Source organism: Trematomus bernacchii, unplaced genomic scaffold, assembly GCF_902827165.1.
Source record: "Trematomus bernacchii unplaced genomic scaffold, fTreBer1.1, whole genome shotgun sequence".
NCBI lineage: Eukaryota > Metazoa > Chordata > Actinopteri > Perciformes > Nototheniidae > Trematomus > Trematomus bernacchii.
The window spans coordinates 5,657,639-5,729,727 of NW_022988043.1; the positions used below are offsets into that span (position 1 = coordinate 5,657,639).

The window sequence follows — 72,089 nt, forward strand, 5'->3', positions numbered from 1 at the left end:
GAAATGATAGCTGTATCACTAAAACACTTAAAATAAAACATATTGAAAGAGTGCCAGTTTATGGATACAGGAAACATGTTACACATTTATGATTGGAAATCAAAATTATAGCAATACTTCAAAATCATTAGTGATCGAATTTCAAATCTTCAGGATGAAAGCAATCAGATGATGTGTCTGAGAGAAAAAGAGCAGTTTATGGAAAGTTATTTTTCCCAAACTCAGCCCTGCAGTTCTACATAACCCTGTCCTCAATATACTGTACGCTGCTCTTAAACATACTGCAGGAAATGTGAACAGCAGCGAAGGTTTAAAACAATGTGTGTCAGCAAGTCAACACCAGCTGGAGTCTGCTCTCTCTTAAAGGGAAAATCCTTTTTAAATACAACTCACATGTGCTCCCTCAGAGTAATGATGTGAACATTGACAAGTCACTCTCGACACGTGGAAACAGCCCTTTGTGCTTCAAATTATTAAACAAATCCAATTATCAATTTCATTTTTGCTAGTACAATATCATTTCTTATGATGTAAAAAGATAGTATTTTCACCTTTGCTTTATGTAACACTAGAAATGTGTCCAGGTGGTTTCTGCTCAGCGGGTTGAATAAAGTGTGTGAATTGTTTAAACAAGGGTTTTCCTTTGAAGTAGCAGGGACAGTGTAAATAAGCACTTTACAACAGCAGCCAGGCACACAAGTTACTGATTACTGCAACTCTACAACAAGTGATCATCGACACTGATAGGTTGAAACAGTCAAGCTTCAAAACCTTTCCTTCGATTAGCAGAACCACATTAACAGTTTAAGCTTTTAGTGAAATATGTGATGAGTCCGCCCCCTTACATTATCCTGTTAGGCCACGCTGTTGGTTAATAGTTACTGTAAGATTCACTTTAAGCCGACTGAGTGGGAATTGGACATGAAATTAGCTTGTTGAAGTGGTTGTTGCCCGCCCACAATCAATCATCCTGGTATGAAATTTCACCAGCAAGCTTAAATATCTGAAAACGGGATCTATGAGGGAGGTCTCATTTCCTGCCAAAGTGGCTGTTAGATGCCAATCCAAAACCAAATATGTCCGAAAACACTCCAGATTGTGGCACATGTTGTTTAATCCTAGTCACATCAGGTATACAAGGCATTACAACGCATATGGATTTCAAGATATGAATCTGATTTGACAACATTGACAGTGAAATCAATAGAAAGTGTGTTCTGATTACAATTCACTCAAGATGTTCTTTTAGTTTCCTGTAATGATGTCATATTAGTTACGCTTTTAAAGCCGTTCCCAGGGCTTCTTACAGCACAGAATAACAAAGAAGGACCACCGAGCCAAAACCAAACAATCCTGCAGCTGCACAACAGGACTTTATCAGCTACACTAGCTTCACGTCTCATAAAAACACAGGTGCCTTTGTATGGGACTTCAGAGGCACAGCTTATTTAATAAGGCAATATGTACACATGATCTGTATCTTCTCCTATGTTGTCATCTTATAAATAATGTCTAAAATAATACTGTACATTTTAATTAAATGGTGGTAATCAAGAAGAAATATAAAAGCACCTGTGAATGGGACTGACATACTACAATACTAAGTTTCTATCAGGGTGTAGGTCCATGTGTTTAAGGGTGATGGCATATCAGATTATAACATCACGTCTTTAAGATTTTTATGCCAAATCTGAGACAAAGCAACATTTAACCTGACTACCTTGTTCTAGCACTACTTGTTAAATAAAACACACTAAAGGTGGTTGGTGGTGGAGTGTTAAGGATCACAAGATGTGCGAAACACTAAGAGATCTCAAAGTTGACAAATACTTGTGGAGACACTGTGTCATAGAGTTAAATATAAAGAAGAATCAATGGGTGATGTGATTACACCTATATGACAAGTGCTATGTTCCTGAAGCCAGTTAAGAACTATTAAAGTTAGCCCTGTGGATTGGATTCAGTCTGCAGTTTTTCATATAAAAGTAAATTAAATAACCAGCTGCTTTAAGTGCTGGCATACCAATCATGTATTCTTGGATAATAATACTCCTCTTTATGCCGTTATGAAGCTGAGCAATGTTTCTTTGCTGAAAAACTGGCAAAACATAACATTTACATTCTCCTCTTAAAAAAAGGAAACAAAAACAAACATGTAAATAACATATTTTTTTCTTCCAAAAATGAATTAGCCATTAGACATACAATACAATTACACAGATACATATTTTCAATACCGCACATTCAATCTGCCAAAAAGGTAATGATTACAAAGCCAACAAAGATGCTGCGATATATATATATATAGAGATGTATGTACAATGATTATAGCGTTCATAATTGCACTATGCCTCAATAAATGTAAATTACAGGCTTACGTTCTAGGGAATTGTTACAAAAAATACTTTAAGTAGCTTGGGAATGAAATAATTGCAAATCAGAAAGAAGAAGGGCTTACTTTGGTACAAACTGATCATCAACACTGTGCCCTTTTACATAGAAATTAGCTAAATGTATTCTTCACTGCTATTGACTTACAACAGTCAGGACAGCCGGGTTGTGATTGCGCAAGTGTAATAAAGACAAAGCTAAAGCGTGACAGGATGGTGTATATGCTAGGAGAAGGGGTTTGCAGTGGGTTGTGATTGGACAGCTTGAGCAGGGCTGAGGGGGGGGGGCTGTACCATTGACTGTGTTGAATATTAATTGGAGGAATCAGTCGATCGATCAATAAGGGACAAGTCTGCGTTCATTAACACTTCCTGTTCCCGTCCTCAACACTTATCATTTCATCTAAGTAGTAAACATCACAAAGTGGAGTCTAGTTCTTGAATAGTTTTGGCATTGGCAATAAATACACAGATAACCGTAATAAAAAGCGTTAATGTGGCAAAGTTTAACATAATCATTTAACAACGTAGTCACATAAATAATCACGTCCTTGACTCCCATCTGTGTAGAACAGGCGTACCTCCTGATCTTCTTGCTCAAAGCTCAGAAGTTTTTTTTAAAGCCTGTGACTGTCAAGACTCGGGCTATTTCCCCTTTTAATGTACTCATTGGATGGTACCAAAGTCAATGCAATGTATTATAAACAATAACGATATGAGTCTATCAATACCAAATCAATATAGCATTTCTTTTTAAATCACAGTTTATGCCAACTTATTGAGAGACTTGCCAATCAGTCCTATGCAGAAAAATAAAAGCTGTCAATTATAGATCTGTTGCATCATTTCCTATTTGGTTTAACAGGTAAACGGCCGGAACGAAGCTTCTGAATGAACCAATGGGAAAGGAGGGAGAGTTAAAAAAAAAAAGGAATGAAAACTTTTTTTCTTCTTCTTGGTTATAAAAAGGCAGGAGGCAGGGAGCGCATTGCATTTGCTCCAGCTCTGATGTATCAAACTGACAGAAAAAAAAAATTGCCAAACCTTGAGTGCACAAAGTAGTTTCTTTCTTTAGGCCAAAAATCGAAACAAAAATTCACAATGCGCAAAGCCTAGAAATGAGGATCCTTGCTGCTAACATCAACAGCATATCCCCGCAAACACTTATACTTTAAATGTATTGCCCTCCTCCTGCTCCATATATTTAATCAACTCCTTAAATAGCAAAATAACATTTACTTTGCTAACCCTTGGGGACCAAGAGATCAACAAATGGCAAATAAATTATTATTATGCAACCATTACATTTCTCAGATTTTCTTTTGTGTGTGTATGATCTATGTTTTCATAGATTGCCTCAGTCAGTGTGTGGGGGGGTCTCCCCCCTCTACACCAGGTTGTACTCCTTCAGGTTGAGCTGCAGGATGGTGTCTTTGACGGCAGCAAAGACGAAGCGGATGTTCTCTGTGTCCGTGGCACAGGTGAAGTGTGAGTAGATGATTTTATCGCCGTCTGGATTCAGGTCCACAAACATCTTCAGGATAAACTCCCGTCCTGCTTGGGCATCCCTCGCGGGACCTGCAAAGGTGAAGACATGCTCCATGAATGCATTTCACTGCAGAAAGTAAGGTAAAAATTGTTCTGACAGGATATGTCTTAGGATGCTAAGACATGTGTATATTCTCCATTCTTGTGTCCTCTCTCAATTTTTACTGGCCCCGTGCATCTCCTAGTCGTTGTAACCAGCCTGCTCTCGTCTATCCCACATGCTCCACTGACATCCAACATCTAGTTACAGGTGGCCTGTGGAACTGCCAGTCAGCTGTTAATTTCTGGCTACGCTTCCCTGCAGTCTAGCAAGAACGTGATTGGTCGATATTCATTGTGGGGGTGGGGGGAGGAGGGGTGTTTGATAGATATAGAGTTGTAGTAAGTACAGATGTAGCACTCCAGATAGGACTCTTGTTTGAGCCGGTCTGCATTTCCTGATGAAAAAACAAACCGATGGTTTTGTAGTTGTAGCCAACGTGGATTAAACAACATTATTTTGTTAAATAAAAACATGGTGATGTTTTGTAAATTATTACATGTCTCTTATTTAGCACAGAATATGATCCTACCCGTGACATATGGATCTTAACAAAGATCCGCTATATCAGATACCTCTACTATAGATCTATCAGCTGTTTATTTCACATGAGTTCCAGTGTGGCAGCTTTTTAATCACTGCTCCCCCTGGTGGATCCATGATCCATTGCAGCTGGTTTCATTATAATTTAATTTATTTATCAAGGGGGCGTATCAAGTCCTGTGGGGGGGTTTCCTTTCAGCAGGGGCCCACCCCGTGCCGATCACAGGCCCACATGGGTAGGGGCGTCCAAAATGAGGTGCTACATCTGTAGATAGAGTTCGCTATGATTGAGGTTTCGTTTATGCATAGGGTAGATTCTTTTAATTACATTTCCTTTTTTGTTTTGTGTATTTTTTACATTTTGGATTTGCTTGGCGAGCTATTTTTAGAACATGCCCCGCGGGCGACTCGTACTCGAATAGTACATCTTGTCAATGGAAAAAGAAAATAGCACCAGGATAATCAATATTCAACCTGAGATTCGACTGACCAGAGAACACATAAAGGATCATGAGATCTCGGCATTGCACATAAAACAAATAGCATCATTAAAATCAACATTTGCCTTATGAAAGAAAACAAATCCCATCACAGTTCAGTTTTGTGCATTCATCTTCAAGAAGATGAGCATATCTGCTCTCTCTGGATCCAAACGGGCTCTTTCACAGCGTAGGATATCACCTGTTGAACTGAACACTCTCTCGTTTGGCACGCTGCTTCCCTGAACACAAAGGTACTTGGTTGCCATACGAGACAGCATTGGTTGGAGGTTGGATGTATTGCCACCTTTCCCAGAAATAAACTTATTGCAGTGGTTACAGACCCCACCATTCAGACTGGCAGTCATATGCAGCCATACTTTAGATTTTCTAAAGTGACTCGTTTGCGGAGTTTCACGGCGAAATTGACATCGTAATTCCGGGCGTAGTTTGGGCGCGAGTTTAAGGATATTACGCCTCACTTTTAGTTATTTCGGTAATACCGGGAACCGGTATGCACCCCTACTGCAGATACACTCTTTACAACATCAGGAGGATACGTCCCCTCCTGACCCAGAAAGCGACGCAGCTTCTGGTCCAGACTACTGCAACTCCCTCCTGTGTGGTCTACCTGCATGTGCCATCCGACCTCTGCAGCTCATCTAGAATGCAGCAGCTCGTCTGGTCTTCAACCTTCCTACATTTTCCCACACCACACCGCTCCTCCGCTCCCTTCACTGGCTTCCAGTAACTGCTATAATCCACTTCAAGACACTGGTACTTGCGTACCATGCTGTGAATGGTTCTGGCCCTTCCTACATCCAGGACATGGTTATACCATACACCCCAGCACGTGCACTCCGCTCTGCATCAGCCAAACGGCTCGCTGCACCCGCACTGCGAGGGGGACCCAAGTTCCCATCAGCAAAAACACGTCGATTTGCAATCCTGGCTCCAAAATGGTGGAATGAGCTCCCCATTGACATCAGGACAGCAGAAAGCTTACACATCTTCCGGCACAGACTGAAAACTCATCTCTTTCGACTCCACTTCGAGCAATAAAATGAAAAAACAAAACTAAAAACTAAATAAAAAGCACTTAAATACTAACAAAGCACTTATATACTAACAAAGGACTGGCTTATCTAAAGCCTGTTGAGTAGCACTTAAAATGGTTTGGCTCTACGAAACCTAATGTACTTATATGATTCTGGTTTCTTCAAGTGTTCTTGGTCGAATGCACTTATTGTAAGTTGCTTTGGATAAAAGCGTTAGCTAAATGAAATGTAATGTAATATGATTATTTTGCAGGCTGGTGCATTTCAATCTAAAGTGAAGCAAGCGTTGGAAAATTAACTTTTAGCCAGTAGTTTATTTTTTTTCATTGCAATCCAAACATCTAATTTCTACTCTGGAGATGTAGATATTTACATTTGTATTTACATGTATTTAAAAAACTGCTTTTTTGTTAACAAAAAATTAACCCTGGTGCGTCCATGTTGATGGGGATTAGAAGTTGATTGTTCCTTTGAGAGAAACAAAACGTTTAACTTAATTTGATCCTTTTTAAATAGGGTGATACAAAATTAAATGTAATGTCTATCTGTAAGGAAGGAATTATTAAACTTGGGCACCTTGTTAATTAACAAATATATCATTAATATATCAAACACTGCATAATATATCAGGAAGAATTCTGTCAGGATACATTTCAAGCAATTCTTGACAGATACTGATAAGCTGATCGATACATCATGCAGCCTCAAAATCTAACACTCTTACTAGTGGTCTTTAGGTGTTATTTCTGCCAGCATAATGCAGTATTACTGACTAAGCGATATGAATGTATACAAACAAAATCATTGTAAGACAAGACTTAAAAAAAACACGATATCAGCATGTTATATGATTCTTAAAAATGGTATTTTACACATGCTGAATTAACACAATTGGACAACTTAATAACTAGTACCGTATATATTTTGCACATGCATTATTGCTTTTATTCTCCCTATGGAGTGACACATGTCAGTAAATGTGAATATTGGTGTTTTAATAGCAGTGCATTTCTGACATCAACTTTTATTTATCTATTTAGTTTTTATGAATCATATGAATTTTAAATTAGCAAGATCTTTCTAGTTCAAGTGTGCAAACTAGCAGCTAAGAGGAGCTTCCTGCTTGTTTTAGAGCAGGGGTGCCCTGCCAGTCGATCGCGAGATGTGTCTAAAAATAGAACAACTATATTCTGTTTTATCGTTAATGTTCTATAACATAATCTTCCTGTGCCAGAATAATGTACTTGAGCGCATCAAAGCTTTGTGATTGGCGTGACCCCATGTGTCGGGGCGTGGCTGGTGGGCAGTGGGCACTAGTTAGCTGACGTTGTCCGTGTCAACAGGAGTGACAGTCCGCACACACACAAGACCGCAATTATGGCAGAAGCAAAAAAGCCCAAAATATATCATTTTCACTCTGAGTGGGAGGATGATTATTTTTTTGTTTATTCCAATTCAAAGTCCATCTGTCTCTCATCTGCAATGCGAGCGTGGCTTTACCGAAGAAGGGTAATTTAGAGCGGCATTTCAAAACGGTGCACAAACGCTACGAGACGGAATTCCCTCCTAATCCTAGAGTTAAACATGTGAATACATAATTATAAGTTTGTGAATGTTTAATTCATAATAAGTTGTGAATTTTAAGAGATGAGATTGTTTCATTTAATATTTTAAGTTTTGTTTCCCATGGGAACACCTTCCCGTTGCACGTCTTTGTTTACTTCCGGTATGTATTTTCCACCCTCCGCGGACTGGCCATCTGTAGAATCTGGAGAATCACAGAATGGCCGGTCGTCAAGGGCCGGCTCGATTCACTGACGGCCGCCACCGCCCTTAATTTTTTATGTTTTTAAATGTCATCATTGAAGTTGCACCGACAGAGGTCCGCCGTCTCCCAGTTGACAGTTCGCTAGCAACCCCCCCCCCCCCCCCCATTTGGACTGGTAGATCTCGGCAGACTGGCAACTTTAGAAGTAGCTCTTGGTTCAAAAAAGGTTGGGCACCCCTGTTTTAGAGGTTTGATAGGTTTGGGCTGGACTGAGTGGACACCATGCTGCTGTCACTCACCGTCATACTCTGGGAAGTAGTCGACCAGATGGGAGTACATGATCTTCTCCTCCAAAAGGTCCTTCTTGTTGAGGAAGAGAATGACTGAGGAGTTTTGGAACCAGGGGTACGTGACTATTGTCCTGAACAGAGCTTTACTCTCCTCCATCCGGTTCTACAGAGTGAGTGGATGTGTGTGTAAGGAGAGAGAAAGAGGGGAGGATAAAATACAAAGAGATAGAGAGAGAGAGCGAGAGATAATTATTTAATTAAAACAACAGTCTTTCATACTCATTAAGGACAGATTTTAATAAACGTTCACCGCACCAGAGGGAGAGCAGGAACGCTGAGGCGCCTTTAAGAGTTTCATTTCGTTCTTGCACTTTAATTCTGTGTCTAATTGAACTAAACAACCGTTCTGAAAGCAAGCCTTAGATATCAAATTGCCGGTACATTAGAGTATTAAGAATATCTCCAGTATATTATAAAAACTAATGTTACGACACGCAGGAGGACATGCAGCTGATGTCTTCTTCTTCTGCACTTTACAGGGCTTGCAGTAACAAAGGGAGGAAAATACATGGGCGCATGAGACACTCACATAATGAACGCACAGCTGCTCATTAATACACTTTAACAAACTGACACACATGCTATATCCTCTTAAGAAGGTGATTTGGCCCGAGGCGGTATTCAAAACAGCTGGCTGATCATTTACAAATGCTTTCCAAGGGAAAAAAGGTGGAGGGCGGCCAGGCCGGAGGAGAATCTGATTTCCATTGTTTTAAATAAGGAGTAGCTTTTCATCATCAGAGGAACTCAACTTCCACATCACATGCAATACTAAAGTGATTTAATATGTTTTTGAAAAGGTGAAATTAAGATCCCCAAAACAAAACATTTTAGCTCAGAGTTTTACATTTTAAATTGTGAAATGTGTGTGTGTGTGTGTGTTTTCATTATTCACCTCATTGTCTGATTCCACCAACACCTGGTCGTATTCGCTGAGTGCCACCAGGAACATGATGGAGGTGACGTTCTCAAAGCAGTGGATCCACTTCCTCCTCTCCGACCTCTGACCTCCCACATCCACCATCCTGCCATGGCAGCAACGCCCAGGACAGAGAAAACACTATGAGCAAAATGCTTGCTAATCTGTTTGATTCTCTTCCCAACACAATTTAAGGAAAGATATTTGCCTAACAAACCAAACAAAAGTGATTAAAATGTGATGACTATTGATCCTAGGGTGTGAGTCAAAGCAGAATATCAGCATTGTGAGTACGAGTACTACTTCTGATATTAGATAAGTGGGGAATTTGCTGTAATATATACTGAAGAATCAAAAGTGAAACAGCGTGCTCAGCCCGGTGCTATTACAAAGCTTTATGTTGGCTGTATTGGTGTAATTGATATTTTACAAGCTTATAAGATAAAGATAAGATAAGATGTACTTTATTGATCGCAATTTGGGAAATGTTTGCGTTGCAGCAGCATAAAAGACAAGGCATTGCACATAAGAGAAATTAAAAGGGTAGAAGTAAACAATTATAAAATGTAAACATCTCAAAATAGAGATAAAACTGCGTTATTGTGCTTATATATCAATTTGTTTATGTCAATACAATTAAATCAGGTACATTTAATTGGGTAAAAAGAACGCTATTTTCCTTTTAAATGTAAAAGTTTGGGAATGTTAGATTTTTTGGATTAGTGAAAGCAATTTAACTTGAACAGTTGTACTGATAAACATCAGTTGTTGTTAAGCTTTGTACACAAGGGCCATATATTCTTTCTGATTCTGAATACATCTCCTGACTGACCTGAATATGACACTCTGCAGGTCAAACGGGTATTCAATGATTCCCGTGGTTGGGACTCGAACCCTCAACACATCCTGCTGGGTGGGGAGGTAGGCCGGCAGCGATATCCGGTCCAACGCGTTCAGGTAACTATGGTCACAGAGTAAGGAAATTAATCATTTATTTATCATCACGGAAACCCTCTAGAATATATGTTTCTTGTACACATTTTTGTAACTCATTCTTTAATATACTGTATATATTTTTCAATATTAAATTGTATCTTTCTATTTTAAATTATCTTTTTATGTATATGCACCAACAAGGCACATTTCTTGCACGTGAAACCTAATTAGATATTGATCCTGATAACTGTAGTGGCTGCTGGGACGTTTTGTATTTCAGATTTATCTTATTTCAAAAAGTCTGCTGTGAGATATTTTATTAGCCTCAGTTTGTTCGGACTATACTCACTATTTAGTGGAGTCTGAGAGTTGGTATTCCCTCCTTCGATCGTAGCACTCCTGGATGCCTGGGTCATTCCATAAGCTTTTGATTGCATCTATGTAGGGATTCTCGAACATGCTGATCTTTTCTACGTCCACCTCTTTCACAAGGTTGGCATGGCCCTGGAGGAAAAAGAACAAAGACAAAAACTGACATGACTTTCTGAGACACACATCTTTACTTAACAACACCAAACTAAAGGTCATTCTTTATTTACCAAAACTTAAATCTTTTCTGATAGTCTAAAAACAGTGCCTATCAAAAACAATCAAGTTTTGCAGTCCTAATTATCCCTGGTTTATTTTCTCACTCACTCACATATTCAATAACTAAAATCTAAACTAAAAACACACTTCTTCTCTCTGGCTTTCTAGTTAGAGCGGAGCACGACTTTTCCGTGTGTTTTATTTTTATTTTGTTTTTAAGATATATCTGTTGTAATTTATTGTCGTTTATTGTGATTGTAGTAATGTGTTTTTATTACATGTACAGCACTTTGGCTCGACCAAAAATCGCTTTTAAATGTGCTATATAAATAAAACCTGATTTGATTTGATTTGATTTGAATAACCTGGAATAGCTCTACACCCCCAGGCTCAGCCTAGATCTCAAATCTGAGGCCCAAATCCCACCGGGGCAATTAAGTGAAACGTTTTTCTGCCCCAGATTCCCATTTAACTCTCCTGTGTCCCATGACGGTAGATCAACATGTGCATGAATCCTGACATTCTTTCTATTTCGCATACTGCACTAATTCAAACAATAAACAAATATAAATATAAAAGATCATAATAAAGTGAACATTAAGATGTCATATAAAACAGGATATGCAGATATTTCGTTCATGGGTGGGCTTGATAAGCCTACACTCATGACAGTAACAATAAGTGCACGGACACAGCCAGTGTAAACATGATCAACAGGTTTCATTTTCACTTCCTTAGTATTGTCAGAGGTATAAAACTTCCCATTTTAGCCCCATGTTTATGAAGGAAGAGGGATGTTGGGTATAAAGTATTACAGGCATTGTCATATGTTTTTACTTTTTTTGAGTACTGAACTGTACTGTACTAAACTTTTTTTATGTATTTGATTATTTGAGGGATGTGCTTGGTTTATATTGAGACAAGTGTGTGAGATACTTTTGCTGAAACAGCACATTCAGTTTCATTCTTCATAAGCATGTCGGATGGGAAGCGAAAGCTCACATGGACAATGACCCCCGCTACACCAGAGACGCGAAAAGTGACTACTAGAGTTAAATCCAAGATGCTGCGCCATTTAAAAGCCCCATTGCTGAAGGTGTGAGCAAATCAACCCTAACACACCAAAATATTCCCATACAGTTATAATATCAGCAATTTCAAATATTAGTATATATATTCAATATTGGTATCACCTTGAACAGTACATTTCTATCCCCCTTTTTCTGTGAATGTCAATAAAGAATTTGACTGTGTCCTGTTCCCAACATCCTAGGATTATAATCTGACTTCAGGATATCACATTAAAATATACTCAATTATTTATCAGCCCCTCGTAATCAAATCCCTACAAAACCTTTCAACGAGCGATGTGACTGGACTGTGGCCAGGCGGGGAGAAGCTGAAGTAGTGTGGTCAGCTGTCACCTCAAATGATCTGATTTATAAAATAAATAAATGAAGAAAGTTGCAGAGTTGATGACGACTATGCTCAACTTTCCCCTGTCACTCTCACAGGGACTAAACTGTGAGTACTGGTTACTGTAACCGCTCCCAAAACTATGATTAAAAGGGTGAAAAGTAGGAAATAAAAGGACCTGCTGACAGAATATTTAAGGAAAAGTGAGATCAATTTTGGGTGAGTAGTGTAAGGAAGGTCTCAAATGTGTATTTGAGAGTATATCTGCCCTCATAGATTTGAGTGCACTGAAACGCACAACACAAATACACAAAGGGTGCAATGAAGGGCTGGAGTGCTGTAAGGACACAGGAAGTGTCAAAAGGGACAGGAAACGATAATGGATGGCTGTTCCAAATAAGATAGACTGCACTCTAAAAATATACAAGGGCATTGGGGCCACTTTGTAGCGTATTTTATCCCAAACGAGTCAGGAGTCACAACAATCGTTATTTCAGTTGAGGAATTTGAAATGGCCTGAGCGAGAGGATCTCATTTACCTTGTTGAGCTCGTATTTGTAGGGCACCTTGAGCGTCTCCGAGGCTCGGATCATGGACTGCATGGATGTGAATATGTTCTGATAGACCAGTTTAGTAAAACTCCTTTTGTCTTCATCAGAATACCCGGTGCCGTGGATAATCCTCATCTGTTTGATGAATGTGCTCTTCCCACTTTCCCCAGTGCCTGAGAGAAAAAGTAGAATTATTATAAGTGTTGGTCAATCTACTTTGAAAGCATTCGAAAAAGTATGACAGCAAAGTTAATCAAGGGAGAAAAATGGTGTGTTTAACTATAAGTACTTAGAAATATTAATTGAAACTACTTCGTAAAAGATTATCAACATGTTATGCAAAATGTATCCAATCTTATCCAAAAAGATTGCCACCAAAGTGCGACCAAAATATTTGAACTGAACTCAATTGAGTTAATTTAACAAAGTGAACACTTATTTTCAGGTCATAGATAAACCAAAAACTAAAATAAGCCTGGGCCAAAATGGTAGTTTGAGTAGTTTATAAAAACATAAAAACACAAAGATAAGTTATTAACTACTTGAACCACTACAGTATGCACATATGAATGTAGTTGAACTAACAGCAAGTTACTGCAAAATGCATTACTGCAGTGTTTAAATGTAGTGCTAGCATAGTCAAAATGTAGATTTGGCTAAATTGAGGTAATAAAATCTTCTAAAAACATTTAAAAAAATACAATATGAATGTATGGAGTTTTTATTAAGGTAAAAAGTTAAATAATGCCCTTTTGTACACAACATCCTATCTGGGAAAACACACACATGTATACATTACACACAGATGTACAGCCCATGCACACAGACATACAGTATACTCAGTCACCCATGCACTCAGACACACATAATATTATGTGCTGGTTCCTTTCCTCTCAGCCTGTTGGCCTGGTCTGCTGAGAGACCAAGAACAACATCTCCCTGCTCAGTGGTGACAGGGACTGTTTGGGTGTGAAAAACTGAGGTGTGATTTCTCTTTGGTTCATTGAGAATCTTGGCAGAGCAGCTGAAAGGTCCAACTTCTACCTCACCACTCACTTTTGAGTGTGTGTTTCGACATGTCAATGCCCAAAAGATGTGTGCTGCATTCTGCGTTACCTTAACTCCCTATTGTAAGGCCTTGAATTGTATAACATAAAAGTATTTTTTTGCCAAATTAGTCTCTCAAGCACTTAACCAAACCACACTCAAGACTAAACTTTTGATAAAATACAATAACCTACAGAAGAACAGTGTTCTTTTTGTCTCTTTTATAGAGGCCTGACATTAGTAGACTGTTTATATGCTGAGGCCGGGCCAAGTACTAAACCCCTAAAATCTTAATTACAAACGCATGTAGCTGAATATTTATTCTCATACAACTTTTTTTTATGTATTTGGTTGCATAGGGCTTTTAAATATCAAAGTATAGCCTGTGCAAAGTTCATACATGCTCCCACTTTTTGATGTTGAATTGGGTTTTCAATTGCTCCATGTTAATGCTGTTGCGTTATCATTTGGTGCACTTTTAAAATTGTAGCACCAAAGCCTGGCTGATCCCGTCACCACCTGCTTTCCACGCCCGCTATGTCCAACTATAACTAACTATTACATTAACCTCCTGACAAGTAGTAGTTGTTGCCCCACCATAAATGGTGTGAATCACAACAGTTAAAGGTGGGGTAGGTAATTTTGGAGAAACCAGCTCGAGTGCACTAGAATTTGAAAATACACAGCCGGAAAAAATCTGCCACTTCCTTACAGAGCCCCTCCTCCAACACACACGAACGCGCACATGACCAATGAGGGCACGAGATAAGTTTGTGCACAGATGGAAGGCTGACAGGCAGGTAGACCATCCAGTTATTTTAGCCGGGCCGGCTAAAATGATTGGTCGTGCTTTTTACAGTACTACGGCTTCCACAGATGAATTTTTTTATGGATTTTTTGTCAAAGCACTTAAGATATTCATTGCTATCGGGATGTTAAGAGCATTCCATGGAATATAATATAAAGTGTATCTCGAGCCGGTTTCTCAAACTTACCTACCCCACCTTTAATGAGTCAGCCATAAAAAAATAGCCACATTCTATTTTTTAAACAGGCAAAGCGGAACAGTGCAGCATTTAAAATAAGAAACATAATTTAAAAGCCTTAGAATATTGAGGACAACAATTTCTCTAAAACATTTCCACCTCTGGGTTTTAATGGCTATTCTCTATTACACCAATGAGAGACACTAAGAAGCCTGAGAGACAGCAAGTATGCAGGGTTTGAGTGTGTGCTGGCCATTAGAGGCTGCTGAGTCACCTTTCAAACAAATGCAGTGACCAAGCATTAACCCCGTGTTTGAGTTTCGTATAAAGGCTTAGCATCTGACGGAGGATGTCTGATACCACGACTCATGAACATGTTCAGATTCCGAGAAAGGAGACATACAAGTATAAAAAAAGCCGTGTCTGTGTGCGGTGCATTTATGTTACTCTGGACATTTGAAACTTGAATGTGAGCTGACTGTCACAAATTTAAACTGGTAAACAAACATATTAATTTGCTTTCTCCATTAGAGCTGCTGTTCATTAGCAGCCTGACGCTGTAGTTTCCACAGCACCTTGAATGCACCACAGTATCAGTGGACTGTGGACCCTGCTTCTAATAGCATTTTACAAGGGTCACACACGGCTTGGTTCTTATTATGAACTAATAAGCTTATTTTATGGTAACATTTGAGTCATGGCATCACATTTGTAGATATAGGTGTGAGCCATTTTGCCCTTTTCCCTCTCAGATAAACATAATTTGGGGTTTTTGGAACATTCATTAAGTGAAATGTAACAACTCTGTGATTCTGGTGCTTTCAGTGAAGGAAAATGTCATGTAAATCAACACAGTAATACGTTTCAAATTGATTGAATAATGAATAAAATCTGAGAGAATGCAGGTACTATGCAAGTATCTAACTCCACTGCAATTACATCTTTTTCGCTATAGTGAAACTTAATCGTAATATATAATAAAATGGACTTTCTTTAATTGCAATTTGTATCGTTCCACTGTTAACTTGGCTGTATTCATTCAGGAATCATATGACATCTTTAGTGCTTCCTATCGTAATTACAACCATGTGCTTGTTAAAAGGCTTGTTAAAAGTTGCGGTGGACTTTGTTCAATCCTTGATAAAGTTCCCACAGCTTTTATTGGGCCGATAAGTGCAGCTGATATTGATTGGGTAGATCTGCACTTTCGCAAATGTTTTTGACCGATGATTTGCAAAATGTGAGAGTTAAAAGTGCAGATTAAACATGTTGTGATGCTGCAATGATTTTTAAATTATATCCAGCTGTGAAAGTTGAACACAGTTACATTTTCTGTGAATAAAGAGGTAGCCTAATTTAAAAAAACTCAGCTGTTCATAACTGTTCTGATGATTCAAATCTGATTTACCTTCAAACCCTGCCGTCCTACTTGTCTTTGATTTTCTCTGTGGAAGTGTGTTAAGGGGGACAGGCATCATAAACTAGATCCAAAGGTCTCCTGAGGATTGGAGCTGGGCTGTGCCACTTTTGTAATTGAGCATGGTAAATCAATTAAGCAGATGGAGAAAAGCCTAAAAACGTTTCATGTTTAACCCTTTTGACTGTCAACAGATGTTTCAGTCCTCAATGCTCAATAAATAGAAGTCACATGTGTGCAATACATGTTGGAATGCAGCGTGAAACAATATCTCAATCCACTTAGACAGATAAAACTCTGATAATTACACTGCCATCCTAGGAAACTCTACACCCTGCATGTTCTCTTTCAGTAGTTTCAGTTCAGTGTGTTGTGTATGTTCAGTAAACATGCTCAAGTGAGGCAAAGTATTTCTAATTACAAATATTGTATTCATGAAACACACAGCCCTTACACTAGGGCTGCTCAATTAATCGTATTTTAATCGCAATTACGATTATGAAAACAGCGTAATCGAAATAAAACGATTATCTTTTTATTATTATTATTACTTTTTTTTGTATTGGTTTTTCAGTTGAATTATACTTATACTACTAAAGTTCAGGGTAATCAACTGTTAAAAACATACTGTTCACATTTTCTTTCTACAATAAATTGATGTTTTCAAAGTAAATGGATAATCGTTTTTAATAATCGTGATATCAATTATTGACCAAAATAATCGAGATTATGATTTTTGCCATAATCGAGCAGCCCTACCTTACACAGACATGGACGTCGAGAGATCAAGGGTATTGGTCAGTTGATCATTGGACTTTTTTCTAGATGACAGCATCCTTTAAATTGTGTTGCACTATAAGCTCACTGAAAGGAGTTCCAATTACTATAGTTGTAACAGCTGTTAACTCAATCAACAAACATGCCAGAATATTCACTGATTCGATTGGTAGCCATCCACAGAAATGCCTTTTATACAAAACCAACTAAATAAAGATAGCAGCCTGGAAAACAGTATATCCCTCTAGTCTAAAGCATATGGAGGATGGTCAGCATCCAAATGCTTGCAGTGAGCAGCTATGTGCAAAAACATAAAAAACATGGCCCTATGACTTTAAAGTCTCCAGACACTATGTCACCATTCTCATGCTGCTGCTTTACTCTCTTCCCCATTCATCTTGAACTTCCCATTACTGCAAAGGTTTGGAATCTCAGCTACTGCAATGGAGCCTTTCTACCTTCTTCCCCGTCAGTTTACATCTCTTCAGACCTAATGTCATTTAAAAGAGTAACTTTACTAAAAATGTCAAGACAATACAACAGTCTAAGTCTAGTGGTATTTATCATTTTCACCATAACAAACAAGGTCAAGCTGAATGTCCTTATCGCCGGTACATTTCCGATGGTTTGTAAAGTAAAAGAGAAGTGCTCTTCTTTATCTCAACAACTAGTCAAGTGCCCTCTAAGGCTGGTGCCCCACGGGAACGCAATCGCAAAAAAACTTCCGTCCACACGCAATATACACCGGATAGCAGGGGCGGACTGGGACTACAAATCAGCCCGGGACTCTCGACCGGCCCACTTCGGTACGGCCGGCCCACCTCGGTACCGCAAGTAAATAATCGACGGGGACGGGGACGGGGGTGCTAGTGAGTTATCCGAGCGGCCCACCTCGGTGCCGCGCAAGTAACTACCGCGAGGAAATTGTCGACGGGGGGGGGGGGGGGGGATGCTAGTGACTTATCCGACCGGCCCACATCGTCCGACCGGCCCACTTCAGTACCGGCCCATCGGGATTCGTCCCGAACATCCCGATGGCCAGTCCGCCCCTGCCGGATAGTGTCTGTTCACACGAGACAGCTCCAACCGCTGGAAAAAGCTGCAGTACATATGCCGAGCCTGTACGTGGCGCTGTAATTTCCTCCACAAAAAGCAGCGAAGAAGCATGGTTGTCATGGTTGCGCTTCTGTTTATTCGCCGTGGTGGGGGCCGAGGGAACCGGGCAGAGTTTTTCGCCGGTCAACGTGTGTAAAAGTTTAAATCTTCCGGACAAAATTATAAAAGTGCCGGTCAAAGGTCTTCTTTGTTATTTATTAAGCTTTAAAACAAATGAATAACGACTATATATATAATAATAAAATACACGGAGCCTGTCCTCTCTTTTTCCTCTCTTCTGACAGCGTCAGTGTCTGTCTCATGCAGCAGCTGATCCAGTAATGAGTGACCCGGCCGACAGTAAAAAATAAACATATTTATAACTAGTTTAGGTAGTTTGAGAGGTAGGCTAATTAAAATAGCTAAGGGTGATGATCTGACTTGAAGTGTGTGTTTTGCTCCTCCCGCTGTGATGCAGCACACACAGGAGCTGCGTGGAGCTGTGTGTCTCCATCCTGTCAGATTAGACTTCACTCGCGTTTATGTCCATATCGAGATAAAGATAAATAATCTGAATTCAGTGTGCAGTTTACTTTTGCGGGGGTGAACAGCAGAGGTGGGGGGAGGCAGGGCTATTGCGTCATCATTATCACAAAATGATCGTATAGAGGCGATCACACGGAGCCGTATGACCCCCCCAGAGCGCTCCGTTCCCAGATCTATCCACCTTTGGACCCGTTATCGTTTGCGGGGTCCGTTTCTATCGTTTCGTTACGGCCTCGTGTGGCAAAAATGGCTATACGCAAGAGAAATATGCGGATACAACCCGTTTTCGTTCCCGTGGGGCACCAGCCTAAGCATTGTCCGCTCCGCCTCCAGTGTAGCCTCAATTGGAAAATAAGTGAGTTCACTTGTGCAGACTTTTGTCCTAAAGAAAATTCTAAATGTGGGAGGATCTGTCCCAACAGCAGTCTCATTTCTCTGACACAAATGTATTAAAGGTCTTATCTGGCTCTTGATGTTATATGCAGCAATTTCATCTGACAAATTGAAACTTTGTTTGGAGGTGTGCCCACATTACGGTTACTGCTCTGGCTGCTGTTCAGGAACAGTTTTGCTGGAAGTGCGTTTGATTTACTCAAATGTTCTGTGGTTCTCAAAACGTAACACAGTGGTTCAATAACTTTTGCTGTCATGCATGCTTTTGAAAGCTTCTTTTTTATTCAGCATTTACTGGATAATTCTGGATAACAATATTCTTGCTGGCCTTAAGTTCCCAAATGAATCAAACGTTTTTCAGAGCAGACATACTAAGATGAGCGCAGGTGGCACTGCAATGCAGCAATAACCAATGGTATTAGTCACACCTGTGTTTGATAAGTCAAGATGTCCGCTGTGAAAAAGGTCGGTTCAACTCATTCCAGACAACGATTTTGGTTTTGTTCGGCAGTTTTGGTACCACTGAGTTACGTTATTTTTCTCACTTTTTAATATTAATCTTTTGGCAAGGTTGGTATAAATTGCAAAATATCAAAATGTATTAATACAGCTAGGTTTTAGCAGAGTGCATTGCAAGTTGTTAGCCTTGTTGATTTACATGAAGTCTTGAGCATTAACAGGTGGAAAAAACACTTTTTTGTTTTATTTCTTTGTAAAAAAGATTATGAGTGGTTTCATTTTCAATTAATGTGTAATGTAATGTTCATATATTGGTGGTAGGGATCATTTTCAGTTGGCTCTTATCGAGATGCCCTGCCTCATTCTTCTTTAGTGGACAATTAATGTTAGCTGGACCTTTCCTAAATCACCTTTGTTAGTGAATATATTATCTCTGACTCATGAACAGTCAGTTTCTCTTGTTTGTTTGTGATGGAAAGCTCTACACTATTAAACACTCTCTCCTCTTGCTTCAGCAACTCTTCCACTCAGTCACTAGTTTTGACAGCTTAACTGAGTGACAAGTGACAGTTTCAATACAACTCCATTACTATTATACCATGCCTCAATAGATATTGGTGCACAGGGAGGCTGGATAACAGGCTTGTAATGTTTAAAAAGTTAACAAATTGAAAACTTCTGAAATTGACGGGAGAGATTTGTGCTGGATCCCAGGAGGCTTTAAGCAATTAGTGAGTTTGAAAACCCACAATACAGCATATGGGTTAATGGAGCCATAAAGAGCAAGCATAATTTCTTCTGGTTAACTACTGGGAGGGGTGGTCATAATTGTTTTAAGAGCTCAGACACGAGCATGTTGGTGTGACATCACGCATACGGCTCATCATTACTGGAAACCATTTACTCTGCTCAATATTCAAAATGTATAGTAATAAACTGAAATATAAGCAGCTTTAACATCCAAAACATATATAAAAAAATACATACTGATTAAGAATCCTTATTAATTTGGTCTGAGCCATCAAATGTTTTGTATCAGGAGAATAATGATTTGTCATTGAATAAAAAACATATGTCTTATGAGAACTATAGTTTCATCCTCAAACGTTCATACTTTTTGGTTGAGGTCATTGGCTGTTTGCGTAATAGACGAATTACTGGGAATTTAAGGAGATTAGGTGAAAACAACAACTCAATTATTTGTCTATACGGGGTTGGCAGTCAGCTCCTTCAAACCCTGTTAAGAGGGATTCATTTTATCGTTGCGTACTAACAGGAGGGCAAACCTATGCTAAAACATGCCTAACGAGGCAAAAGCCTTGCACGTCTTCTTCAGAAAGTAGCCTGGGTAATGTGAGGTTAAATGCTAGCCTGTTCCACCACCTTCTCCTCCATGCATTTTCAGAGGGACTAGGAGGAACAGGAAGAGAGGTTTCTCGCACTGCTCTCAACAACCACAGTCATCACAACTAATGGGCTTGTCGTTGCAAATCTAATTTAAAACTGGATGGTGAGTAGATGACTTGTTTTCCTCAACTGTCTCCAATATGACTAATACTTCTCGGCATGATTAACAGCCGCCCCATATCACAAGTCTACACTGTAGAAATGCATGGTTACCATAAGATAAGACGTCTATGGCACACCAAGACTTTTCAAACTTGTGTGTCTCTGCTACAGTTGCATGATTTTGAATGGTGATTCAATTAATTTGAGATTCATTCAAATGCATTCATGTATAAGAAGGTGGGTGCATGAGCATACCATCACACAAGCCTCTTTTTATATTTATAAGATGTCGACCTTGCTCCATACACTTGCACCTGTGATATAATCACTGCCAGGGTTAGGTGTTAAGCTGCAACACTGCCTTGATTACTCCCAATAAAACGCTAGACTTTGGCCCTGCCATGTTTGACACACTTGCAGGCACACCACCTGGAGGGGCCCTGGAGGCCTGGCTGCACAGGTGGCTGATCAGGCCAGTGAATGCATTGAGAGGTATGAGTGTGAGGCCCATGGTAGACACATTTGTTTCCTAGCCGGTCACAGTTATTCAAATCAGCTGGTTTTTACGCTGAGAACCCTACAGGCCTGGCTGGGCAGCATCTCCTCCCTCTGCTGATCTGCCAATCTGTGCACTCGACTCACAACACCGAGGTATTTCAACACCCAACTTCACTCAGGTGGGAAGCCCCATTATTAAACCCCCACGGCCCACCCCCCTACCAGACCGAGATATTTTGGTGAGAGGAATTTGGGCTGTGCATCTCTCTCCCCACTCCTCTCCCTCCCCTTGTTTCTCCCCGCCGAGCTTACCGAGAAGCAACAGTTTCAGCTCCCGGCGTGCGTCCCTCTTGTCCCGGCGGAGCTGCCTCTCGATCTCGTCGTTGATCCGCCTGGCTTCCTTCCCCTCCTCGCTGAGGCAACACGCCATTATGGATTCCAGTGTCATTCTCTCTCCTTTTTTCAAACACGCACTTTCCCCTCTTACTGATTCATTCAGATTTCAAATTCGTCGGGGTAAAAAATGTAAAAAGCAGAGGCCTGTGATCCCCAAATAACGTCCTCATACAGGCCTGCGTGTGGTGAATAACGCGTGGACGCCCTTATAATGAGCCCGAAAAGCGCACAGATTGTGGTGGAAAGGAAATTGTTATAGTTTAGAAATTATTGACACACCATCCCCCCGTTTCGGTTCGCTTTCTGGGCTTCCCGTGAGCTTCAAAATAGTGTCCAAAGCAGTTTGGGTTGAATATCTGTTCAATCTTAATTGGTGTAATCTGCTTTTCCTTCTCAATATGATCAACAGATCCTTTTAAGACACATCCTCAATACTGCTCGGTGTGATCTCGTTAAGCATTGCCATCCGTGCCCTGCCACCTCTCTTCAAAGTCTTCAATGTTGTTATTTTTCAATCAACAAAACCACTGTGTTCAAGTAATCGTCCGTGGGTGAAAGCAACGGGGAAAACACTTGAATAAAGCTGTCCGTTTATTTTCCAATGGCTCGACTCCCGGGCGTGGTAAAGCAGAATATGGCGGACTTTCACTCCAATCCGCTAGGCTGGTATACAGTACAGTTATCTCTCGCTGTCTGCTAAAAAAAACCATGAAAGCCACACATAACATGGCATTTCAGCCGGAACTGTCGATGCCGCGACCAGAATATATCCCCGTTTGTTTTTAAGAGGCGTTCACGTCCATGGCTCATCAGAAGGGTGAAGAAAGCGAAAACCGCCGTGTTGTTGCCTTTTCCCCGGACAATCTTCTCCTTTTCCTCGATTCTCTTCATGTGTTTTTATTACAGAGGCCATCCACTCCTCCGCTGGCAGGGTGACGTCGGCCTCATATCGACAAGGGGGGAGTGTCACGTCAAACAAACGCCACACAAGTATTTATACACCCAAATCTGTGGAAGAGAAAATGTGTATGAGTGGAGAAGCTGAACCCTTTTCTCTATGGGCGTGGGCGTAATAGTGGACACAACTCAGTTGTTGTGCTGATTTAGTGGGAAGAGTCGTCACAGTCCCCATATAGACTGTAGATGTTCTTAAATATGACGATTAATTTTTACAACAAATTCAACTGTTTCCCATTGCGAGGTTAACACCTAGTGGAGTTAAAATAGCATCGTGGTGACAATTACAAATACACCTGTAGGCTATGCAGGCCAGTAAATATTCCTTAATCTATTTGTGTGTTATTATTGTTTTGGATTGACTTTATGAAGATAGCCTCAAAATAAAAAGTATTTATCTCTATAAAATCAGTTTAGGGCTACATTTAGTAAATTGGCTTTTTATTGCAGAGCAGTTGCATTACAAATGCCCATTACATCCTTTCCAACCTTTATATCTTACAATTTCATGAACATAGACAGACGGAAAAGAAAAGCTTGAATATTGTGCAGGAGAGGTCAGATACCTAATTTACCTTATAAATAAATATGTAAGTAGGCCTATAGTCATAAAACAATAAAATAAGATACTTATATCCTCTGTGCATTATGCCTTTAACCAACTGGATAGTAACACAGTTACAGTTGTTACAGTTGTTTTATTCTAACAAAAGGCCCACACACATACAGATTGATGAAATGATAAGTGGATGAATGGATAGATGTTGGAGGCCATATCACATATCCACAGTTGTTCCATTATGATAATCTCCTCTGTTGCCAGCCTGAGCCATTAGTGTTATCAGTAAATCTGTGTCCTTTTTACTTCTGCCTTTTCCACAACTCAATAATTGGATATCATTATCCACTCATTGTCAGTCAATCATGTTATAACACAACACTATTGTGTGAGTTGTTTAGTTTGGGGGCTTTAAGTGGCTGCTGGGCTTTCAGGGGACTTCTCAGTGCCAAACTAATCAAAACAGTAATAAGTCTGGGTCCCAAGTAACATACTGAATTTGTACTTTGGATCCCTGTCATATTAATGTCCAGAACCACGGCTGTAGTGAGTGTTGACCTTCTTTTCAGGCCAGTTTTGGTTTAAAAGCTTTTTGTTTTTGAGGCCTGCCTGAAAACTTGCCAGCTTTGTTTTGCCAGCTTTGTTTTGTGACAGATCTGTCACATGCTGTGTTCCTTCTGTAATACTGCATCAAATTCAAATCATTTAGGCACTGCTTTGCTAAGTCTAATATACAGATGGGCATTTGCAGGGCAAAGTTCAAGATTGTTCGGAACTGCACCATAAAAACGATAAACATTACTACTGCATACTCTCAGTGCTTTCATTAGTGTGTGACATAAATCTTTGCAAGTCAGAGCAGAATCAGAATACCTTTATTTGTCCCACAGAGAGGAAATGTACGATGTCATACGATAAGTCAGGGTGACAGTATGGGTAAGGTAAGGTAAATCAGCATCAAGCCAGAGACCCTTCATAGTGAATTGCAAGCAATTGTCTTCAATAGCTTTTATTAGATAGATAGATCTGAGCCACAATGAAGTACATGAAAATGTTACATGAAGAAAACAATTTGTGCCCAATTAATGTTAGCTGTCCTGGGACCTGCCTAATTTGTCCCATATTTCTAGCTTGGGGAGTCATTCGACCTGTGCCGGTAATGAAAGTCAACCAACAAGCTCTGTAGAGGAAAAACCAGCCACAGGTCAGTAACATTTAATCTGTCGTGTACTGTCATAATCTTGGTAAAAGTAAAGATTCCAGTTAAACTAATGTATTATGTTAGCTGAAAATGGTATCATCCCAGGTTATTTTTCATCAACCATAAAACCCTGCACATTTTAAATGTCATATTTTGTTGGTTGAGCGAGCCTCATGTGTCCCTCCCTAGTTGTTGCAACTGATGATTGCATGAACCTTGAAATGGGTCTGTTTTTGGAAAATAATTGTATTTTGTACTCACTGGTTCTCATTTGTGAATGTGTTTAATTTATATTATTGGAGACAATGCTATGTGAAAGTACCAACGGATGTACAAAGAGTAATTATAAATAGTGTGGTGTGCACATGGGTTATTTCACCTGGGAAACATGGACAGCAAAAATGTTCACATTTATTGCAAGGTAAATCAGACTTTTATTTTGTAAGGGACCGCTTTCGGTCACTTCCTGCCCCGTGTCACGTGATCAAGCCCTCGCCTAGATACGAGCAAAGCGTCGCTGCTCCACGGTCGCTACGGAGAGAGGGATGGGTCTGTTGTATTTAAAAAACTGTACTTTTCCACGGTGTTAGGTCAACTTACTGTCATGGCAGTGTATGGCACATGCTTCTCGGTTGTTGCGACAACCACTTTAAACCGTGCTAACGTTTGCATATACACTTTCGTCTGCTGCTAGTACTTTAATCTGTCTTGGCATGACTGATAAAGATTAGTTAGCATGCTAGCGAGCTAGCCACACAGCCTCAGCAACACACAGCGACCACACCTGCCAGGTAAGACATCTTAAGTAACTCATCTGCAGGATTTTGGGACATTACAATGACGAGCCATTAACAATTTCACCATAAGTAATTACGGTTAAAATCGTAGTTGTGACGTAATGTTTGCCAGCACAGTTTACAGCAGGTGTTTTCGAGCGACTAATTCCTTGTGACAGTAATGATGCGGCTCTAATAGGATTTGAGCCCTCTCCTTCCTGTCGATTGTTTGAGGAGTACACCAGGATAACGAAGAAGGAGCTTAGCTTAGCTGTGCGTGTGTTTCTGTGAAAGAAAGTAGTGTTTGCGTGAGGACGTGCAGTTTAACTTCACTTTACAACTGGTCCGTCTCACTTTTATGCAATGCAATTCTCCGAAAGAGGCTGTTTCTTTCTACATTTGGGTGTGTGATTTATGTGAGTCTTAAGTCGTTTTACATAATTTCTTGGCCTACAGTGCATGTGAAGCAAGCAATGCCCTTGTCTAAGCATTGAAGTTTCGAACTTAAATACTATATGATTTTAGCCATAGCAATGGTACACTTGAAGTTTGATCTTGATGTTTCTGTGTGGTTTGATCCATTGTCCCAAATCATCACCACTTTCTTTAGTCCAGCTAAGGTTAAATCATGATGTTTGTTCTACTTTGATAGTATTTCTTTCTGTGGATCAGTGTGGCTGTAGGTTCCTAGCAGACATGGGCAAACTACAGAGCAAGTTTCGCAAGAGGTCGGAGATCTACAGGTGAGACGTGTGAACTATTATAAAAAGGTTCTGTGTACTTGTACTGTATACTACATACTAATTAGAACCAGAGTTTCTGTACATACCTACATACATTCTTTGGAAATATATGTTGCTGTCTGTAAAGTTTACTCATCTTTTTGGTAGCTGTAGCGGTATGATTACCAAGAAGCTACGTTTATAATGTGCTATATCAAGAAGATACTAGTGCACACAGTGTATTACATTATACGTATGTGTTTACGTGGGACATGTCATTAACAAATGTGGTAAAGGTCATTGCAATCATCTCAATAATTCTTCTTAAGCAGATGGGTTTTAGCAGTGCAGGTTGTAAAGGAACCTAATGATGATGATTATAATAGAGATAGAGATACCACAAGCTAAGAATTGTGGCTGAATATATATAATTTGTGATTCCCTTATTCTATTGGTGTTTTATGTGCAGGACAACTCAGGTGGAGAAGCCAGAAACTACCTTTGACAGCAAGGTGGTGCAGTACGAACCTGCCCATAAAGGGTCCACCAACACTGTCACCAATCTGAGCCCAGAGCTCTGTGTTTCCGGTGGAAGTGACCAGGTACATTATTCTATGTACTAGATGTATCCCAAATAATACAAAGTTGGTGATGTCTTTATTCAGACTTCAGGGTAATAAATAAACCAGTGTACCAGTTTAAAGATAATTATAATGACTAATTCCTAAAACAACTGGAAATGCACCGTTCACATTTTTATTAAGATGGTATAATCAGTGTCATGGATTACAAGGTTGTCAGTGTTATCCCGTCCTACTCCATGTTGAAGCACAAATTGCTCCTGATGGTCAGGCAGCTGTTCTGCTAGCTTTTGTATTTGGTGTGGCTCAAAGGGGTATATGACGTTGTGAAACTTGTGATGTACTTTGGATAGAAACTCTCTTAAATGTAGCCATTTAACATGATGTGGAAAATCATGTGATTCTTGTGTGCCAATATGTCTGTGTGTGTCTGCTCCTGTAGGCTGTGGTGGTGTATGACTGGAAGCAAGGCCGGATGTGTCAGACATTTCAGGGTCACAACCGAGAGGTTACCAAGGTAACGTCAATACTATGTGTGCACAAGCTGATAATGGTGTGACGCTGTTCAGAACTGTGACACATCTTCTCCTCTTGACTCTGCCTCCCTCTATCTGCCAGGTGGTGTGTTATCCAGGCAGCACATGGATCTTTAGTGCCTCACGGGACAAGACTGTCCTGATGTGGGACCTAAACCAGGGGGACGAACCTATCCAGGAATTTTGTGGGCATGAGTTGGTGGTCAATGGACTAGCTATCAGTCCTGGTACACACACACACACACACACACATACACATACACACACACACACACACACCTTTTACTCGTAAATGCGATATCTGAGTAAAGTTTCGAAGAGATTTCTTCAAATTTGGTCTTAAGGAGTAACTGATGGTCAAAGTTGAAGTGCCTGTGAGCTCATAAAACACTTTGACCATAACTCAAAAGAGCATCTGCTTATTATGTAACTTTTACAGAAATGTATAATTGAATAAAATGATGGATGTGATGACATTTTGGTCAGATGTTGATGTAGATTGCAACTTAGTAACTCTAGTCTTCCTTTCCTGATCTGCACTGATCAAATAGAATTGTGTTTTTTGTTGGTTTGTAGAAGGGAGAAAGCTGTGTACTGGTTCTCGTGACAACTGGATGTGCCTGTGGGATATAGAATCTGCAAAATGTGAACAGAGACAGAACGTTTCTAGAAACCTGGTGAGAAAAACAGTATGTGCTTTTGTGTACATAACCATGTACTATGAATTGTTTCAAGCACGCTGGATCCCCTGAGGTGTGTACCTGAACATGAAAGAAGAAGAATCAAATCAAAAAGCTATTCAATCTGACTGTTCCTCCTGAGTTCATACCCTGCAGGCTTTAAACTTTTCCACTGTCCTCTCTCCTCTGGCCAGGTGACTCATGTTTGCTGGGTGCCAGGCAGCTCCTCTGTAGTCCAGACCTCTGAGGATAAGATCATAAGGTACAGAAAGACTTGCTACTGCAACTATATTACTGTAGAAGAAAATATGCCATCTGCTGCATGGGTAGATCATTCATTAGAAATCCACTTTGTTTGCAAATGGTGATGTAATACACTACAATTATTCACTAAAAGGTCACAATATCTACTTGTATAACTGTCTTACACTTAACCTCCTTAAACCCCTGACATCACCTCATGAAGACCACTGTTTGTGAGGAGACGCTAGGCATTGCAAACTGTAAAACTAAGATGTCATAATTATACAGATGTAAATAAAAGATGTGTTTTCTCTTTTTATAAATACAGTTATCAGATCGTGCCACAATAGACACACATTCTCTTTCTTATTCAATTAGTTGGATAGAGCCTGCAATGTATTTAAGCAGTATATACTTGACATGAGGTCTACTTCACCACCTTGCAATTGGCATTATTTGATTGAATTTTGTCTCTGTATTAATTCAATAAGTTATGATGCAAACAAATATTGTGTTTGTGTGTGTGCACAGAGTGTGGGATAGCCGTGCATGGCAGGTGACCAACACTTTTCCTGCCAAGCAATATATCCAGACCCACTGTGACGTGTCTCCAAATGGACACTACTTGGTGTCCAGCAGCAACGGCTTCGGAGGGCAGGGCTGTGAAGCCACGGTGAGACCAGTGTGGTTGTTGTTGTGGTTGTTTGTTGGACCTAAAGATATACAGTGGCAGGAAAAAGTGAACCCTTTGCATTTGCAATTTCCTGGTTTTATTCATGAATTGGGCATTAATTGTGATCTTATTTTAAGTCACAAGTATAGACAAACACAATGTGCTTAAAGGGGACCTATCATGCAAAATGCACTTTTGTACGTCTTTTATACATGAATATGTGTCCCCGGTGTTCCAGGGAACTCACCAAGTGTCAGAAAACACAACCCTCTCTATTTTCCTCCATACCCAAATCTCTAAAAAAGGGGCTGCAACGGATCTGATCAAAACTGATCCAGATTTGAACACTTTCCTGACGTCAGGACAGTGGCGCTACGGCTATTGGGCCAACTCCACCAATCAGGAGGAGACAACCACGGCATTGCCGTTCGAAAGCGCTGGAGACGTTGTAGTACATATGCCAGGCCTCTAGATGGTGCTGTTGCTCACAGAATCAACCCTTGCTAAAACGGATCTAAAAAATGTCAAATTGAGCAAAATGAGGCATGGCTAAAATGCATGATCTGTTTGGTATTTTGAAAAAAAAAAAGTATAAATATGCCTTATACAGGTATGGTCCTACACTATATTATTAAAATATAGCATGATAGGTCCACTTTAAACTAAACTAATAACACATAAACATTTAGAATATTAAATGTCTTAATTGAACACGCCCATTTAACTGTCAAAGCACTGGTGGAAAAAGTAAGTGAACCTTTGGATTTAATAACTGGTAAAACCTCCTTCTGCAGTATAATAACTGCATACAAGCGCTTCGGTAACACCAGATCATACCTGCACAATTTTCAGGTATGATTCATTTTGGACCATTTTTCCTCCTCTTCGGGTCATTCCACTGCATTTCTTTTGGGATAACGTCTTGGCTCTGACTCCAGTAGCTGTTTCAATAATTGTGTATTATTGCTTCTTTTGGTGTGTTGGCAATAGAAAAAAGAACCTATTTCAAATCATTCTTCACCCCAATAAAATTCTAAGTTGAAAGTTGACAATCTCCAATGAATCTACTGTCTTATTTAGATCGTTTTTAAAACTGCTGACAGTCCTTTGTTCTCAGTGGAGTTGTGTCTGTGTTATTAGCTCTGGGACCTGCGCCAGCCCGGCTGTAAGGTGGTGGAGTACAGGGGTCACCTCCAGACCACCGCCTGCTGTATGTTCCTGCCTACACCTCCTGGGGGCTCACCTCAGGTAGCAACATCCTCACATGACAGCTCTGTCAAGGTCTGGGATCAAAACACAGCAGGTAACATCTACTTATGCATGGAAACATTGATATACAAACAAAAACAAGCACACATGGGCTCTGACACTGTTCCTCCGTTCTCTGCTCAGTGTGTTTAGGGACGTTGCATCTGGATGGCGCTGGTCCACTGGTTTGTCTCACTCCCACCGACTCTGCCAATCTGCTGTGTGCCAGCTTCAACAACGGCCTCCATCACATCCAGCTGGGCAACGGCATGGATCAGGATTCTGGGGCATGTTCAGGTGGAGCCGGTGAACTGGACGTGAAAGTTGTGGCGCGCTTCTGAAAGCTCAACCCTGACCTGTGCAAAGTGAGCGGTATCACTGGATATGGACAATATGGCCGTTCTCTTTTTTTACAATTTGACATATTTTTCTGTAGGCATGTTTTGCTTTACGAGACTGCCATACAGTGAAGATTGACAGAGGAGGCCATTGAGTAGAGGAGTACATGATGATGATAATGATGATGATGATGATGATGACATCGTGTATGCACCTTTTGTCCAGCAAAGCCCCCTGGAGGCCATGCTGGGATTGCTGCCTTCTTCTACAAAATCTGAAAGATGGGGGATTACTCTCAGTTTATACCCTTCTTCCCCAAGGTGGATCTGACAAGATGCTTCATGGACAGGTTGTATGGATTTTATTGGTGGTGCTGAATATGTCTGAAGGATATCTTGATGCAGAAGTAGTGGTGTAAAAAAGTGGAAGCAATCCATAAAGAAAAAGAGCCAAAAAAACTATTTGGTCAGGTATTACTTCTTTAGTACGTGCAATCAGACTAGCAGTCTTGTTAGTCAATCACTGTGTTAAAAGTTATATTATGTGTATGTTGATGATTATTTAGTTGTACCATAGCATTAACCTAATAGACCAAATGCCTCCCTACAACACAAGACTGTTAAGAAATTAGGTTTGTTTACAGATTGTTATATTTTTTAGTAATCCGCTTTATAGCTAAGTATTGTTTTAATGAATAAATGGGAATCAAATATAAAAGCAAGCTTCTCTGCAACCTGTTAACATTAAACGTGGTACCAGTCATTCTGCTTTTAATATGGTGTCTCTACTGTGATATTAATGACAGATGTTGAACTACTTTGTAATAATGAGCAATCCAGACTTGCTATTGTTTAGCCAGCAAATGCTAATGTTAATATTAGCAGCCTTAAGTAAATGACATTTGGACATTACATTCCTACCTTTACTGATTATTGTCAGAAGATGAGTAAAAGTTTAAACACTTGAATTTGAAGTGCAAATGTAATATAGATTACTTTATCATTTTGAGAATCTTAAAAACTGCATAATTTTCCTTTTTTGTTTGTGGAGATCCAGGCTAATCATTTTTCTAAAAAACAGTGATCATTACAAGCAGTGAGAAACCAAAGGTCATTCCTTTTGTGAGAATGTTCTGTTTAGGTGTCTGTCACTCTTAACACCAGTTAATTTGATCTGTCTGTGTTTGATACACTATCATGAAGCAATTAATAAATAATTGTATGTCTGATGAGTAAATCTTGGTTGTCACTCCTTGCGTCAACTGAGAACTTTAACTTGGTCAAAGACTTATATTAAATATGCCTCTTACGAACTTGTCATTATGATTGGTTGCTTCATCTCCCTCAGAGTAACAGGTACATTACATTACTCCACCCTGAGAGAGATGCATCCCAATGAAATCAATAGTATGTACTTTGGCCTACTGTGAGAAAAGATCTAATAGAAACACATGTGAGATACAATGGGTTAATTATTGATTAATACTGTCTGAAATCGAATGGGCCGTTCATCTCAAAGCACACTTTTGTTGTTTAAAAAGGTTTCTATGACTTCGCTATACTAGAGTGAATGGTGATACATTTGAACCTTTAAAAAAAATACAAATGTTCACATCTGGAGGAAAGTATTAATGAATCATAAAGCCGACTTTGTCATACTGTGGTGTAATTTATTCAAATCTGGACCTCATTTTCACTGACAAAAAAAGAACCATTTAGCCAAGACACAGACAACAGCAAGCAGAACAGTTCGGTGCTTGCCAGATCTAAACATATTGATGAAATAAAAACAAACATACATAAATTGCATTGAAATCAACAAAAATATACATAATTGGCACAGCATTCTAAAACAGGCCACATGGAATCATAGCTAAAAGTAGGATACAGTACAATAACAGAATTACTAGCCATTCATCAGGCAGTTTCATCAGAGAATAAATATAATCTGGACGCAGTATTTAATACATTATTGAGAGATGTCAACAGAAAGATCCACTGGCATCTTTCAACACCACGTGAACATGTAAAGTGGTACATGAGCAGGCCTGCAGCTACTGTAGTTGCAATGTATTTTTCTGTGTTTAAGCTGTTTTTTGTCTCACAAACTAACATGTTTTTGTTGCCAGAGACAACTCATTTGAGTCAACATCCTTCAGTTTTCAGTGTCTAAAAGACAACACCCAATAAGAAGCGCTCAACATCCTAACTTTAGGGCCATGATCGTTTTAAAAACTAGGTGAATACCATCCTTTAATATCATACATGATACAGTTAGGTCTTATAAAATATAGACCACATGTTTGATCATTTGGTCTATACAGTACAGCATCAGTGCAAAAGTTGAAAAAAGACTCATAATACATATCCCTAAAATAATTCACTTATCAAACTCATCACAAATCACATTTTGGAATGGTCCTCTACCTAAGCAGTCAACAACAATGCAACAAAACATTAGAAGTACTAAATCAGCATGCAAGAAATCCTAGATTACTCTGGCTATATGGGCTACCGGGGGGAGTTACTGCAATGATGGAACTGGTTGCTTGAGGTGAGATTTTCAATAATTTGATACACACTTTTTTGTTGCATTTTGTGGACTTAATTTCAAGACAGGATGATAGGCAATAGGTCTAATACATTGGTAATTATCTGAATGTGCTGAGACATAGCCACAGCGCTAGGTGTCTGTATGACATGTCCTTTGTTAGTCAATCTTCCTTAAACAACTGAAAAGCGAAAAAAAAGTCCCAAAATGTGCACAGTATTAGGGTCACTTTTGTATAAAACATGCATTTACAAAGTGCAGATTCTAAGAATTGAAATATCAAAAAGCTCTGCCAAGGGTAGATGAAAAGATGAAGATATACAGAATAAAACAAAGAGAAGCATAGCATCCCAGTCTTTTTAGGACGGCACATGATGAGAAATACTTAAAAATATATTGGCAGAAGTAAGAAAGACATAAAAGCCTAACGAGCTAGCTACAGTACTAAACACCTGTGTAGAGAGCAGTTTTAGTACAATGATATACTGTAAGCATCAGTCAGCTGGTTGTAAATCTTTCATTAAGTTACCAGTAAGATCATTCATTACATACTAACGTGAAACAATTTAAATAATGTACAGCTTCATAGTCAAATTGAGTTGTATAATACATGTTTGTATTTTTGCCACAGGATCAAAAGGCACTACACCTAATGTATTTTGTAACCAGGTTGAGAATTTCACACAATTTACACAAAAATAAATCCTCATTCAAAAAGACATTTGACTCAAAAGTAGATTTTTTTTTTCTCCAAATTATTTTGTCTTGATAATTTGATTCAAACTTTAATCTTACCAATGTTTCCCCACATTTGAAACAGACTATTTACCACTAGCTGCACTTAAAATCCCTGCCACAAGTCCATGATAGTATCAAAAAGGTGGGTTTGGTCTTGACATCATACATGAACCAATCTCTGCAATTTCAACATTAAGCAAGAACACAGACTGCACACCAGATTTCTCAATATGTTTTGTAACTTACTGAAACAGATTTTAAATCATATCTGAAAAAGCATTGACTCAAATGGACCAAGACGTGATTTTAAAACACTTGATATCTCTTTTCCAATTCTATATGCGTTGGTTGAGTCCCTGAGATATTGCTGCCTGTCTGCATTTTCTGCTGGTCTGATGGTGACAGTGCTTTTCCATTTCACAAGCTTGAAACGCACACACATACAAACACATACACAAATGCATTTGCACACACATTCAAGTAGGTCACCCAGATGTGTTTGCTCATGCTCCTTTTCACATTTACAAACACACAATGAAAAAGAGGTCCTGACGTCAAACTATTGCCACTATGGGACGGTGACTTCCAACTAGATCTACATGTTTTTATCGGATGGAGAATGAAATAAATCTTACTATAAACCAACTATCTAAAGTCTTGAGATTTTTAACGTTTTAGAAATACAATGTTTGTATCGGTCCCTCGCATCATACCGCCAAACCCTTCGCTACTTCAATAGTTTTAAAAAGGGGGAAATGCTTGTGGACACCTGTGTAAGAATCTTAAACCCCAGGTTATTCACAAGGATAGAAACAAACAAATATACATAAGATGATTCCTGATCTAGGAAAAGCATTGACAACGCTTATCCAAATACCAAAAATCCAAACCCAATAGTGGGCGTTTCTTAAAGTAGCTGAGGTGTATTAGACCAGCATATAGAAAACATTTTATATTGTCATATATCTTCCTCTTGAATTAAGCAAAAACCTTTCAATCATTGAGACAATCATAAAAGCAAAAATAGTTGTTTGGTTGATTTGCGTAAGCTCCAAGTCAACTGTCCAAACCTCTGAGGATTTGAAGGTATTCTGTGACTAAAATCAACTAAAGCAGATAAAATACTGTTTTCAAATCTAGTTTAGTCCCCCATCTTACAATAGAGTTATAAATACCCAGTAGTTGCGTAGCTGCAGATGTGTACAGGAAACACACGGACATCAACTGCAGCAGCTTGTAAAATATCCCCTCCCTCCCTGCTCGCTGCTACCTACTGATCCGCGGTGCGTTCCAGGCCGTCTATGACGCGGCTCAGCCTGATGTTCAGCAGCCTGATCTGAGTGTCCAGGTGGTCGATTTTCTCTTCCAGTGAACCTGCCCCTCCTCCCCGGCGCCAGTACGCTCCCACAGGCCCTGTCATGAAGTACATAGCCATGATGAAGCAAAGAGGCAGCACCGCACGCTCAGGGTCACCCTCAAACTTCTGCAGGATGTACAGGGAGGACAGGGCGAAGAGCAAGACACGTGCCAACCAGAAGAAGCGGCCGAACACACCGTGCAGAAGGTAAAAGAAAACCCCCAGGAACATTGTGAGGAACCAGTAGGCCACAAGAACAGCTGCCACCAGGAGCAGGGCGCGGGCCGGAGTGTTGGTGAGGGATGTGAGGCTGAAGTAGTGGCTCAGGTTAGAGGCTAAATAGGGGAGAAAGAGAAGTATGTTACAAAAATGTACCTCACTCTGCACCCATCTTTCTATGTTAGAAATGTAATAATACATTTAAAACTTACAGTCAATGCCCATCACATCCAGCAAATCTGACCAGATCTTCCAGATGGTGTCAAGAAAAGAGTCCACTCCATGGACAAACCTCTCCGTGGTTTTTGAGAAAAACTACAGATACAAGAGAAATGCAGAAAAAAGGGTAAGACTGTTGGAATGTAGCATTGCATTCTTAGTTTAAGACCCACTGTTTATACAGAGAAGTAAAAACGTTGAAATGGAAAAGTCCTACAGTTCTGCAAAAGAAAAGGAGGGTTGTAAAAATATACAACAAGAGAACTGCAGGGTAATAATACTTCATTAATGTAACATTGCAGTAGCACGTCACACAACATTTCTTAGCATTGACGACACATGGCTAACTTTACATTTAAATTAAAGTATTTTTAACACAACACATGTAGAACATCACGCCATTTAGCATCAGTATCTGACTATAAATTGCTTTTGTGGCTATATATAAAAAAACTGATTACCAATCATCAGTTAAAACATCATAAGTCTGGTGTATTGTATGCAAATGATCCCCACTGTTTCTAATGTAATCAGTCCTTCTTAGTTTGCATGCTGCTACCTGTAAAGCAGACAAACTGAGAAACATGGCTTTCATTGAAATGTACAAGTTCATATGGTCACATGATCTAAATGTGGACTTATGCTCAATATGATTTGAACAGTGAATAACTAAGTATTTAGTCTCACTTATGTCACTTTTGGTTTGGCACCTACATGCGGGAAATAACCATGGATGTATAAAGAAATAACACTATATTTCAAAATACAGGAAGTGCAGCTAAGCCAATGAGAGCACAGAAGCTAATCTGTTTCCTTAGCAAGAGCTGCTATGGTATAGTTTGAACTTGAAGATGAAGTCGATATAAAGAAACAGCTATGACCTGAACCAACGGGGCTACTACATGCCATCTGTTTGGTGACATTATGCACTTGCAGATGGGCTCAGAACAATGAATGAGAATATTGGTAAAACAACAAACTATAGTATTGAACTGTAGCTGCATTTAAACACAACTAAAGCCCGTTGTACAGGGCAGCACTACATCAAGTGACACCTTCCATAGATGGATAAAACATGGAATAATGGCACATTTTTCAAAATGGCATCCGTGCAATAGTAGTTCAGGCCCGGGCGCGCTTGTTTCCTGTTCGCCAGACCACAAAACCCGCCTGTCTGCTAGCTTCTTCAAGACACAATTGGGCCTTTTCCAGACCATGACTCTCCCACACTGACCTTGTATAACCCTCTGATGTTGTCTTCTCCGAAAACACTGCTGAGGGTCTGGTAGATGACGTTCGCTGCCCGTCGGAAGCTGTTCTGGTTGCTGGTCCTGCTCCTGGCCGCTTCGGCTGTGCACAGCAGAGACACGGAAACCACCAAGATAAGCGCGAAAACCCGGATTCCCTTCATGCTGCCGAACCCCCGAGATGTCAAGCAGAAATATGTATCAAAAAGGTTAAAATAAACGCAAGGTGAGAATGGGTGTAACTGCCTAAACACCTTGGTGGGGGATGATGAGCCACTGACTGTGATGGTGGTTACAACCCGTGTTGCGTTCAATGGTGCCTCGTTTATTCCTCCTCCAGCCTGCGTTCATGGGCTTTTCACGTGAGATATTGAATTGGTTACTTACAAAATACATGGTGTGTATGTATACAAATAGGACAGCGGTGTTAACGATGCATGCGAATCAACACTGTTTAGAGTGACTTACACACATTTAGGTGTCAAGTTTCCTTGATTTCAATTGTTCCGATTAACATTAAAGGCATCGTTCTACTCAAGCCATTTTGAGACACAATAGATTAATGTGCAGCGTGTTGCTGCCCTCCAGCGGTGGATGAGTCTAACGCATTGTTTCCTCCACACCAAGGCTTTCTTTTACGTCATTTCAACTCCATCCTGCTTGGGCGTTTTTGTATTTTTCAGCCTCCTTATATCTTTGTCTACAGCTAAACAATTACAATACTTACCAACAGTTTAATTAACTAGGCTATGAGTCTTAATTGTCAATTTTCGATAGTTAAAGGATGAGTTAAAAACGAAAACATTCTCTGCTCTCTACAAAAATACCATATTTTGTCAGATTGTAGGCCTAAGCAAGGCTGTCCACTTTCAATATCAATATATGAATAGTTCCAAAGGAAAGAAAGTATTCATGGTACAGCCCATGATATAATTTAAAAATGAACTAATTGAATACAGAACACATTTTACATGCCTTGTTGTTCAGCGTGTTGTATTGGGACAAGTAACATTGCATTGCTTGGTTTAACTTGGTGTGCACTTAGATCTTTAGGGACAGATATGGTCAATATTTTATTCTGTTGCAGTTTTCTTACAGACTTGGTATTGATGTGAGTGAAGACTTATAGTAAGTTAGAAGATAATATGTTTTCAGGAAAATCTGATATCACTTTCAGCATATAAATGCCTGATTAATCGTGATACCAATCATTGTAATGTTTTGCACATGTGAGATGTTTTTTTTTTTTTACAGTTACTCCAATCATTTTATTTATGGAATATTTGTCTCTAATGTTGATGATATGATTATTATTGTTTCAACTAACTGTCCCTCTATATAGAGTCTATATTAACAACATTTGACAAATCATAGGCCAGTATGCAGAGTGATCCTCCAGCTCATGAGACGTGACAGGAAATTGAATTTAAGATGCAGTTCACTGCTGTTCCAGAGATGGACTCGTTACTTGGAAAGCTTTCCCCTGAGTTCTCATTATCCATATCATAACTACATTGCAAGGCAGTAATGGTAGGATGAAGTAGGTCAAGGCTGCAAATAATGAAAACAGGAGTGGGGACAAGCGTTACAGAAGTGCAGCAACCCTTTGTTTTTGCAAGCAAGCAGTGTTGCTTGTATTACATTAATATTTTGTTTAAACATTTCATTAACAGTGGAGTCAGTATGCACAAATGATGAGTGAATACACACATACGAGAATCATGGTTATGGACCATTCAAAATAAAGTACATTTTTCAACGGTCTTATGTGGCACCTTCCCAGAGCTAACCATTAAAATATTTATGGAGCTAATGTAAAATAGCCTGTAAAGCATCGCTGTTGGTAAAATTCTTGGTTTATTTATGGATAACATGCGAGCATAACCAATAATATTAATAAAGGCAATACCATTTATTATAGTTAAATGTTCAGGGGTTATACCGGCATTATAACAATAACATCAAGGTGATACTGCAAATAAGTTTTGGGAATGTTGGTTTATTGGTTCGATTTAAAAATACAACCTGCTTCTTATTTTTTTGTTCTTCTGAATAAAATAAAGCCCAAAATACACATTATTAAAATAAATGTAATGTTAGCTGGCTAAACTATAGCTGTACATAAAATTGAAATTCTGCTGTGCACTGCCAGTAATCCATTAATGAGTGTCTGTGGTTAGTTCTTCTTCTTCGAGTCCGTAGCAATCTCAGATGTCGTTCTGCCAGTATCGGGCACAGGCCACAGCTGATGGGATAGGTTCTGCCAGGTCTTCTGGACTGCACCGGGGGGCATCGGCACATTCCAGTAGGTGGGACATTGTCTGCACTGATCCACAGCTGCACGTGTCTTCTGTGGTGTAGTTCCACACTTTCATCAGTGCTTTGCACCTCCCCTGTTCCACACGCAGTCTATTAAGTGACTTCCAGGTTGTCCAGCCAAGGTCGTGGCCACTCGCAAGGCTTTCCGTTGGTGTGATTCCTCTGTCCAGCCATTCAAGAGCTTGTGTGTCATGTCTTTGCCATTCATCTTCCCAGATGTTGGTCCTTGCTGCTTGTTTGGTTGTCTGGAGGGGCAGGACTGTCTGCACAAAACTGGCTCTGGATCGGAGCCTGCGTGGGGGTGCTACGTGGCCATGCAAGGGGTGTCTGATGTCTGTCTCCTGTGTTCTCCGTTCATCTTGAGCGATACCCAGTCGTCTGATGTGTCGGGGAGAGATGCCGGCTAGCGCATAGAGGCACGGGACAGGTGTTGTCTTAACGCATCCCGTGATGATGCGGCAGGTGTCATTCAAGGCTGTGTCGACCAGTTTGGTGTGACGTGATCGGCTCCAGCTTGAGCAGGCATACTCTGCTGTAGAGAAACACAGGGCCATGGCAGTTGCACGGATTGTTGGTGGATCTGCGCCCCACTTGGAGTTCACTAGTTTGCGCAGGATGTTGTTGCGGGTGTTGATCTTGGCTTTGGTGTTCTCCAGGTGTTTCTTGAAGGAGAGTGTCCTATCCAGTGTAACACCAAGATACATGCGATGCGTATGGTTGGACAGTTTGTGGCCATCCCAGGTGACGCTCAGTTCTTTTTTAGCGTCTCGGTTCCTCAGGTGGAAGCTGCATAGTTGGGTTTTTGATGGGTTGGGTTTCAGGTGGTTGTTATTGTAGTAGCTTGACATTTCTTGGAGGGCACTTTCAAGGACAGGCTCAATCTTCTGGAGGTCTACTTGTTGGGTGGTGATGCAGAGGTCGTCTGCGTAGATGAAACGCTGGCATTCTGGGGGGTAATGGCTGGTCGTTTGTGTATATGTTGAACAGGAGGGGGGCCAGTACGCTACCTTGTGGGAGGCTGTTCTTTTGGGCTTTCCACTTGCTCCTCTGGTCATTCAACTGGACGTAGAAATGCCTGTTGTTGAGGAGGCTTTTGATGACTTGACACAGATTCAGGTCACCAGTCATGTCCAGTAGTTTCCTGACCATTGTACGGTGTTGGACAGTGTCATAGGCAGCAGAAAGATCTATGAATGCTGCTCCAGTTATTTGTTTTCCTTCAAACCCATCCTCAATGTGTTGGGTGAGGTTGAGTAGCTGTCCAGCACAGGAGCGGCCAGGACGGAAACCAGCTTGGTCTTTAGTCAGCTTGGTGTCTATGAGTGGCATGAGGCGTTGGAGTAGCAGCCTCTCATAGAGTTTGTAAGTGATGCAGAGGAGGGAAATGGGTCGGTAGCTCTTTGGGGATGATGGGTCTTTGCCGGGTTTGGGGATTGCAACCACTTTGGCCTTTCTCCAGACAGGAGGGATGGTTTTTTGTGCCATACATGTGTTCAGCATCTCCAGGAGCCAGGTCTTTGCGTTAGGTCCCAGGTGCTGTATCATTTCTGCCAGTATGTCATCAATCCCTGCTGCTTTTCCGGGTTTCAGCTTACCCATTGCAGTTTCGAGTTCTTCTATGTCGAAGGGTTTGGTGAGAGGGCTGGCTGGTTGTGGTTGGTCTGATACCACTGTGCGATGGTGTTCTCCTGCGGGTTGGCGGCGGTGTTGGTTACGGCCGTTGGCCACCAGCTGTGATGCAACCGAGTTTGCTGTGACCGTTGTGATTATGGGTGGTGTGGTGTGGTCTTCGCCAAGACGGCGGATTGTAGCCCATGCCTTCCTGCTGTTATTTGTCATATTGGTGTTCTCTATCATTTCCTTCCAGACTTTCCTTCGTTCTTCTGTGGTTAGTTAAAAAGTCAGCAATAATAACCAATACAAAACAAATACAAACGTATAATACAATGTCTAATCTTATATAGTGAGTGCACCAATCAACAAGTTGCACATGTCTTTATTCCAGATGGCTTTGCTCCATTCCTGACCTTGACCAAGAGAAAGCCAATATTCAGTAGGTCCAGTGAGAGGACACCAGGACCAGGAGAGTATGCCTTTTCACCTGTTAGGGCAGTGGTTCCCAACATGGGGGGCGCGCCCCCCCTGGGGGGTGCAGAGGCATGACAGGGGAGGGCGAGAGACCAGGAGGAAAAATGGTTATTAAAAAAAAAAGATAAAAAAAAAATAAAATCATAATTTGAAAAATTATTGATTCGAAAATAATATGATACAGTACAGTACTATTACGTCTGGGTCTCTGTGTTTCATTAAAGCTCGGCTCTGTGTGTGTGTGGAACGAGCCATTTTGTGTGTGTGTGCGCGAGCGAGAGAGAGAGAGCGCACCGGTACCGGAGATCGTTGTTGTTAGCTTCTGGTGCTTTAAGGAGTTTTTTCAACAACAAAGTGGAGGAGAGTCCTCTCCTGTCAGACTGAGAGACTCAGTGAACTAAAGGACCCTCTCAGTGTTATCTCAGTGGGTCTCAAACGTTTTGGTCACCATTAATGTAAACAATTATTTCCGAGGCACACGTTTATATGATCATTATAGTTATAAAGAAATAAGAGAATAAATGAAAAACAGGTATGAAATACTATATGACAGTAAAAAAAGAATAAAGTTTAAAAGGGTGATTTGTAAAATATCCATAAAGAAAAAGTAAATCTGTTTACAGTTCTGTTTCATATGGGTGTTGAGCAGCGACGTGCAGTCAGTGGAGGCAGGGGAGGCAGAGCCTCACCTGTCATACTCCAATGTAACGGAAAAACAACTAAAGAAAAACTAAATAGTAATAATAATAAAATGTTTCCACTGATCTGTGTTGTAAGTGTGATTTCTGTTTGATTCTAATCGCTTTTTATAGTCAAAATCAGCAAATTTGCCGAGCTCCGCTACGGGAGCGATGACAAGTGAGGCAGGGGCGTGCTCTGCCTCTCGTAAGCCCACAGTAACTTGCTGGAGCGCGGGCACTAATGTAGCGCGGGCACTTATTTTGTGAGCGCGCTCAAGCCATTTACTGTGGGCTGAGGTGAGGCACAGATGAGCTCTGCCTCAATTCAGAATGCGTCACCCCACAGAAACTGGCTGGAAAGCGGGCCCTAAGCGCATGCCTGTCACCATCTCACTGTAGGTCACCAATGTAATGTTTGTAGATCCCTTTATTACATTTATCCTCGCCATCCATAGTCTCTAAATAACTTATTTCACGTATATATGATATTTAGGCTCACTGGTCTCAACGGCAATGAAAATGCACCAGGGGAGGCAGCCATAACCTCTGCCGCACTGAAGGGGGCGCACGTGAGCCCACAGGTTCTTGTTGCTACTGTAATTCTACGCAGAGACGGTAGACGTAACAACAAACTAGACTTTTGAAACTACAGGAAGATAAGGAGGACTTTTACAAAAAAGTAATAGAGATTGTTGTCCAGAAGGATAGCATGGACTTCATCTTCAAGTCAAGGTAAGACCACATTTGTAATGAAAATGGGATCTTACTAAGAAAGAACAATCCAATATTTAGATTTTGGGTATCCTTTTGTTGAACGGTCTGTTTAAAATGAATCGAAGCATCAGACTAAAAAAGCTTTTGAAAATAACCGAATATTTCGATTAAGGTCAAAATATAATATTTGTAAATCTGACTCAGTGCCTCACCAGCCATGAACCTCACCGCACGTCACTGGTGTTGAGAGAGGTATCCATAGATCTCTTCAGTTTGCTCTCAAAATGCACCAGATTGATGCATTTAACTTCAATATTTAAAAATAATTTTTCCCGGGGGAGCATGCCCCCGGACCCCCCTATGTGAGGTCCACACACCACCTATAAAAATAGCACTTTACCCCTGCTTACACCTATATGACGTGAGCTGATTATCGAGCCTTCATTGTAACAGTCGCGGGTACATTGTGTATTTGCGTGGGGATTGTTGCAGTAGAAAATTCCACTGTAGCGCCCGGTACATTAATGGGAAACCCTAAATGTTTGAGCACCCTCTATGAAACGTCAAGCTACCCCACAGCACCCCCAAAATAAATCTCTGCCGCCGCCACTGAGCCTGACTTGTGTTGGGGGGGCCCAACTTTTTTTTTTCTCCAAAGGGGGGTCCTGAGAGAAAAAGTTTGAGAACCACTGTGTTAGGGTATTCAAGGTCGAAGACATGCATTTTCATAGAATTAAGCCAGACCTGAGTGCATCTTAGAGCCATTTAATGAGTCAGGTGAGGCTGAATTTATTTACTAAATATGGAATAATTATCATTCAAGTCAGGCAAAAATATTAAGCTTATACTACTGGATGTAAGCAAGAGGGAGAATGTGTTGAGGACTGTTAATGAAATCTTTCCTGATTGCTTCCTTATTCACTTTGAGTGTTTGCTTGTCTCTTGGTTGATTCAATGTCTCTTTAGCTAAACATCCTTGGTGGTCGCAGTCTTCAGAACTGCTCCAAGCATTTTGAGGAGGTAGTATCGAAGGTTCCAGGCCCCGGGGCCGGCATTGTCTTGCCCGCTTCAGAAAGTGCGCTCAGGGCTGTGACGGCTAAAGCAGGACAGTCTGAGAAGCTTGGCAGGAATATGATTAGCATGTGGGCAAAGTAAATGAGGGCAAAGTCATAAGATGTCAGTTTGCATGAAATTATTTAATATAGATTTTTGTTCCTCCAGCTGAATAGGTTTTTCATCTACAGTAGGTTGGCTTTTATACAGTATGTATAAATATAAGGGAATATGGGAAGTTTAGGAACATGATGGAAAATATAAGGACTAAAACTGTAACTTGATTTTAACTGTGTTGAACATAGAAATGTAAAAAAAAAGGATGATCAGACGTGTATGTTTTGTGCAACCTTAACAGTGAATCAAAGACGTATTTTCGGTTGATTAGGCCTTTTTGTCTATTATCTTTATTAGCAATAACAGTGGAGAATTCCAACTTCATTCTGTGGGACAATCAGACTAAAGTCATGCTAAAGCCCCTTAAACTTTGCTCACCATTTTATGTAGAAAGTTAGAATAGTTTTCAGGCATTTTGACTGAGATGGCCTTCATTGCCAGTCCCTCAGCATATGTTGTTCCTGCACCTGCACTTCTGTCTCGCTTTCTTTTTTCCTCCCTTCACTTTTCCCTCTTTTGTTCCTTTATATTCTGCCCACTTTAGCTCCTTCTCTCTCTCTGTCCCTCCCTGAGTCTCACACTTTATTGGCTCCAGGCAGTGCTAAGCTACTTTGTAAGCCTGGGCATCCTTTCCATCACAAACCCTGAATTCTCTCCCCACTCTCTCTGTCTTTTTTCTTGCCTTTTCTGTGTGTGCAGTGGCTGCGGGCTAAAAGTCTCCATCAGTCAGATATCTCATCCATTCTTTCCCCGGGCCAGGCGTATGGCTATGAGAAGGACGCCCTGGGTCCACTCCTCAAGCAGCCGCCTCCTTCCAAGGACACAACCCTAGGGCCCGCCTACTACAATCCACTGCTGGTAAGGACAGATACACATTCACACACACACTCCCACACATGCAGGCTCATGTTGAAGTTTGAATGTACTGTAAATCCATCAGAGAACGTGAAGTGTTCATTTGTGTGCTTTCATTAGACTGTACGAATGTGTGTCTGAGTGTACTTACTCTGCCCATGAGGTATGGTCCATTAGTGCTAGTCAGATCTAATGCACCGCTGAACCCCCAACCCACCCATTCAATTGGCCCAAAACCCATTTCCATAGCTAATGAATGCAGCTCTACTTTAAAAAAGCCACAGTGCACCAATTCTCATCAATTTTACATGCCAACAAAGAGAGCCATTAGTAATTATTCTTTAAGCTATATTACAATATTCACTTAAAATAATGCACACGCCTGCTAGTCTGGCTCTCAGTTAAGTAATTTTTCATCTGTTAATGACCAGCGGAAGTCAACAGTGTCCTTGAGTGTTGGCAGAGGTTGTGTCACACCAGCGCAGGCACAGAGGCACACTGTGATTTAGGGCTATCAACAGTGCATCCATCCTCGGCTCTTTTTTTCTTCTGCTGCTCTCCCTTTGAAAGTTCAGCCCCACTCTGCCTGTGTTCTTCCCTCCGTCTCTCCATCTGACACACTCATTTCTTTAAACCAAAACTCTTCCCCCACCCCATGCTCCGATTGAGTTCAAAAGTGTGGGGAGACAGAATCAAGTAGTTGTCTGAGGATACAACTTCAAAGTATAGCCAGGGCAACCTCTGAATGATAAGACATTAGAGAGAAATCAAAAGAGCGTGACTGTTCAGTCTGATTGTTATTGAGGAAAAACAAAAAGATCTTAATGGGTTGACCTTAACCTTGTGGTTCACGTCTGTATTGACTGAGCAATTACTCTGCTCCATCTACTTAGGACTGCATATTTTAAGATTTCTTAGATTATCATAACACAGCTGGCCAGATGTTAACATGGAGCACAGACTGTGTTAGTATAAAAGAGACAGAGCGGCCAATACGTTTTAGAAATTGACATTTTGAAGAATAATCATTGAAGCGCTTTCTTTCTGGCAAATAAAAAAACAACATAGCAATGATTCCAACACAAAATCTGTTGTATAAAATCAATTTAGCTCCCACAAGGTTTCTGCTGTTCTTAACTTGTTGAGGGCTCTCAGTTGATATGAAGACAACATGAATACCGGCCCACTTTAAATCCTTTATACAGTATCACAGTTTTGTGAGGCTGGGGTTTGCATCAATAAGTAGAGAAAGTTAACATTTTAAAGCTATAAAAATATGATATGTAAATACTAAAATGCATGCTGGAAAATGTATTATGTTGACTCTCAATCTGATTATCTAGGAAGTACAGAAGAGAATAAAGGCATATAACGTATTTTATTCAGATGTTGTGACACCATAAGCAACCAGAACAGCTTCATACTTCTGTGCAAACATTCTGCTTGTCTCTGAGTTGTAATGGAGGGATAAACATAATTATTATAAAATATATTCACTTAATGAAAATTAATGTATTGTTAATTTTGAAAATGTAAGTATTGGTTAGTCTCTACACAGAATCAGTAAATGGCATGTGGATATGAGATATAAACACATTAGCAATGGTGTCCTCTCAATAGAACCACAATAAAAGTCACACCCATTTGGTGTTTGTGTTTATTTTACTGTGTCTGCCCCACACATGACCATACTGACAAAAATGTATTCTCATTTGAATATAAAATAGCCTCCTATTCCATTTTATTAAAGCTGGATAAATGTTTATATCCCCTAGCTCTGTTTTTGTTTTGCTTTTAAAAGCTGTCCTTGAAAGTAATTGGCAATGCGTGCAAGCTGCAATGCCAGCGTGCCATGCAGAACAGATATGTTTTGCTTTTAACTTCAGGCATTTGAACATCCTTGTTTTATATTTCCCTTCTTCAAAACTGTTGAAGTTGAGATAGGGAGACAGGCACTACATGGAGTTCAAAACGTTTTGACAGTCCCTGCCAATCCTCCCATAACGGGCCTCAAAGAATAGACACAGACAGTTGGGTCAAGAAGGGTTAAAAAAGAAAGGGAATAATTTGTTGGAGACTTTGATGTTTTTATTCAGTGAGCGAAGCTTTTTTTTCATGTCTGTTTCATTTTAGTATAGGTGGGTTCCTTTTTGAGGGAAAGGCAGCATACTTCTTTCAGTGTCAGTCATTTAAAGAGAACATGTTTTGAAGTCCTGGTATTGAATAACTCACCAGTTTTTCGCAGAAAGATTTCAACCGTTTCAAAATATACTCGAGAAAATCTCACAAATAGTATATAAAGTGTATTTGGTGACCCCTGAGCAGCTCATTTCCAGACATAGCCTCTGTCAGTAGTTAAGCTGCAGAATGGTCTGGACCTATCTGAAAGGCCGGAGGCAGAGGAGAGCTGGCTGTAAAACTCAAAGAGATAAGAAAGGACGGAGGGTCTCTCCTAGATCTCTGACATACTCTGGCATTTGTCTGAACTTCACAGTTCATTCAACCCCAGCTTCATGAGCTCTGGCTTGAAGAGACACCAGATAAATGTGGATGAGTCAATCCTGATCATTCTTCTTTGTTCATCCATTTATCCTCTTTTCATCTTGCTCTCTCTCTCCTCCTGCCATCTTCTTTTTCTCATTCTTTCACCCTCACTTCTCTCTTGATGTTCTCTCTTTTATTCTGTCTTTGTCGGTGGTCGGTGAAGATTTCTGCACATAAGTAAAAAGGAGTCCGCTTTAGCAACATGACAGGGAAGAGAGGCAAGTTAAGAGTGGACGAGGGACCAGGACCAGCACAGAATTACCCTGAGAAGTAAGTGTTACATGTCTTGTAACAATATTACGTTTGTTAGTACAAGCATGTATTATTGGCTGTGATTCTAAGATATTGTGTGATGGATAACCATCAATGCATGTTTTTAAAATAGAAATAAAGAGGGCTAAATTAAATATGAAACAAGGATTAGTTAGATCAGATGCTCTAGAACTGCTCTTGAGATTTATAGAGATTTCTGCTGAACAGAGAAGCCTCTCCATTTAAGTGAAATGTGCTCTGAGCCTACAGCCAGGGCATCATGTTTTTCATTCTCTCATAGCCTTTCTAGCAGAGACCTTATTCAGCTCTCATGCATTGGTGGGCACACACCAAACTCAGCTATGCATAAAGGAATTGAATAAGTAATAGCAGGTAATGTGTACTTGTGAGCAATGATACTGTACATACGGTAGTAGGCAGACATTTACACGCTCACCCACCCATGTACATTTTCAATCAATGTAAAACGACTAAAAATGCTTTTCCCTCTACTACTTCTCTACTCACCCATCCCCCCTCTGTCTGTCTTTGCGTTGTTTGTCTCTTCCTATTTACTTTCCCATCACACTGCTCTTTTCACCTTTTATTTAATATATTGTTCCTCAGTACACCACAGTTTCTCTGACATATTCCTTTCTATTTTCTATGATTTTATCCAACACATCTCTCTCTCTCTCTTTCTCTATTTGTATCCATTTGGTTTGTTTGTCTGTGTCTTCTATACTCAAAGACATTATTATTTTCTGTGTCTGTCTCAGAAACCTCAACCTGCAATGAGAATGTGAATCTTCAAAAGGAGAAGAAAGTCAGAGCAGAGCATTACATCCCTCGCTACCATGAGCTGTTGCCCAAGCTAGAGGAAAAGAAGACGAGTACACTATGTGTTTGTGTTGGCTGGTGTTTGTGTCCATGTGGTGCTACTGTATACATGCTACAGATAGACAAATGAAAAGTGTAACAGATAAGAGCTTTAGGGGAATGGGATCAATATCAAGATCTGTCCCTTTAGGGGATAGTCCTTTTGAAATGAGCCTATGTAACTTGTTGAGTGGTGGCCACTGTGACCGCAAGTGGCAATTAAACCTGCATTATTGTGTTTTTTTTTGGCACATGCGGTTTGTGTAACAAGGTGTAGGCAAAGTATTGACACATTATCACCATATAAAAGTCAATATGGTGAACATGTTCAGGTTTCTTGCCACCTGATGAATGGAAGTCCTGTATTTATTGTCCTTCCAGCGTTGTTTTGCATAGACATATTTTGAATATTTGCTTTGCATGCCCCTGAGGTAACTGAAACAGATGTTTTAACATATTACAGAAATAGTAGGAAGTAGGTCTCATAATAATTCACAACCCGTAGTTAAATGTTGATGCCTTGACATGTATCAGGTGTATTATAAATGCTCGAGAAGACATAATATTTACTTTGGCAGTTAAATAGCTTGTCCTCTTTCTTCACTGCACTTTGATAAATACTTTAGATTTGAAAAACTGCAGATGGAGAATGAGTCATGATAAAGCACAATGATTTACAGAGAGAACTGATTCAAGGTAAGTACTTTGGATTTATTCTTGATTTATTCAAGTAGAGTCGATAAAAGAGGAAATGATTCAACCCCTCCTTTCCTGTCTGAGAATAACACATCAGTTTATCTATTCACCCATAGAGGGCAGTAGAGCATAACATTTAATCACAGACCAGCAACCACAGATGTATACAAAAATACGTAGATACTTGGAGCAGGTTGAGTGGAGGGGAGTTACTCACCTGCATATGAACTTGAGTGTGCTTGCAGGGTTATGCTTTGTGATGCCTTATTTCTCGGGTCGGTCGGGTGGAGTGCGTGATGCAAAGTCTGAAAATGTTGGTCTGTTCTGTGGAGAGAGGTGAACGTATCCCGTCTGTCAAGGACTTGTACCTACGCCTTTCTCTCTTCTTGTCCATTATTTCCTTGAACATTTTTGCACTACTGCCTCTCCTCTCTTATAGGTTAAAGCTTCATTATACATTGCCTTTTTTGCATTTGGTCTGCCAATTTTTCTGACTTACTATGAATGATCCTGACTTTTAACCCCTTTTTGCCTTCTGTGAATGCTTGTTTTTGTGCATCATGCTGCATTTGTTCCCCCTGTGATGGCTGCACCTCCACCCATCATCATTAGTACCTGACACCTCAACTCACATGTACTCCCACTCACACATACACTGACCATATGGATCATTACCCACAGTGGGTCACACAGGACAAACACCTTTACTTCCTAGAGATCAGCAGACAGTCTGCCTCTAATGGCTGGGGGCTGCTGGTGTCCCATTGAGTATATGAGTCTGTGTGTAGGATTTCCCCATTAAATAGGCATTGTGACATGGCAAGGGCAACGGGTGAGCGCATCACTTTAACAAACCATTATCCCGTGTACGCTTGCAAACAGGTGGAGTTGTACCAGTGCAATGCGTGAGATTACTGTGTCAATATGATGATCACTGTCTCCTTAAACAAATGTGTGAATTCCGTGCCAACGTTATAATGGATGATGATGTTATTTTATAAACTGGGAAGCAGTATTTGCCCCACAGGGGGAAAAAAGAAAAGAAGAACAAAGATAACATTGCATTGTGAACTGAATAACTCTGGATTTGGTACTATCTACTTTAAAACCGACTCTACACATTCAATAACATATTCAATGTTTTATAGTTTTTTTCAAATTCATCATTTTGCAAGCTTAAAATATTTTGTACCCCCTATTAAAGCCCATTATTCTTGTGCCTTGCAATGATGTATTTTTGATGTAAGAGCTTTTGCTTTCTGCACGTTGCCTGTGTGTTTTCACAAGTCGCTCACTCATGCTGCATATTCTAATATTTGTCTTTACTTCTGTGTGCCCTTCCTCTAATTAAAAAACAGAGAGATGTTAAAGCAACCGTTTCTCTCAGTGTCTCTTTCACTTCCTTATGCTCTCTCCTTATTTTAATTAACACAGGTACATTAAGGTGACATTACTGGAACATTTGAATACAACTACAGCATCACCTTGTAATTACTGTACATTTCTTGCTTTCTTTTTCTCATCAGGGAGTTCCTGGTTCAGGCCAGTACCACATCAGAATTTTAAGAAGCCTGTGAAGTCCAGTGGAAACCTGCCGAGGGTCACATGGCCCCTTCTCTCTCAGACTGAGGTACAATGCACACAGAACTTGATATAGTTCATAAGTCATTTTGTGCTCTGTATTAGGCCCGTGGGTTAGGGTGCATCTTTTAGGTGAATCAGATTGTATTGTATAGAGCAGGTTCTTTCTCATGCAGATTCAGCACTGCATTTGCCGCCAGGGTCTATTTCATTTTTGATATTCAACTTCCTATTTTTTTGTTTTTGTTTTATTCACTCAAACAAGATGACTAAAAGTTGAGAAAATGAGAGGATGATACTATAGATTTGTGCAATGATAAGAAGTAAAAAAAGTGAATCATGTCTTAAACTGATTGACAAACAAGAGCTGATCAGGCAGAACAATGGCCACGTTTCATTTTAGAACTTGCTAAATCGGTACAGTCTCCAGGAGGGGCTAACCAGTAAAACAGTCATTATACAAGCTATCACTACACCAAATTCTTCTCTTAATAAATGCATCACATAAAGGTTTGTTTTTAAGTTTCTTAATATTTGCTTTTTCCAAACCCAAATGAACCACTCTTCACATCAGCATACAATTATATGTTTAACCGGCTAAAATAAACACATTTAGATTCTTAGATTAAGTGGGATTACTCTACATAATGCAGTATACACAGAAAAATCAATCACATCATATTGAAAAGACTTCTCAGGCATAATCTATTGGAGGCAAATGTATTCAATTTACAATTTCTCCAAAGAGCCTGGATTTTAATATGGAATATTTAAAATGAAGTTACAGATCCCAGACATAGAGCCAGGCTTTGCTTGTTTAATTGATGTGATGGGATCGGAAGGTTCCTTTAGAAGAGTGTGAAGATGAGTTTATTAAGAGGCTCAGAGGAACAGAGATGAAGGATGTGAAAATGTGTATATTACGTCTCAGGAATAGCTGAACTCCTCTGTGGCACTGCCCCACAGATTAATTCCTGTGAAACTCTCCGACTGATGTTTTAATTATCGCTCTGACACACATGCACAATGTGACGGTGTTTGCTAACACACACATTCAAATTAAGACATACACATTTGCAGATTTCACTTGTGGACAGATATAGAAAATATAAATATATGGGATGTCAAGTACTGCTGACATGGCTACAAATGAACACACCCACATGTAATGTACTGTATACACATACGCACACAAATACATATACATTTGGTCACATTAGGACGTCTGAAACATAAAACATCTTGGTAGTTTCCTGGTACAAGATTTGTGGGTTCAGTTGATCTCAGAATGTGTGTGTGTCTGTGTGTGTGTGTGTGTGTGTGTCATTGCTCTGACCCAATTTTCCTGGCCACATGCTGTGTTTCGTGTGTCGACCTTGTGATGTCGTCACTGACGCCCGTCAAGGAAATCTGTATTAATGTGTGTGTTCGTCTGTGTTTGTGAGTGTGTGTGAGAGTGTGTGTGTGCACCCGTGTCACAAGTCATCTCCCATGCAGAACTAAGAACGACACATTTCTTAGATCTTCCTCTCCCCGTGAGTCCGGCTCCATCTGACACTGTCACCCTGTGGACGGATGGAGAGGAAACAAGGGAAGAAGGGAGGGGAAGATAAGAGGAACAGCTGGAATCTTCCAGCTCTTGCCTCTCTCTCCTCCCTTTGACTTCCCAATTTCCTAATATCAAAGCTTCAATCCGGCTCTTGTAAAAACCTTGCCTTTCCCTCGATTCTCCTTGCCCTTGCTCCCTCAGCCATCCCCATCCCTCTTTTCTGTTCCCCCAGTTGAATTGTGTTCTTGTGTCTGTATCTGCAGAGAGCCTGTCCGTTGTCCTTTTTTAGTTTTTCAGTGCTGTTTTCTGGGCATTGAAGGACGTTTCTCTGCCTCTGCCACTGCTTCATGCTGTCCATGCTTGGTCTTTTCCCCACTGGGGCTCTTCTATATCCTGGCAGTGTCTGTGTCTCCGTAGTCAAAAGCTCATTGGCTATTGTTGTTCAGGGCCAAGGTACCCCGCACTCTGTTATCCCTATACATTTTTCAAACACACAATTTTGCCTTTTTGTGCAGTCCAGGGTGGTTTTCTCTTTGCGTTACTTTATATGCTGTTGTTATCCCTTCTATTTGTTTATATGTATACATTTGAAGCTTAATCATCATCTCTCGTTGCAAAAACAGTCCCTTTTCACAAAGATCAGTTCTAATAGCCACACTCAGTTACAGTGACATTAGCGTCTTCAGATAATTGATGGTAACTGAAGCGCATTAATAACGGGTGTCGGCTTCATCTCATTTATTTTAGGATTCAGTCACTGTGGTGACACAGTGACACAGTGACAGGATGTAATAATGAAAGTTGTGTCATGAAAATAAATTAATACATGAGAAAAAAAAGACTAAAAATATCACTACATCGACTAAATATAACATCTCAATGTGTCAGTGCCGTTTTCAGTGTAATATCTTCAGCTCAATATCTTTTGTGAATCGAACCCTGAGACGGGGCAGATAGCTCCTGCAAATAATGAGCAATTCAAGGAGCTTTCATTGAACTCAATCCATTCTATGTGAATTTGCTCCTCAACATAAACTCATATTAACAGTGAAATTGGGGTTTTGTTTGGTGCCAGAGAGCCTTGCATTTCTTTGATTGCTCACTCTGAGGCTTCATTAATCCACATTAACAGATGCTAAGACGTTCTGTCACTGAGGTACCCACCGAGGCACCTTGCATGGATGCCATGTTGGCCGGCATTTCCTGTCATACTGTGTTTGAAATGCTAAAAAAGCTCAGTCAGTAAGTTTAAGGGGAAATGTGGCCATCAATAAGACAATATCAAAGCCAGAAGGGCATCATTGGATTGACAGATGGCCACAAATCCCAGCTCTACAACTGACTTTGGATGAACACAGTTTGTTTTGGCCTTGAAACAGCATGACTTGTAACTCCTGCTCCTCTTTTCTTCTAACACTCGTTATTTTTCTAACCCAAACTCTTTTCCTCTCAGTCGGTTTCTTGTCTCTATTTCATCTGCCAGCTGCACTTCTTTACTTGTTTTTCTTTCATTTTTTCTTCTAAAAGCTCAGTATTTCAACTGTGTCCAGTTATCCCAAAACTCATTTTTATATAGGCTGCATATTGTTCAAATTGAAACAAAAAATCAATGATTGGTATGTTTACCAAAAAAAAGGGGTAAGTTTGGGACCATTCTTAGTTTGAAAATCATCTGTGTTTGGGCATGGCGATGTTGAAATAATCAAGTACTATTATTTTATTTCTTATAATAAGATCCAGCTGAATGGTTCAGTTGTGAGAGGCTGAAGTGAAATTTGGAGTTACATTGAATCACAGTTCACCTTCAGTAATTTTGACTGAAAAGGGAACCCATCTGCCCCGGTCTCATGATTGCCTGTGTTGTTATAATAGGCAATCAGATGAACACATTTATACCCTGGAAGTGAGGCTGGTAAGCATCTGCAGCGCTGAATCAGCTCTGATATCAGCAAACAAGTCAAAGAACATCACAAACCTGATTGTGTGCATCATTATCGCTGAGTCGGGGATGCTGTTTACCCCATCTCCTTTTAGCTCTCCTGTCATTGCTTGTTCTGTATTTTACTCTCTTTTCTTTTTTATTGTATGTTTGTTTATGTTTAGTTTTTCTTGGTCTTTATTTATTTTCTTTAGTTTTCTCATAGTTTATAAGCATTTCTTCATTCAACTGGGATAGCAGAGAGCAGACTAGCATTAGAGCTCTGTCGAAAAACAATGGCAATTTGTTTGTCTGCTTTTAAGTCGTCAGTTGCACTTGGCAACAGCCCCTTACTTATCATGGATAAAAACTATTATTTTGTATATCTTAGGAGCAATGGTTAAGCTGCATCTCCTAGCTATATGTCCTACAAGGGCCCCTCAAATAAACAGTTGATAAAAATGTAACCCTTTACCTAAACTATCCATCCCCATATGGTGCTTTCTGGTGTGTTATGATGAGCAGTAAATCACTACAAGGCTCATATGGTCGATAATAGACTGTTGGTGTAAATGTCGGCTGTGCACAATTTGGCTGCGTTTGTTTGTCTTCTTTCTATGCTTGGTTTCTCTGACTGTGATATTGTTGTTCCTGTGGATAAAGCAAATATTCACAGCTATTTTAGTTTTGGTGTTCCAGTTAGAGAAACAAATGTTAAAGCATTTTACTACAATGCTGATTTCAGTAGGTCTCATTCCCTTTTATCTCCCCATTAGCGGTTAACCCCTGCAAAAGCCCTGTCGCCCCCGGTTGGTGTGTATAATGATCAACGCTGTGCCCTGGAGCTGCTAAGGAGAACCACGGGAGTGAAGAAAAGCCATTTGGCGTCACTGCAGTGCGCTTTACTAGCAACCACAAACAATGCTCCACACCAGGTCAGCGTGTGTCTTGTTGTGGTTGTGTAAGTGCATCGTTAACTCGAATCATGAGACCTTTTACAGAAGGTTTAGCTAAATTCAGTTTTTTCTTAATTGTAGTTTCTAATTTGCATTGCCTTGTCCAGTGATGTACGTGTCCTGCATCCCTGACTAAATACAAATACCAAAGGACTCATTAAACTTACTATGGATGAGCCGATTTTTATTCCCTGAAAATTAATAACATGAAACAACTTTACCAACAATTGCTGAAAATCTGCATTTAAGATACTGTATATGTATCATGTTTAACATTCTTCATACTTCATCATATATTGTACACAAATGTATCCTTCATTTTCTTGGAGCTCTTTATTTCCTGAGTGTTTCATCAAGCAGTAGGAAGGGCTTTCTCAGCTATGCTATTTATATATATATAAAAAAGAATCATTATTCTGTAGTGTGCTTTTTCTTCTCAAGCTGTTTTCAAATCTGGTGTTCACACATACATACATGCTAAAGTTCGGGTAATGAGACAGCTATTAAAATAGCAGTAACACATGAGTGTCTCCATGTGAAATTAAGTATTAGTGTGCAGGTGTAGCGCAGGAGTAATTCACAGTGAAAGCCAACTGTCTGTTTCAATCCCGTTTGTGTCATTGTAGAGTTTTGGACAGAACTGATGGGCTTATGGGAGGTAAGCACTCCAGGATGTTGTCTTGGGCCAACTCACAGTAAAAAGAAGGGTCATATAAAAACATACTCTGCACAAGCACACACAATAATCCCATTTTTATGTCATGTGCAAGTTCAGGGTCCTATCATTTGTTTGAGCATGGTTTAGCCCAGGAGAGTCTTAAAAGGCAGATTTAGAGAAAACCAAGAAGGAAGGCTTTGGCTCCAATGCTCAGCGCAACTCCTTCTTCCACAACAATGAGATGATGGAGGTCCCAGGTCCAGGAGAGCATGAGGTAGGAAGATCTATCAATAATCATGGGGAACTTCAGCCTCAGAACGTCTGCCATTGCCAGCTAATGTAAGTCTGATTCCCTCTGTCTCTCAGCATGCCCTACAGTTACTTTTTCTCGCTCTTCTTATCCTCACACCTAGTTTCTGTTGTAAAGCCGCTAACGCCTAACAGAGGCGTCTTAGGTGAAGTAAAACAGCATTTAATGCCAAGTTTTGTTTTTTATAAATGGGCCCTCATAGCGGTAGCATCTGACCCACTACTCCCAGGGTTTTGTTTTCCAGCAGTTAATTGTCTTTGACTGCTTCTTTTCATCTTTCCCACTTCCTTCTCATGCACATTGATGCTGAATAAAACAGGACAAAAGTGGTGATAATTATTTTCTTGTTCCACAATGTTCCTTTAATTAGTTGCAATCCTCCTTGTTCCTCTTTAACCCACTTTCCAGACTTCCTTCCTTTTAAACTGAGGTTGATATGAACCTAATATAATATATTTAGATGCTCTCTTCACTTTGAAGTATAACTGTATTTAGTTGTATTTAAATTATATTGTTCTTGCATTTTTTTGATAATCTTTCATGAATCTTTCCTGAAACTAAAACAAAACGAGATCTTGCTTTTACTGTATGTCTGTATTTATATTTAATATTGAATACTTGTCTTATGTTAAACTTTCTTTATCTTGCAATGAGATAGTTACAGCACAGCCAAAGTGAATGGTAGTACATTTGAAAACGTGACAGTGTTGTGTATTGCGCATGCTGTAAGTCTTTGCCCTGTATGACACAGGAAGGTGTTTATTTGCATTTGAATAATATGCTAATGAATAAACACAGAGAAACAGCTGGACTGCAGTTACTTACTTGCTTTAGTATTGAAAAAGGGTTCTAGGAGAAAATTATGTTAATGTCATGCAAGAGTGTATACTACAGCATTTCAATATTCAAAATATAAATGTGTATTTGTAAGTACCCTTTTGGGTACCAGCTGTTGTTTACTCTGATTAACTCCAAGGTGTGGTCTAGATCGCACTGCAAAGGTCTCCAGAAAGACCGAGTTTAAAGGGTAAATCCGCACAAAGGGCCGAACATTGTAGATGTACTCCTCAACATCCCTTGGTTTAGTTTATCATCTCATAGCTTTCATACATATCGCTCACACAGTTGTACACTGTTGATATGACTCACTTCCTTACAGTAATATCACAGCAGGGGGTATCCTTCTAAGTAGTTTGGCAAAACAGCCTTTTTTAGAAACCCAGTTACATGCAAATCAGATTTATTTTCTCCATTATGGCAATCATGTAAAACGTTTTTTTCCTTTATATGACGTCACCCAGGCCCAGTAGTTATCAGTCCTCACTGTCAGGAAACAGTGCCCCGCTGGGTTTTGTTCCTTCCGTCCAATCAGGGAGTTATTTACACCTCGGACAACAAGCGTATGCAATTAGGGACCTGGTAGGACATAAACCAGCAGGAATCTGGGTCCAAAGCACCAGGATTGAGAACTAGTGCCACACGGATTGAGAAGCACAGCCTTAGAAATATAAAGGTGTTACATTGGAGTATATCACTTAATACACCTGCCTTATAAATTAGATTACTTGTGCTATACATCCGAGTTTGCCATTGTGAGAGGAAGGGGGCGGCTTTGATGGTCCCTCTTTACATAGTGGAATAATATTGTCATAAAACTCTTGATAGTATCTTGATCGTAGAGAATATCTTTTAGGGATGTCTCTGCAACTAATAAACCACTATGCCGAGCATGGCATTTGTTTCAGTTGTAACACTGTTAGAAGTTTGTATGCGAGTATAGAAATACTTTGTCCCCAGCTTGTGTGTATTTATAAATGTCCATTATTGTAGTGTTCTATTGAACAATGAGGAACACTCACATTGGCAAATCAAATTAACCTAAGAAAACTGACAAACCATACAATACAAAGTCTGGTGCCGATCACCTCTGAAGTAGTCTCTGCCCCATTTATCTGACTATGCCGTTTGCCATTTTTCAGGACAATGGCTCTGCATAGTCTGGCTGCAGTATATTGTGCTGATGGATGATTGAGCTCACCCAGAATCCTTGGTGTGCTCGACACTAGACAGTAAAACTTGACAACCATACACACAGTCCACATAATGTCTGTGTTTCAGATTGTCATCTACCAATACAGTGCAGCAACAGTATATGTCTACATCTGGATATCAAAGGTCTGCTATTTTTGAAATGATCAGTGGTACTCTCATTTATTGCTGGACACACAGGGTGATACAATATTTAACAATGGTTAAAACTTTGTTCAATTCCCAGTGGCAGCACCTCCAGCTTGGTTTTGTATTCTGACAAACATAATTGGCTGCTATTGCAGGTTGAGCTGGCGAGGTCAATGTGGAGAGAGACGGCTGGCGGCACAATGTGGCACAGAGGCAGCACATGTCTGTCTGCAGCACCCCTCGGCAAACAGCAGGGTGAGCTGTGGCAGGGACTGTAGGGGACAGGGTGGAGACCTTCTAAATTGGGACAAATCTGACAAAAAATGTAACAAAAAAACCCAGAATATTCTCTTTTTTTTTAGATACACAATATAACAACCATATTCCTCTCTTTGCTTTCTTTTAAATTCTCTTTATTTCTCTGAGTGCTCTGTACGGAAGATCTGAGGCCACTTGTTACGACTTCACACAGAGCCTCCTTTATGACCAGTTAATGAAAAATCACCCGGGGACGCCTTAGCTGTAACAGTTAGCCCCATGCCGCACTGCAGCCTAGGCTGTATCCCTGGTAACACCCCGTCTCCCACTGGGTCGGATATTAAAAGTGTCTAATTGGAAAACAATCATGATAATGTAAAGGGCCAAAGACAAGAAACAAAGGGAAAAAATAATACAGGCAAAATGTGTGTCTTTGTTATCGGTTTCATGTTTGGGAGTTTGTTGTACTTAAAAGCTTCATCTAGCTGTAAAGGTTGACATTTGATGGGGGAAATGATTCACAGTGTGTGGCTTTTGAAATCAGAAATATAAAAGACGGATTATGTCAGTTGAAATGACAGAAGCTGTCTCGTGTGGAGTATGAAACACAACAGTGTTATCAGACCGAAATATATGTATTACAGTCTTCCCTTGTCTCTAATAACAGCTGCTTTGCTTTTTATTATCCAGATCTTCTGTTTGTTATTTTTTGAGGAAAAGTGCAGTTTATTCAATCACATCTGTCTATCCAAATAGTGGTTAAAAACACATTCAATAAAATAAATGGCATGATTTATTGAAGTAGATCTTTTTATCTTATGGTGCACACTCATTCAAAGAATACTTACATTTCTGACAGTGTAAATCAAACACCCCTCAGCCGGTTCAAATATTTGAAGCTTTATTTGATATGTACTTTATCTGCAGCTCTGAATCTGATAGGAGTTGATTACCTGTCTGTGGAGAAGCAGACATGGTCTTAAGAAATGTCATATCTCCAAGGAGAGATGTTTATGTGTGGAGCATATCTTAAGTGAGAGTTTGGTTTTCCTGTGTTATTTCTCCTGATCCTCATCTCTCACTCTTGTTCTGATCTCTTCTCCCTCGTCTTTTTCTCCTGTTTTCCTTTCAACCCCCTTTACTTCCTCCTCCTACCCCACTTTACACATGCGCTGCTTTCAATCTCTTGCTTTCATTTCCTTCCTCCTACCCAACCCTTCTTGATAATGACCTTTCTGTTGCTAAGGTCGTGGGATACCCCCAGGCAGCGCTGGGAGAGAATAAGTGTGGAATTTAATTTGGGCCTATGTTTTACCCCAAGGCAGTGGAATTCCTCTCCTATAGATTAGTGAAATATTACTCTGTCCCTTGAAGCGATAGAGGGAGGTTTGACACGCCGTTGTGTCGGTCTGTCAGTCGTTTTTTACCAATACGTGTCTGCCTCTGTCAATCTGTTCTTTTTCAAATGACGTTGAGATGAATAGAGGTCTTGATGGATGGTTATTGTTATACGCCGTGAGAGTGAGGGACTTACAATGGCAAGTGCATTGGTTCAATAATGAGGTGTTGGCAATAGCTTTAATGAGAAGTGCACTTTCACTAATAGGTGCACAATAAGTGAATTGTGGGGAATTCATTACCTGTTGATGATATTGGATACTTTGATACACAGGCAAAAAAAAAAAAAAATGTATTTCAGAATGACTGTGTTTCACTGCAGTTAAAGAAGTTGGCCATCCACAGAGAGACATGTTTCTCTAACAAAAGTAGCCTTGATACTTTATAATCTAAAAAAAAAATATATATATATATATCAACATCCAAGTATTTTAAAACAGAGAGAGGTTTCCACTGCCACTTTGTTCAAACATTACTTTGACGGCAGCGCTGCTGGTTCTTCTTTTTTACTGCTACCTGCTGTGTTACCATGGCAATGGAAAACCCTCAGGATAATAATGCAGGTGCACTTTTTATTCTGGTATAGCATAGTTTTCTGAAGTATACTTGAACATATTGTATATTTTAATCTACATGAGCAGTCTAAGTATAACATCAGCATGAAGTTTGTTGTTTCATGCTGGAAAATAAATATGGTATGGCAGAAATAATTAATATATATGTTGTTATTAATGTAAAAGTGTACTTTACCCACTGTACATTGATAACATTTATATAGGATTTCCTTCATAGCTTCTTAGTGTGATTTGCTCGACTAAAATTACCTTCAACCTTTTTTTTCAAAGCTCTGATAGTAACCCTCTGAAAAAAACTCAAAGCCTTTTAGTAAAGTCATTTTAAATTGATTTCACCAAGCAATAATGTCTCTGCCAGTCAAACACATTTTAGTTTATCTGCACTACCATCTGTTACGCTGACAATAAACAAGCCACCCTTCATAACTCTACTGCCTCAGTGTGTAACTTGCTTGATGGAATCAGTCAGACAATATTAATACATGGCTTGTATTACATGTATCACTGGCAGCCATTGTTCCAGGATTCATTATACAGCAACAGCGGGACAATAATAATGAAAACAAATAAAGAAAGGAACACTTCACACATCCTTCACAAGGAAACTCGTGCTGCTGCTTTCGGAGGTAACACACTGACTCACAATGCCATGGAAACTAATATAAGTTTCTTTTCACAGTTACTCATTGTGCCCCTTTTTTTTTTCCTTCTCATTTTGCACAATTGTTACCAGGATTGACAGGTAGATTGGACAGAATTACAGTCATTTAGTGGTGGAAATAGTTAACTATGAATAAATAACATGTCAGGTGTGGCTGTACCATGCTTCAGAATGAGCTATGTGGAATACAATATGCATTACATTACATTTAGCTGGCGCTTTTATCCAACTTACAATAATATACCATCATATTAGCTATATTGTATTTGGTCCAATGACAAAGATAATCATCATTCACAAGGATTGACACACTCAAAGAATACCTCATTAATGTCAATAACAAGTTGGAAACACGTCATTGATCTCTAAAATAGATTGAGAAAGAGAAGAGAAATTAAATTGAATGTAAGAAACAGTTGGAGGGAGTAAAGGAAAGACTAAGAGGAGGAGAGAGAGCCTCTGTGTGTAACGTGTAATCATCTATCCTATTAGCTTTGGTTGAGATAATTAGAGTGTTTGCTAAACACACATTTATCAAACTGCAGCACAGCTTTGCCCCCCCGCTCTGCAGAATGAGCCAAACGACAACAAAAAAAACCGGGATGTGAAACTATACTTAAAATGAATGGCGGAGCGGGATGTGATTGAAATAGGGATGAAGTAATTAGCAAAAAAGAGGGACTGATAGAAAACAAAGCTTGAAACCTGTAAACAAAGAATGATGGAAAGGCAGAAGAGATGAGAAAAAGTGAGGCATTGCTGTCTGTCGCTTTGGTGAGATAAAGATATGGTTGATAAATGTGAGTGAGACAAAGAGTGTAGCATGGACAATAATGCCATGGACAAGATATTTTTGAAGGATCTGGAAGAGTAAAATATGCAGCGACCCAGGGTTTGTCAATTATTGACTTTTTGTCTCTGTGTTTCATTGCATTATTTTGATATATCCATGGACAGCTAATGGCATGTCATGGTGCAGCCTCTGTTTATGGCAGACAGGGGAGACGGGTGATGAAAGAAAGGAACAAAAGCAGGAAAATTAAGTTATAGATTTGATATGGATTTTACTGTCAGCTGTCAGGGTAATGATGATGATGTGAGTGCCTGTGAGAATTCAAGCCCACCCAGATACATAGTGCACATGCTGAAAAATGGGCTGACTCAAAAAAGGCCCATAAACACATAGATAAACAAAAATGTATGCAACTATACCCTGATTGTGCATACAATATACATGCAGTATGTACATGCCTTTATGAATGCATGCAAATATGGTAGTACCACATACACAGGAGACTTCCCCTTTCATTTGCTCTCAGCTATAAACAAAGATAAAAAGTGAATGATTTTAAAGGCTCTGGAGAGTTGACGGACAGATGTTTTTTCATTCATTGCAATGTAGGTAAATAGTAGAAATATATTATAACAGGACTTTGTGCTTGCACGTATTTGATTGGTCAATATTGGGTGCCATCAATTCGATCAAATTATCCTGATTTGATTGCAAATTTCACAGTTTAATCTACGCAGTAGCCAAACAAACAACACAACAGGAACCTAGGATTATTCATTTCTGATACAGTATATTGGGGTCTTGGATTTGCTATTAAGATTAAACTATTCATAATTCTGTTAGTAACGAATTATACATTTCTTAGTCGTTTCTCGTTTCTCCATTTATCTCCTTTGTGTGCATGAGGAAATAACCATTTAATTGGCTCTATCTATATTTGCACCTAGGTCAGAAAGAGTAAATAAGTATATAAGGCTACTGTTTCATTACCATAGAATATATTTAATCAGAGCACTCACATAAGATTGTATCACTATCAGAGCACTAAAGAACAGCTGTTTGCAGACAGCAGCGCTCTTTGTCTCTCCTTCTCCTTATCTTTTTGTTCCTTCACGTTCCTATAGGTAACTTTGTGTCTATGTGTTGCCACAGTGGGAAAAATAGAATTAAGGCTGAACGTTTTGTCTCTAATCATCAAAAAGATAAGCAGAACTGTGTGATGTCTGTCTATTGATCTCCTCCAATGTGTTTCAGTTATATGAACAGTACATCACCTACAGATGTGGCCAATAAAACACACTGTTTTAGTCGATAACAATGCTTGAGTTATTTAGGTTCGTGAGAGCAGAGGCTTGATTATATAATTATAGTGCCTATACTTCTGGTATCTGTCTTAACGTGGCTTAAAAGTGTGTGATGTGTTATTCATGTGGATTTAACCACTGATCCGCTGTTGTATCTATTCCCTCCAAACAGCCAATGTGCAAACTGATTGCCAGCTGTAAGCTGTATAACTCCAGTTAGTTGTGTTACTTCCCTCCAGTCTCTCCTTTTGTGTCAGTTGTCTCTGTTTGTTTATGAAGTAGATACATTAAGTCCCGGGCTAATTTATGCCTAATTACGTCTTTCTATTGACTCTGGCTGCAATCTCTACTGCTACCACACTGCAGCCTCTAAAAGTGTTGCTTCATGTTCGAAACACAGTAAGTTTTGAGCAACTTACGGAGCAGCAAGGTCAGTGAGGGCTCCACCTTTCCAGCCAAAGTTACAATCAGTTATGATACAACACTGACACCATCAGCATCACTATAAGCTGGTCTCCTGCACAGATCATGATGAACAGGGTTTATGTAAAACAGCCAACAGGTGAAGGCTGACTTTTGTACCTGCATTTAATACTTTGTTCTGCATATTCTGCACCATGTGTCTATATTTATTGTTTCAAATGATTTTCCCTTTACAGTAAATATAAGTGTCTGAAGTGGACTATGACAGATTATCAGTCTGATTTATTATCCGCTGCAATATTCAGCATTTTTTACGATTATCGAAATAGTTTTTAATAAAAATTCACGCACTTTCTGGTCAGTGAAACTTCCCAAGTAATAGCCGCTACTTAAAAGCTAATGTGCCACATAAGAGAATCCAGTCTGAAGTGTAACTCATGGCCTCTACTGATTTACCGATCTAAGAAACGTAACTACAGAAAATGTCTACAAGTCAGTATGGGAGTATTATCCTCAACCAACACCAGGACAGCCTGTTTTCTATAAAGAACATTCCAGCATGGGAAGAGCAAGGGTTCTTTTTTCATTTAAAAGATAATGTTGAATTTCTCTTTTGCAGCAAATCACTCAAACATATACTTAAAGGCATTTATCTTAGTTTTGTGTTGGAAATGTGTTATTTGGGATTTTGACACTAAGATTTTAATTGTAATAATTATTATTGCAAATGTGTATTGGTTACAAAAATAAATTATCTGAGTCTTTGATTACAAATAATTGGTGTTAGTATCAGCCCTGAAGAATGACATTAGTCCTCACCTAGTCTTAAGTAAAAGCTGCAGTTATTTGACCTGGCCTACTACAGTATATGTCTCCCTATTACTCACAAGCAAATCATTTGACGACTCTGTGAGGCCAATGTCTGGCTTTTTAAGCGCCTATGTCTGGGCTTTTGTTCTCTTTTCTGCTTTATTTCAGTGAAATAGATGTGAGATTGCTGTCCATTAAAAGATGCAAGTCTCTGGCTGGTTGGAAAAGGAAGTCTCTAATTCAAACAGTTTGCTGCATCTATGTGAAGTCTGATCCCCGATGATATAATAGCCCAATCAACTGACAGATAAAAGGGCAGGACTAAAAGTTTGAAGTTGTGTCAGAGACTAGAGGCTGCATTGTTCAGGAACCCTTACACTGTACAATACATGCACATGGTTAACAGACAAATAATTGTTCTACTCTTAACTCATCTTTATGTGGTGCTGAGAGGGCCATGGGGTCATTAAAACCAAAGACTATCCCCCTAGGAGCTTGAATATTCTCAACAAATTAAACAGCAATTTGGGGACCGTCCTTGCAAGAACAACAACAGCTCAGTTTCTTTTGGGAAATGCCTCGAAACAATGTTTGTTTATGAATGAATGAGCTCAGTTAATTTCATGGCAGCCTTCTCATTTTTCATATTTCTTGTGTACAAATTGATGTTTGCCTTTCAGTGATACCAGAGAAAAGGTCTGTAGACTTTTCACTTTAAGGATAGCCCTGAGCCAAGAGTTGGCCTTGGGATAATTTAGCCCCTTTTCACACACACGTAGTTAACCCAGGGTTAACCTAAGCCCAGGGCTATTGCGGTTCACACTGCACTTCTACACACTGGATTGTGCCAGTGCAAAATCTTTCTCCAGCCCCGGCCAGCAGCTCACTTAGCCTGGTAGTGTCAAAACCCCTAGGGACTCACCAAAAACAACAATTTAGACATAATTCTATGGACAAAAACTGCCTTACTGCCTACAGTTTAAACAGAAATTGTGATGGGAAGCTGGAAAATAATAATATAGGCTTGTATTAGGAAATATGCATAACTATTATGTCAGGACATTGCCATTTTGATAACGACAAAAGTCAACACTTAATAAACAACAACGATAAATGCATGCTGTAGAGCTGCTGATGTAGATATCCAAGATGTCTGAGTATATGTTTTTTTTGTGAAATGTCACTGAAAAAGTGAAAAAACTGTCTTAAATATGGTTTGAATAATAATCTTTTACAAGATGTTTTTCATTTGTCATTTGCTAAACAGACTGACGTTAAGTTCTGACCTCACCTGCTCTCTAATTGAGTTGTTTAATTTCCTGCCTCGAAAGGGATGGAAACATATTAAGTGATACGTATCTAATGCAAATGTAATATTTTAATAACACTGGTGCATTATTTCAAATCAGTCTTGATTTATAACAACACCACCCGGTAGAGGTTGGGGCGGTTAAATGAAAGTTAAGTGAAAGTAGATCACCACATAGACAGTAAAAGGACAGCTTGAGCGACTGGAATAAATGTGAAAAATGAGCATGCATGCATGAGCAACAGAGGGAAAGACGGAGAAAGGAGAGCTCCGAACAAGTGAGTCTTAAAATGTGTGATAGGGCACAGATGGAGAACTTGTCTGTGTAGCACTTTCGGATTTTATGATGTGTGTATGCTCTCTAAGTTATTGCTTGGAGGAAAAGATCACATACGCTTGGTGAAATTCTTTTTCTCTCTTTTCTTCTCTTGCTCTCTTGCTGTGAAGTCCTGGTTATTGTTACCTCCCTGCTGTCTTTCTGTTATAAAACAAGTGAACTGAAAAACATCCCTTCCTCAAAAACAGCCTGACTGAAAATAAAATACATTTGACAAGTGAAGGTTGATAAATCGCTACATGACTCCTCACACATTCGCACGACTCAATAGCAAGCTTTTGTGGAGTCCATACGCGATGTCAAACAACGCAGGATGGAAAATATTTTGAAAAATGGTATTTGCAAATGTTTAATGTGAAAGGAAATGCAATCAAAACATTTAGTAGATCTCTAGGACACACACACAAAGCTGTACTATGATCAGAAACTCTGAAGGTAAACATAACCTCTACTTGTTTACAAGACAACTTACAAGGCCCATTTAAGGTTAGGCAATACAAATTCTTAGTTGAGAAAATATTGTGGTGATGTTTAGAATATCTACTAAGTAAAGGTTAGTAAAAGATGAGTTGATTGTTTGTAGAAGAAGTGATGCTACAAGAGGTTTCCTGTCAGAAAAACCAAAGCATACATTGTTTAACCAAGTTAAAGGCAGTTTTTTACAGGTTTCGTACCATTGCAAAAATCAAGCTGTTTCTCTCTTCCAATGATCTTGAGAAAGTCATCCACGCCTTTATATCATCCCGTCTAGACTACTGCAACTCCCGCTGGGATCTGTCAGTCATCCCTGTCCCGCCTGCAACTGGTCCAGAACGCCGCAGCCAGGCTCCTCACAGGTACCCGGAAGAGGGACCATATTACTCCCATGCTGGCCTCTCTCCACTGGCTGTCAGTGCGCTTCAGAACTGATTTTTAAATGGCCCTGTTTGTGTACAAAGCCCTAAATGGGCAGGGCCCCTCCTCTGTTGCAGACCTCATATCCCGTATTCTAGCTCCAGGCCCTTCAGGTCGGCTAACCTGGGGCTCCTGGTCTCCCCCTCCCTATCAGAACACCCCCCTCCATTGACTGCTTTAAATCCAGGCTAAAAACATCATTTTTTTCTCTAGAGTTTGACTCCTTATCTTGCTGATAGTGCCTATGCCTATGTATTTGGTTATTTGTGCATATGATCTGTGTGTATTAATGTTTACGTTGGTGTTTTTTAAATGTTTTATTTATTTTATAAAAGAGTGTGTTGGATACCTGCTCTGTTCTGTACAGCACTTTGGTCAACGTGGGTTGTTTTTTAATGTGCTTTATAAATAAATGTGATTGATTGATTGATTGATTAATTTTCCCTTTTTCACTGACATTTCTCCCAAAAAACATATAGGGAAGCTCAGAAAATCTTGGATATCTCTCATGATTAATAAAATATGTCAACTTCCATACTTTCCATTGCATTTGTTGGTGGAGTTGATTGATTTGTTAACTCAATGTGGTACAAAAAAGCTATCTTGATTTCTGAATCCAGAATTGTTCACACAAATAACCACCAACTGCTTTTCCTGTGTCTGGTGAGGAAAGTTTTTTTATAAGAATCAGAGAGAAAACAAAATCAGCATTTGGGTCAGTGCAAGCTGTGTTCGTTGTTTTAAGTAGGATAAACTGATTTGTTACGTTTTTTCTCTCCTTCTGTCTTGGAAAAAGCTGGCACATAAACAAAAGGAGATGATGTCTTCTTTCATTTGTTGCCTGTCTCCGTCTTAAATCCAGTGTCATGTTCAAGTTACATAAACAGGCTCACTTAGAGATAAATACAGTCAGGTAGCAGCTTTCCACAGTACATCATGTAAAATAACATCATTTGAAGCCTTTCAGATACACCTTTTCTCTTTAGTGTCAGAAGCAGCCATGTGCTCCGTCTGTCAAATTTCATTTTGATCGACCTGCTTTGGAGAATCTTCACTAACTTGTGAGGGATTGGATCCCATTTGTATTTATTTCTCTGAGAAAAATGGAATCATCAGCAAATGCTCGTGGACCTGTGACACTGCCCAGAATAGAGATAAGTATGTAAAGAAATTAAAAACGCATTCTCCCCTTTTATATTGTATTAGAAGAGGTGAAATGTGACCAGAGCTGGTCCTTTGATTTGATACAGTCTGTTTTTATTATGAGGCTTGAGTTTGACTTCTCCTGCAATTTCCCTCAACTTTATTCATTTTTTTATTTTGTACCTTGGCAGTTTAATTCTCTCTTTTCCCCTCCATTTTCTTTTCGTCTTGCTCAAGGGGAGGCTGTGGCTGAGTGGTTAGTGTGCTGGACTTCGAATCAGGGAATAGCAAGTTCGAGTCCCACTGCAGTCAGCATGTCGTTGTGTCCCTAGGCACGACACTTCACCCCAAATTGCTCCTCTGGGGATTGTCCACAGCATTGAGTATGTAAGTCGCTTTGGACAAAAGCGTCTAACAAGTAACATGTAATGTAATATCTGCATTCTGTCTCTCTCGGTAAGTCCCCCTTCTTTGTTTTCCCCCAACTCCCCATGTGGATGAACTTGCCTGCATGTACATTTCTCCGTCCAAAGTATGTGGACCAGCTGTGGCCAGCAGCTGTTTGTATAGTGCATTCTGTGTCTGTGCACCCATTTGCAGGTGTGGGCAGGTACCCATTTTATTCAGCAGCTGTGTGTTTTGGGTGTTTGGTTAAGGACAGCTGTTTAGTAGCAGGTGATGATTTTAGGAGCCAGCCAGCCAGCCAGCCAGCCAGCCAGCCAGCCAGCCAGGCATCCAGGGGGACTACAGGGAGAGCTAAGCCCAATAACATGTGAGGAGGCCTGGGCTGGGCGTCCACTCAAACAGGCCTTCTGCAACCCCACTGGACCAGGAGAGACCCAGCTGTGTGTGTCAGTGTTTATACATGACTCTAAACCTGCCAGGCTCCACAGACATCTAACTGATTACTACTCTATATCAATCATTCACAGGAAGACAGTTACTTTAAGTCTAGGCTTGACATCCTAAGAACTGTTACAGGATGTGTATTTTTTTTTTAATTATGTAACTTTTTATTTTTTATTATATTTTTTATTATATCATAACTTAGTACTTTTTTTTAAATGCATGTCACATATTTAACATATGTAACATTAAGCTGTCTGTGGCTCTTTTTCCTGCTGTAATACGCACATTTCCCCTCCGTGGGACTAATAAAGGTATTCTGATTCTGATTCTGATTCTGATTCTGACATGGTCTGGGTTTAAATTCAGTGTTGTTCAGATCTTAAATGGAATTCAATCCTTCCACTCAAAATCGGATTGGCTGTTTAGGACTACATGTACATTTAAATTCCACATGACATGTGGTGAATAGGAGACATGTTCAAGTAGACCAAATAGAACATATATTGCACTGATACACTTCATGTAATTAGATGATGAATTTTTCAATCATGGGAAGAAGAATACTAAAACAAGTTGCAAATCAGTAGGCATCATAAAATGAAGCACAAAGAGAAACTATATGGATTAAGATAGATAAAAGAATTAAGCAAGTATGGATAAAAGGCAGGGGTAAAATCAAATGAAGGAAAAAGCAAGATATACAGTACAAGACTACAAAACACAGCAGAAAATAGTTGCTGTCAGCACATTGTTAGACTAACTGCTGCCTATAAAGTGTGAATAGAAAGCAAATGGGACCCATATGGTTTCCCTCTGTCATTCCATCTGTATTGAAGACCTGTCTAAAACCTCATTAAGGCCTTATGACACCTCCACTACTAAAATCAGACAGATGGTTATCAAGCTCTATGATGAGACACCATCTGTGCTTATGACACAGAATGACATTCTCTATTTTGGGAGACAAACAAATGTGTTTACTTTTCATTTAAATACTAGCATTCTATGTTTCTCACAGAAGATGAAGGAACGCACAAACACGAAAACACTTCAAACATATAGTGCGTAGTGCAGAGTGGTTACAGCTTATTACACTGCAGGTTTGATTACAGCGTTGGGACCTTTTTTAATATGTCATGCATATAAAAAAGGTCTACGTGGTTATCTGAAAACATATTTTGTGCAATATATCAGATGTTCAATGTCATGATTGTAATGGGTTTGGTATCCACTGTGTGGTTAAGAGTAAGGATAATTTTCTTATTTTTAAAGTTAATTTCTAAGAATTAAAAAGGAAACTAATTACAATTATATTTGTATTGACAGAGCACACAGCCCTTATCGTTGTCTATCTATTTATCTTCATCAGTTACTATATTTGGCATTTAATTAGCCACTTTGATTTCCATTAGATTATTTTAAAGAGAAAACAACTTTTCCAGGATCCAAAATGAAGCTGAATTTATAAACTGAAAGTGCAGAGTCGGTGCAATAGCCAGTTTCAACGATGGGCAGCTGTTTAAAGCAGAAGCTACCTTTACGAAGTCAGAAGTTAATTTAAAGTTTGCTGAACTTTCTTATAGCCTCAGACACGTCCAAATTAGTTCCCAACAAGATTCATAATTTATCCTCAGGCTAGTTTCAGTTATTTCCTGACACAACACAAACTACCAAATGTATTTTACCTGAGAAGATACATTTGCTCATATAAATGAGATGAAAGATAAAAATGAACCCGAACCACCACTGAGTGATCACCAGAGTTTTTAATGGATACATGAATTTGTCATTTGTAAAACATGTAGAGTAAAGACGTCCCACACAATATGGTACACCAAAACATGCATAAACACCAACGCATGCACATTCATTGGTACAGATACAAGGTAAGAATATATATTATATGCAGTACAATGATCTGAAATATGGAAATACGGAGTCGGAAAATAGCATTCGGCTCTGGGAGGAAGAATGAAAGGTTTTAAGAGTAATGAGAGCATGAAGAATGGGTTGTGGTAGTAACGCACGCACGCACGCACGCACGCACGCACGCACGCACGCACGCACGCACGCACGCACGCACGCACGCACGCACGCACACACACACACACACACACACACACACACACACACACACACACACACACACTTGTTATGTGTTATGCTTGGCCATTAGTCAAATATGTCACTGCATATACTAAACCAAATCGTGGCGGTTGTCAGGTATACTTAAGTGGCCATTAGGGTGAGAGAACTTGGTGTGGAAGAAATTCTATAAGAAGATAACGAGTAACATCTGACTTAGTGTTTAACTGAGAATATGCTTTGCATTTAGTATCAGTTGTTAGGATGATACCGTACACATTTTATTTCAATAGATTGCTCAGGAAGGTCAGAACAGAATCGTATGCCTACATACGGTCTTAATTCAGTTATAGTTTTTGATTGATTGTCATGCATTCAAGGTGCCCAATCCTCATTGGTTAACAAGATATGGCCAAACTTTTGGTTTTATTACACAAATACCGGTAATTTACTACTTAAATTAGCTTTAAAACTTTGTTTAAAACGAAGGTTGGCATAAAAAATCTGCTTCTAAAAAAGATTTCCTTCCAGAAGCTCCAGTTTTTCATGGTCATCTAGCCAAAGTAAATCAACATAATTGGAGGTAATTCTACTAAAAAGTACATCCCTGAAAGGACAGTGAAATATAAAATGAACCTCATTCACTAATTCACTAGGCTCACAAAGCAGACATAATTGCAAACAGGGTTCATTATTTTGTATTAAGAGTATTCAAAATGGTCAGTCAATGTATCGTTGTTTATTTTGCATATTATAGTTTGCTATTGGATGTTTTATTGATAACACAATCAGGCTGAAAATATGATTTAAATTACATTTTTAATACTAACTTTGAAGGACACCAGTTTTTTCATTTCCACAATATTTAAAACAATTTGGCTTAAAAAAAAGAAGTTGTTAACAAACTGTAATCAATTGGCATAATCTGTCACGCTATTTAATGCATTTTTCTCTAAATGACCCTTGAAGAATACATTTGGCGATCTCCTGGCATCGTGCACTGCTCAGGGAACCCACTATGACATCGGGGATGGTCAGTTCCACTGTTATGTTAAATTTCATCAAATTAAAGTCCTTGGACAATGTCATATCCAAGCTACGAAAACTGAACCAGAGAAACACATGCATTCATGCATTTGTTTTAACCTTCAGTTAGAAGAGAAGTCATTTGATTTTACGCTGATCCTTTGGCCTCTTGGCAGTATTTTATTTACTGTTATACGCAAAATAAGGATTTATTTTTACAGTTCATGGATGGCCTTCTGCTGCATTGCCTCCCATTATAAGGTACCCGAACAGCAGGTTTGGTTGATTGATTTTGATTGACTAAAACTACAACTTGATGTTTT

The 72,089-nt window shown here is 39.7% G+C and overlaps 3 protein-coding genes across 5 annotated transcripts; 1 reads left to right on the forward strand and 2 right to left on the reverse strand.

The window, feature by feature from the left end:
* Positions 1–1,096: 1,096 nt before the first annotated feature.
* On the reverse strand, positions 1,097–22,699 carry LOC117472621 (guanine nucleotide-binding protein G(q) subunit alpha). Its single transcript, XM_034117918.1, has 7 exons — positions 21,626–22,699; positions 12,575–12,759; positions 10,381–10,535; positions 9,928–10,056; positions 9,072–9,201; positions 8,126–8,279; positions 1,097–3,968 (listed from the first exon to the last, which is right to left on the reverse strand). Exons 1-7 carry the CDS (start codon positions 21,759–21,761, stop codon positions 3,778–3,780), a joined length of 1,080 nt encoding a protein of 359 aa, XP_033973809.1. The 5' UTR covers positions 21,762–22,699; the 3' UTR covers positions 1,097–3,777.
* On the forward strand, positions 20,733–31,473 carry wdr31 (WD repeat domain 31). 3 transcript variants are annotated; one of them, XM_034117920.1, is made up of 11 exons: positions 20,733–20,816; positions 24,356–24,429; positions 25,875–25,945; positions 26,394–26,526; positions 26,948–27,022; positions 27,124–27,268; positions 27,618–27,718; positions 27,916–27,983; positions 28,496–28,637; positions 29,778–29,940; positions 30,030–31,473. In XM_034117920.1, the coding sequence occupies exons 3-11, from the start codon at positions 25,899–25,901 to the stop codon at positions 30,224–30,226; spliced, it is 1,071 nt and encodes a 356-aa protein (XP_033973811.1). In that variant the 5' UTR covers positions 20,733–20,816; positions 24,356–24,429; positions 25,875–25,898; the 3' UTR covers positions 30,227–31,473. The 3 variants fall into 3 exon arrangements, with proteins under 3 accessions (XP_033973811.1, XP_033973810.1, XP_033973812.1); XM_034117919.1 differs by lacking the exons at positions 20,733–20,816; positions 24,356–24,429 and adding an exon at positions 24,945–25,217; XM_034117921.1 differs by lacking the exons at positions 20,733–20,816; positions 24,356–24,429 and adding an exon at positions 25,391–25,618.
* A 399-nt stretch (positions 31,474–31,872) lies between these two features.
* On the reverse strand, positions 31,873–36,868 carry bri3bp (bri3 binding protein). The gene is made up of 3 exons (XM_034118129.1): positions 36,542–36,868; positions 35,301–35,403; positions 31,873–35,204 (listed from the first exon to the last, which is right to left on the reverse strand). Exons 1-3 carry the CDS (start codon positions 36,716–36,718, stop codon positions 34,783–34,785), a joined length of 702 nt encoding a protein of 233 aa, XP_033974020.1. The 5' UTR covers positions 36,719–36,868; the 3' UTR covers positions 31,873–34,782.
* Positions 36,869–72,089: the final 35,221 nt, after the last annotated feature.

Bases quoted from the DNA above. Each gene is read 5' to 3' on its own strand.
- LOC117472621 (XM_034117918.1), bottom strand. From the start codon at position 21,761: ATGACACTGGAATCCATAATGGCGTGTTGCCTCAGCGAGGAGGGGAAG. The intron at 12,760-21,625 runs GTAAGCTCGGCG...TTTTTCTCTCAG, and splicing joins GCTGAAACTGTTGCTTCTCG to GCACTGGGGAAAGTGGGAAG. The intron at 10,057-10,380 runs GTGAGTATAGTC...CTGTGACCATAG, and splicing joins CTCTCAGACTCCACTAAATA to TTACCTGAACGCGTTGGACC.
- bri3bp (XM_034118129.1), bottom strand. From the start codon at position 36,718: ATGAAGGGAATCCGGGTTTTCGCGCTTATCTTGGTGGTTTCCGTGTCT. The intron at 35,404-36,541 runs GTCAGTGTGGGA...TTGTATCTGTAG, and splicing joins ACATCAGAGGGTTATACAAG to TTTTTCTCAAAAACCACGGA. The intron at 35,205-35,300 runs GTAAGTTTTAAA...TCCCCTATTTAG, and splicing joins GGATGTGATGGGCATTGACT to CCTCTAACCTGAGCCACTAC.
- wdr31 (XM_034117920.1), top strand. From the start codon at position 25,899: ATGGGCAAACTACAGAGCAAGTTTCGCAAGAGGTCGGAGATCTACAG. The intron at 25,946-26,393 runs GTGAGACGTGTG...TTTTATGTGCAG, and splicing joins AAGAGGTCGGAGATCTACAG to GACAACTCAGGTGGAGAAGC. The intron at 26,527-26,947 runs GTACATTATTCT...CTGCTCCTGTAG, and splicing joins TTTCCGGTGGAAGTGACCAG to GCTGTGGTGGTGTATGACTG.